This window comes from Chamaea fasciata, unplaced genomic scaffold (assembly GCF_029207755.1).
Source record: "Chamaea fasciata isolate MVZ Bird 193981 ecotype frontalis unplaced genomic scaffold, bChaFas1.0.hap1 SCAF_1, whole genome shotgun sequence".
NCBI classification, from domain to species: Eukaryota; Metazoa; Chordata; class Aves; order Passeriformes; family Sylviidae; genus Chamaea; species Chamaea fasciata.
The window spans coordinates 57,792,534-57,864,622 of NW_027094086.1; the positions used below are offsets into that span (position 1 = coordinate 57,792,534).

At 37.9% G+C, this 72,089-nt stretch overlaps 1 protein-coding gene and 1 long non-coding RNA gene across 2 annotated transcripts; both read right to left on the reverse strand.

Annotated features, from left to right (window-relative positions):
- Positions 1-11,297: 11,297 nt before the first annotated feature.
- Positions 11,298-32,037, reverse strand: LOC136302235 (uncharacterized). Its single transcript, XR_010724023.1, has 4 exons — positions 31,852-32,037; positions 17,089-17,284; positions 15,575-15,703; positions 11,298-11,997 (listed from the first exon to the last, which is right to left on the reverse strand). It is a non-coding gene; the product is annotated as an uncharacterized lncRNA (long non-coding RNA).
- A 20,634-nt stretch (positions 32,038-52,671) lies between these two features.
- Positions 52,672-57,803, reverse strand: CBLN2 (cerebellin 2 precursor). Its single transcript, XM_066205628.1, has 3 exons — positions 57,468-57,803; positions 55,031-55,150; positions 52,672-54,704 (listed from the first exon to the last, which is right to left on the reverse strand). The coding sequence occupies exons 1-3, from the start codon at positions 57,786-57,788 to the stop codon at positions 54,507-54,509; spliced, it is 639 nt and encodes a 212-aa protein (XP_066061725.1). The 5' UTR covers positions 57,789-57,803; the 3' UTR covers positions 52,672-54,506.
- Positions 57,804-72,089: the final 14,286 nt, after the last annotated feature.

Genomic DNA, 72,089 nt, shown 5'->3' on the forward strand with positions numbered 1-72,089 from the left:
CTGCTTAACTGGATTTCCTGGCAGGGCCTGATCACCGCAGTAATGGGGAGGAAAGGTGTCAAACAGTGACATGTCTGAGTGTTGAGCATGGCCATGTCCAGCAACGTTATTTGTGGAGGTCACCACAGAGTCCATTCAAGACTTCTTGCAGTAGACTCACATTTGAACTGTACACTGAGGAAATGGATTACTGTAAGGAAGAGGAGACAAGAAGTTAAGAAGTTTTTGACACCTAAAAGGGAGAGAGGAAGGGGGGAAGATAGGAAAGTATGTGGAGAATTGATATCACTGCATCTGCCAGGAATATGAGGGATACAGATGAGGAAACACTGAGTGATGCTGCTGGCAATGGATCCTTCACCAGCCCTAGCAGCATCTGTCCATCTGCATCAGGTCTCCTGGCTTTTCCTGGTTCTCTGACATAACAAAAACAGGCAGCAAGGCCAAGGCCATTTCGCTGTCCCCAGGGTTCTCCTGCCTTGGAGAGCTGTGTACCTTGGCCATGATGAGAGGCAGGCCAAGATTAAAAACAGCAAAGCTGCAGCCAGGGCAATTTTATGCAGTTACATCAACATTAGAATCATAGACCATCCTGAGCTGGAAGGGCCCACAGCAGTCATAGAAATCCAACTCCTGGCCCTGCACAGGACAGCCCCAAGAATCACACCATGCGCGCTGTTGCATGCAGCTATTACAGAAGTGATACAAAGAAGGACTACAAATTATCTGTGAATATCAGGAAGGCTTCCACAAGGATTCAGACAGAGATGTCACTTTAAACACAAGCAAAAGGAGCCAGTGGATATCAACTGTATAACTGTATTTTTTCAAAAGACTGCCCTGTCTCAGCTCAAATGAACATGGCAATGCCTCTAAATTCATCTTATAAGTGATATAAAAAAGCGTTTCCAGGTTTGGATTGAATGGAGACTTCTTTATTTTGACTGCTGCTAGAGCTAGAGCTGTGTGTGCCCTTTGTTTATTCCCATGCATTCCCTACTCAAGCAAAAATTGCTTTTAATTTCAAAGGAAAGTATAAGAGCTCAGATTTTAGGCATATCATACATGCACTCGAGTCTGACAAGTCGTTTAATTTCTTCACTTTTGGCAACTATATTGCAAAAAAGAGCAAGCCTAAAATGTAATTTTTGAGATCTCTCCAGCAGCTGCACTAAATCATGCTGCTCAGTTCAGGATTTCCAAGCAATATTGTCATCCTTATACAGAATTTATAGACTTATTAGGAATAATCAGGGAAAGGAAGATTATCATCATCATGTTTTCTGACTCATTACGTATTTATCCATACACTATTTCCATAGATAGCGTATTTCCTTTTCTGATGCCAGCAAAGTACTCTTCATGTGCTAATCTGAAAACTTTGGCATTCTGGGAATGTCTTGTTTGTTTAGCCCTGAGGTTCTGAATGTTTGGGGTAAATAGCAAAGGAATCCAAATGCAGCATTTGGTTTCAAGGAAATACAAGAAAGAAAATGTTCACACAAGGAGATTTTATATCTAAGTCATTGATATTCTTACAAGTCTTCAGACCCACATCGACATTTCGGAGCTTGCCCTAAACACACACACCCCTGAGCGAAAGAACTATCACACAACTGCAAAGCTGCTACAGCTGATATCCATCAACAATCTGCAGATTCTTAAGGTACCTCCTGTTTCTGTCTGTTTGCTATCTTACTCCATCCTCTACACTCTCCAAAAACTAGGTTGTTTAATTTTAATGCTGATGTAATGAATGTACATTTGGGAAGAAAGCATTGGACTGAATCATACAGCTGATAAAACTTTATATAACATGATACAGTATAACTTAAACTAAATCACACTAAAGAAGGTGAGCAATTGAAAGGTATTTTAGAACTCCCTAGCCCTTTTCTTAAATTAGGCTTCACACTTAAAGGCATCCAAAATCATGAGATTCAAGGAAATGTTTCTTTCATGTCCATTTTAAGACTGCAGAGGCCTGTAAAAATACTATTTAATTTGGCAGATTTTCTCATACATCATTTCAGTTACTCAAAAATTCATGCAAAAATTTCAAAATGAGTGAATTTCTTGATATGTACAAAGCACAAGGTATAAAAGGAAAATCAGAATTGCAGTCAGATGAAGCAAAAATTTTTATACCTGACTTTGTAAACTAGAGAAATCTGATTTTGGCATACTCTCTAGAATTTGATATCCTGCAAAATTCAGAATACATACCCATTTTCATAAAATAATTTTACTGACATGGGGGAAGGGGTGAATTATCTTTTTGCAATATGTTCTACTATTTCAGGTGCACTATTATGTTCAGTTAACTAAACTAGAATGTCTGACATCATTTAATATTGTATCTGCACTGATTTTGGGTTGTTTTGGGGGGGGGGGTTTATTTGGTTAGTTGGTTTTTAATTCAACACTTTTTGTTGCAGAACAATGTTAATTCATTGTGAAATTCTTCACTCACCTTTCTTAACAGTGTTTCAGCAGCAGCCGAAAAACTGTTTACAAGGAGTTAAAGAATAAGAATCTACTTCCTACTGACAACACAAAACACAATGGAACTTGATATCTGGCCTTTATTGCAGGCAGCAGTTTTGTGGGAAAATAAACAAAGGGCAAAGAGGCCATGATTGAAGGAAAGGAAGCATTTACTGAGATAGGTAACATTTAGAGCATTTAGAGAGGTTTGTTTCCCCTGGAAATGACATGCTTTCTTTATGGTTTTTATAGACTTCCCCGAAAAGTCCATAAAACAATGTAGTTTAAATTATGGGTCATTATTGTTTAATTTTGCTCATAGATAACCTAAATGTCTAAAGCATGTTTGCACTGGTTTTTTGGGTTTTTTTTCAAGAAATTGTGATCAATTACATTGATTTTGAGGACACAGTATGTCAGTGTTAAACTCCAATCTCCTTCTTAATGCACAGTTACAATGCATATTAAATAAATAAACCCAGAAAACAGTACCTCACATAGCTTCATTGCCTCAATTAATCAAACAGTTCAATGTCTCTAATCAACATTAGTGTATTATCTGGTTTTAGGACTGGGTAATCATTTTCAGCTGACTCACGAATTGCAGACAGGAGCACATTAATGCTGATCCCACTTTAAAACTCCGACTACCCTCCAAGAGAGAAGTCATGCCAATCAGCGACAGGTTCAAAAGCTCCACTTCAGCTACAATTACAAGAGTATATATCCATACACATTAAAAATAAAATGGCATAAAAGTTCAAAAACAATCAAAGACAATATATCCATTACATCCGTGTTAATATGCACAGGAAATACACGGCTGGGGTTTTCTTTGTAGTTAAAACGTTCTGTAAAGCAGGAGAGATCTAATACAGTTTTTATTCAGACACAGTGACTTTTTTTAACAAAAAATGTCCCAAGTGTTCAAGACTGCAACATATTTCTGTAAAATCTACTACTGAAATTATAGCTGGTTCATCAAGAAATCATTAATTGTCTCTCTCCAGCTGTGTTTTCACTCTTTGTGGCCTGCCCTTAGTCATTTCCCTTCAGACAAGTACAGCTAGAACTCTACTCCATTTACCAAGTCCCATCAGTCTTAAAACTCTGGACATCCTTTTGCATAGATAGCAGCTTCCTTGGATGTATAGGGCATAGTTTTGTCTGCTGAAAGTGTTTCAGTTCCTACATTTAAATGCACCATCAGAAAAAGCACATGGATTTCACTATATAGCATAGGTTGGGGGATGAATGTATTAAATTTGTCAGCTTTATTATGATTCCTATGTTATTGTATTTTGTTATAATCTAATTTTTTTTTTTCCTGTGATTCTGTATTGTCCTTTCTCAACTCAAAAATTGTTTCTTACTCCTGCCTAGATTCAGACTCCAACATCCCCTTGCAGGTTCCAGTTCAGCAGAAACACAAGATCTCATAAAATATTTTTGTTGTATGATGCAAGAGGACAACACAGGGAGAGAATTTTGTGAAGTTGTTATATAAAGTCATGGTACTTAAATTCTAAGGGCAAACAATTAGTGTTACTATAAGGAGAAATAAGTGTCAAGGAGTTATTCAATACTGATGGTGCAATTTTTCTTGTACTCATAACCTCTTTTGTGTTTTTTTGTGATCTTGTTCAGAGAGCAGGATATCTTGATTTATTAAAAAAAATTCTATTGCCTTTTTAATAAAAGATTTTGTGTCTAATCAAAATATTAAATGTATTATAAATACTCTGGTCAATATTCATTGCATTGGGAATCAATCTGCTCCCAAAACACCAGCTGTTTTTTTTTTTTCCAAAACTTTAGCAAAAGGAAGATCCAGAAGTAAGCCTTATGGGAAATATTATTATTTTTGTTTACACTCTGCCTGCATTCCTGAGACACATCCAAGACATGGCAAAAGATACAGCATCTCAGAGAAAGAAGGAATACGCAACACTACAAAGACTTCTCTAGGGATGTCCTTCCTCTGGTCTACTGGTTTATAGATTTATGTACAGAACTGTCACTCTTCTAACTGAACTGACAGATTTTCCTTTTATGCCTGAACACTGAAAAGAGATAAAGAGTCAGGGCAATACATATCTTTATTCCCTCAAATATTCTGTCCTTTTTTAACAAACACATTTGAGAAGGAGAGTTCACCAACCCCCCAGATACAACTGTGCTAAAGCAGACTCATGTGGGAATCCATCTATTTATCGTACACCACTTTTGTCATGTTTATTTAAAGTGACAAAATTATACCCACTATGGAATCACTGTGATTTGAATCTTCTTTTTTTTTTTTTTTTTTTTTTTTTTAAATCTGCTACTGATGCATGCTTCCACAAGCTGGCTCAAGGGACCCTACTGAACTCTAAATTTTTATTATTCCTTCATGGATGTGATAGTAGTGATTCCCCATACTACACGGTTTCCTGTTCATGAACAGTTTGTGGTGTATTCCTTCCATTTTCCTTCCCACTGCCCAACACTTACTAGAGCTTCAGTGATTCGAATTATTGATTTAGCTACCCCAAGTACAAAGCCCTAATACCCAGATAAAAATGTGGTAACTGACTTGTTCTTTCTGGAATAGTTACATAGATGACATATGAGATAACAGCCCAGGTTTGCCTGGAATGCTGCTTTATCTGCCTATTTATCTACTTCCAGAACTCCAGCTGTGATGCTTGCAATATAGATATTGGCAAAATTTTTCAAACAAATGACTGTCTAAAACACCAGGTATTTTTCATGACCACTCTTCTGTTTGGTCTGTGTTTTGCTTTCATATGTGTGTCACTCACTACTCCGAAACACAGCACCATGTCTACTTAGCTAATGGTTTCAAACACTTTCCACCCCAGACAGACTTGGGCAGATTCTTGGGAAAATTTCCATGAATTTATATTCTCACTTCCCTGAGTACTATGGTTCGATAACTTTTACCTCCATTCCATCAACTTTTATTAGTTGCCATCATACAAGCATATCACATCTCCTCTCAGCAGCTACAATATTCATAGGAGATGGTACTGAAATGAACTGCAAACGCATGAAGATTTATAAGTGCTTGTAGATTTTTTTCCAGGATTCTTATTAGATTGTCAATGGTTAGGTGAATGACTAAGCCTACATTTTCTGTTTCGTCCTGCTGAAGCTCTTACATTCTCACTCATTTTTCTTATCTTAGAATTGGGTGACTGCTCTGAATAAAGGTCAATATTCCATGTTTGTAACTTTCTTGCAGCAGATAATTGAATTATACTGTGGATTTCATTAGTGTGAGCCAAAGGAGTCCTGAGTAGCATGAGTGCATTCATTAAAGTTTGCACTGCTTTCGACTGAGATAGGACAATTTTCTCCAGAGTAGCGGTATAAGGCTGTGCTTTGGGTTTTAGCTGAAACCACTGGATTTTTGGTGAACACATCAATGTTTCAATTACTGCTGGGCAGTGTTTACGCAGAATCAAGGCATCTTCTGCTCCTCATAGTGTTCCACCAGCGAGGTGGCTGAGGGTGCTCATGAAGGTGGAAGGGGTCGTACCTGGGTCAGCTGACCCCACATGACCGAAGGGACATTCCATACCATAGGACATAATGCTGGGTGTGTAAAGCTGGAGAAGAAGGAAGGAAGGGACATACAGGGTGGTAATGCTTGCCTTCCCAAATTACTGTTAGATATGATGAAGCCCTGATTTTCTGGAAATGGCTGAACAGCTGCCTGCCCATTGGAACTGGAGAATGAATTCCTTGTTTTTACTTTGTGTGCATGGTTTCTGCTTTATCTACTAAGTTGCATGTGTCTCAACTCATGAGTTTTCTTGCTTTTACTCTTCTGGTTCCCTCTCCCCTCTCAAAAATGAGGAGTCTGCTAGCAGCTGTGGGGTTTTTAGCTGCCAGCTGGAGTTAAACTACAACAAAGTCCTAATAATTTATGGTTCTCTTTCTAAAGCACCTGGGCAAACTGCACTATTAAAATTATAAGTTATATTAATTTAAACTAATTAAAATTGTAGCACAATATGTTTTTGACTCAAAAATAGGACCCAACTTGAGGAGAACTGTAAAAGTGATATTCTGAGTCCTATCTTAGTGTGACCACTCTTTACTTTCTTACTGGGAAATAACATTATCAGTTGTCAGCTTCTTGGTACATCTCATGTATTGCGTCAGGATAACCATGTTCATAATGCATCTTTGCTAAAAGGTAGTGCAGAAGTTTTCAGTAGTATGGGAACACCTTGAGATTATTAGAAACTTTAGAAGACATTTACCATACAATCTACAGATTACAATAGTCTATTTAATACCAACAAACATTGTCATTACCTGTTTCTCACCTTGGGAATCTGTTGATAGCATTTAGACCAAAAAGTGTAAGACACACTAGTGAGTACAGCAAAAGGGCACTAACATTTATGTGTAAGTACATTGTTCTTATAGAAATGAGGTGCAGAGAGAGCTGAAATTGTGGATGGGATATGCAACAACCACTACCACACCAGGTCCACAGTTGTGGTCGTCAGATTTTGCTTCCCAATGGTTTGGTGGCACGTTTCAATGATTCTAATGGCAGTTTTGGCTTCAGGTTGAACCTTGACATTCTCAGTTCTCTATATGTAGTGCTGTTATCCAAAAAATTGCAAGGGGCTTGTTTCCCTTACCTACTCCACTTTACAAAACTCTTCTCAGGGCTTCATACTGATAACCTTTGTACTTTTACCAACATCACAAGAGACTCTCAACTCTTTTGTGCTTCCAGTACTGCATCAAAGGAGATTGCCTGGCTTTTTAATGCTTACCACACTTTTATTCACTGTAGGGAATAAGTCACAGTTATACTGGAAAGATAACTTCTAATCCACTGAACTACACGTAATTTCCATTTTCCTCAAAACTTCTACTTATCTATTTCATGCAACTTCAAAGATGACCTAATGTCTCAAGTTTTAATTTCTGCAGGTTTGTAGCAACTTCAGGATTCTTTGAAAATCATAATTGTTAAAATGTTTGTCTATATTAATAACAAATTTTAGATATTTAAAACTTACGCATGCTGCTAGTCAGACATCTCAGTGATAGGTAAGAAACACTACCCAAAAGATCTTACTTCATGTAGTGACTTTCACTGGTTTTGTTTGTAGACATACTTCTCATTTGGTGATCTAAAGAATGCTCATATTTCTGGAATGAAGCAATAATATATATTGCAAAGCACAACTGGAGTTCATCTGGTCCAACAATCTAGTTATTTAGACAAAGCAGATCTAACTTCATACCTAAAAGTTGCTCACCGCTTTTCTCTAGTGAGTCTATGAAACTATCCAAAGACAGAGAATTCGCAATCTCTCTGGGAAATAACAGAGCTCATCACTCAAATAGAAATTCAGCCTAAGAAATAGGTTTGACAAGAATATTGAGTGATTACACTCTATTCAATTTTCTCAGTCAAAACCATGTGATGACCCTGGGTATATTTTCATAAAAGAATAAATAAAACACTGTCATAGGGTAACAAAGGGCAGATTTGGGATGAGGAAGACAGGTTCACAAATCACTGGAAATGGACTAATTTCAAAGATGTTACAAGGTATTAAATACGGAACAACACATTCTCTGCCATAGCAGATAATTGAATGCATAGGAGTGAAATGGGTATCAGGAAAAGCACATATTAGCAAAATAATATATCATTTTAGGTTAAGACGAATACATTACAGTCAACCTGCTTTCTTCCAAATCTTGTGTTGGAGCTGAATATGTCAACAAGATCACACAACTTTTCACTCTCAGGCTGTCATCTGGAAATATTCATCAAACCAGCAAATATCAAATCAATTGCCCCAGCTTTAGTGTCAAAATTATATTCCTTTATCTACAAAAATGACTGGAGGATAAAACCACCCAGCACTATACTTGCCAATACAGTTTGAAGTGTAGGAAGAAAAAGATGATCAAACTTCTTTCCACCTTACAGTTTTACACTTTTTGCATCAGAACCATGTTGTAATGAACTCTGATACAGTGGTTCTTATTACATTTTAGTACCAATAAAAAATATCAGTTGATTCAGTAGCTGACAGCATACAATTACATTTCCACCTATAAGTAACTTCTCTAAAAACTTCCTTGTAACCAGAGGTAAATTATTTCACCACTACAAGAAAAAAAAAAAATCTAATTTTCCCTTCTAATTTCCTGACAGTATTAGAGGAAAGTATTTATAATGCAGCAATATGGTTCTGTAGAATTAGAAGGAAAAAAGAGCTCTTTCTGCTGAACTTTTAGATCATACATCCAGTAAAAACCTCTTTAAAAGCAGCAAGCAGCATTAATGAGATAACAGATAAAGACAGAATGTGCTGCAAATTGTTTTTGTAAATCTCTAAACATAACTTGAATGAGTATGCAGTTTCATTCATCAGATAAACTCACGCAATACATTGTTTTCTAAATGGTCCATAAAACAAATGCCTGACCACAGTATCTAAAAAAACCAAACCCAGAAGACAGTTATTTACTAGAACATAAAAGTACCAATTTGTACAGTATTGCTTATTTAGTTGGTCATACGTCATCTGCAGAGGAAACTCATCTGCATGACATATTTTTAAGATGTTCTTTTATAAACAGATATCTCTTCCCACACTGGGGAGCTAAATGGAATGTTTTTGTGTAACATGTGCTTCCATGAAGGCAAACCAAGAAATAGGTTGCATTTTTTAACTATGAATGTCTTACAAAATAACTATAAGGGAGTTATTACTTATAAAGCTTGGCTATAAAATCTTAATTATGACTTCTGTTGTATGAACTTCATGGACACCTTTCATAAGATACTAAGCTGGGCATGTTGATGTTTTCAATTTGCTCTACCCTATCCAATTTCTGATGAAATTTTGTTCATCTCAGCCTCCTGGAAGAGCCACTGACCATTTTCAGTTTATAAAAACATCTACAAAGGACACCAGAGAAGGTGTAGAAGCATTTTAATATCTGCAGATGAAGAATACTTCAAAATTATATTACTGGTTAAGAATTAATAAAGCTGTTCCACATTCAAAGGACAATGTTGTTATCTGCATTACTTACTGGCTGAGTTAGACATCTTGCTTCATGTTTATTTTATTAAAAAGTTAAAAGCATTGAAGATAAGTTGTCTAAGGAAATTCACTTTTTAAGAACCTGAAATTACACTGACAAAGAAAAATGAAACATATTTGAAATAATTAGAATTAGGGAAGTAAAATATGATTGATTTATTACAAGAGAAAATAGCATGTATAAACCTGGGCAATGAAAATGTTTATGTATTCACGATGTACACATGAGAATTATTTCTATAACATAGATTAAGGTTTTATTAGAATTTTGAATAAGCTGATGCTATTTGGCTTTACTCTTAAAACAACGTAGAGGTGGAATCACCTTTAGGGTGTTTAAAATATTTTCTTTTTCTCTTTTATGGAAGAAAAGTATTTAAGAAAGAAAAAAGTGTATTATTTATAACACTAGAGTAGATTATGGCAGAAAATGCATTTGAATGAGCTATGGAACAGTTGAAATAATATTGAGAGAATGGAAAATTTCTTTTTGGCCAGTAATGATATTAATAACAGTTGTGATACTACAAAAAAGCCCCAAACACTTCTGAGGAGACATGTGGAATAAAAGGTACAGTATTTACTATCTGAACCAAAGAGTGTTATATTTATCACTGAATAAAATGCTATATCAAGAAGCAAATGCAAAGAGCCTTACAGTAAATGGAAGACATTTGTGAAGCATTTGATTTGCTCTGTCATTCATAAAGAGTGATGAGAAAAGAAACCTTTTTTCAGGCATGGTCATCTGATTTCCTTCTCTTTCCTGTACCCTTAGAGTTTCTAGATTATTTGGTAACTCCCACCCCTTCCCTGCACACATACACTCATTTCTGAATATCTTAAGTAGAAGGAAATAGCATCTGCCCTAAATGACCAGGCTGGGAAACGTATTATTCAATTTCCTGAGACCTCAGCTTCTCTGATAAGGCTCTGATTACAGAGCAGTGTTGGTCAGAGTTGCCTGGCAAAATGGCACAACAGGGCTTCCACTACAAAAATGTGTTTACAAAAGGTCTAAAAAAGACAGATTTCAGGAAGTCAGTCCCATTTCTAGCCAGCATGCCAGGCTCAAAATGATCCAAGGCAGGAGAGCCCAAAACAGTCCAGGCCAGGAAGAGAGAGTTTCAGAGCTGCAAACTGCCCAAAGACCCCTAACATTGAAGCTCTCCATTCCTCTCAAGAGTGACTTGTCCATATAACTTTGACAGTAGCATCTTCCCATTCTCCAAAGGCAGGAGAAAGAGAACACCAAACATTAACAAATTCAGTGATGAATTTGAAGTCAAAACTGACATCATTCAGTTGGTTAGTCAAATTTTTATTACTCATTGTGGACCAAGTGCTAACTTTATGCTAAGCATCTCCGAAAGACAGCTAAGTTAAAAAACCTACCCATTGACTCTGACAGAGTTTCTAGAACTCAAAAATGTTACTGAAGTATTCCTTTGGAAAGATATTCTAATAGCCTGAAGTTTGAGAGAACTTTAAGATATTAACCATGAAAGAAGGAAGGAGTTCTGAAAGTAGAAGGTGCTGATGGTGATCAGTTCTTTTGCAGTTAAACACATTACCTACTCTGGAGGAGTCAAAGTTCAAAATAATGAAGCTTATGATGGCCCTAAGAAAAGAGAAAGTTTTGAAGACACAAAAGTCATAACGTTACCGTTTGCAATTTTATTTGTAAATTATCCACAATACCAAATAATTGATTTGCTTGGAAATGTACACATAACGAAAATTTCCTCATTCTCTTTTTAGCACCTTTTCTCTCATCAACTTGTCAAGAATGTAGGTACGGAACATTTAATAATTATAAAAGTGACTCTTTGCATAATATTCCTATGCTACAAAGAGAGACCTCAAATTTGACCCTCCTCTTCTCCCCCTTCTTCAATATTTTGTATTCTCTTTTATCTCTTTTCTATTTGTGTCTGTGATCAGCACTTTATCTCTCTGTCAGATCCTTCTGAGGCTGCAGAAACTTTTTTCCTGAGTAACAGACTGAAAATGACTGAGACCTTCCTCAACTAAGCACACATTTAGATGCTGGAATCTTGTGAACATTATGCTTGTCAGATTTGCTTGTCAGATATCATCCTCATCAAACGTATGCTCTCTCACATAGTTAATCCTCTGTAACTCACTAAAGAGTTTAGTCCATATATTTTGAACTGATTTCACTCTTTTTTAAAGAAAGAGGGAAAACAAGAGATTTCCTACTGCTCATCTATTCCCCCACATTATTTGTATTCTACTCCAACAGTTTTAGGAAAAAAAAGGATTCCTAGGTAGTTGATTTAATCTATTTGATAGAAACAATGTATTGTGAGGATGTATCAGGTCTAGCTGAGATGGAGTTCCTTTTCTTCAGAGCAGCTTTTGTGGTGCTGGTTTAGATTTAAGGCTGAAACAAGACAGATAGAAAACTTGTTTAGCTTTTGCTAGACAGCATTTGTATCAAGACCCTTGCTTTTTCAGTCTGCCCTAACACAGTGAATAGTATGGGGCTCATGCAGGAGATTGCAGGGGAACATATGACACAAATTAACCAGAGATATCACATGCTGGATAATGGCAGGTTAAGCAAAAAAAGGGAAAAGAAGAGAGTTTAGGGAGATAAGCCACCTTTTGCCTAGCAAAAGGCTAGGTGTTGGTCTACCTTGATTTTACTCTTTTTCCCTCTTCCCTATCCCACTGAGGGTGGGGGAGTGACTTGTGTGGTGCTGAGCTGCCCACCTGTGTTAACCCACAACACGGGGACCAGGAGAAAGAAGGCTGCTCGAGATATGGCAATTCCCTCCATTTAAAGATATAGGAAAGAAATATATTTAAATGTGCCATTAAAGGAAACAAACAACTACTATTTCAGTAATGCAGCCATGATGGAAATTTCTCATTTCAGTCCAGCCCACAAGGGGACTTGTTTTCTTGCTGAACTCCGTCAGAAATACATTAAGGAACATCATTGACCCTATGGTCACACATACTTTGTTCTTTCCTCTTTTATCTATGAAAAATATTAACATGTGTAATGCTAATGAATAAAAAAAATCAGCCCCTTTAAATTTTGCTTTGTGTTTTGAAAATGAGACAGAGTGACAGCTACATAGGAATTTATGCTATATCCTGAAGTCATTTTCATAATCAACAACAATTCAAAGAGAACAGAACTTACAATACCAAATTTGATTAGTATTTTATTAATTTAATGAGGTGAATTAGCAGATGACATGCAGCCTTCCTGATGGGGTTCTATGAACATGCCAATACAATTCCAAATTTCCTATATTACACAAGCAAAATCCGTTTTTATAAGCAGTCACCAACATGTATTTGACTTCAGCTCCTCTGGCATACTCTCCTAGTAGTATTCTCATCTCATGTGGCCAAGAAGGCCACTGGCATCCTGGCCTGTAGCAAAAAATTCTGTGGCCAGTAGGACCAGGGCAGAGACCATCCCACTCTACTCAATACTGAAGAGGTCACACCTCAAATCTTGTGTTCAGTTTTCAGTCACTCACTGCAAGAAAGTATTTGAGATGCTGGAGTGTTTCCAGAGAAGGGCAACAGAGCTGGTGAAGGTTCTGGAGTACAGATTATACAATGAACAGCTGAGGGAGCTGGGGTTGCTCAGTCAGGAGAAAAAGAGGCTCAGGGGACACCTGCTTGTCCTCTACAGCTGCCTGAAAGGAGGGTGTAGCCAGGTGGGGGTACCAAGTGACAGGATAAAGGTTACACCAGAGGAGGTTTAGACTGGATATTAGGAATAATTTCATCACCTAAAGGGTGGTGAAGCTGCCCAGGGAAGTAGTGAAATCATCATCGCTGGAGCACTCCAAAGGTTTGTGAACATGGCACTTGGGGGCACGGTTTTGGGGTGAACACAGCAATGCTGGGTTAATGGTTTAGCTTAGAGGTCTTTTCCAAACTTATTAATTCTATGATTCTGTGATTTTACACATTTTGACAAAAAACTCCTCTCTCCTTCATGCTATGGACAATCAAACAAAGAATGCTCTCCTAGGAACTGTATTCAGTAGATTCTTTACAGATGAAAGTCTCTATCAATAGACTTTTTAAAAATGCTATTAATACTCAATTTAAAGAGTGTATCCATATTAACAACTCTGCAACAAGGTGAAAACAGTACACAAGTTGGATTGTATCTCTTTTCCACAACTCTCAATTTTGACCAGCAGCTAAATACCTAGTTATTATTTTGTTTTCAAGATCTTAAAGCACTTATCAAATGTTCATTAGTAAACAATTCCCCACCCCCACATTCCTGTCTCAGTGGATTAATATATGCATATTAATTTTGATATATAGATAATACGTTCATTTGTGTAATATACACGTACTAATACACATATTACTATTTCTACTGAAAGCTAGACTACAGCATAATACAAATGACAAATGTGATTGTCATCATAAAAAAAAAAAAAAGAGCAACAGAAAAAAGCTTTGGATCATTGACACTGTGATCAGCACTTTCAAGGTAAAAATAATTTGTAACAGACAAACTTACAAGATCTTCAGTGAAAGAAAAAAAAAAAAAGAGAAAAAAATCCAAAGAGACATCTTACTCTTAAGCAGCACCTTGTAGGTCTCATGAGACCGTGATGATATGGTCATTACATGTAATAAAAGCACTAAGTGTGGGATTTTGTACAATATAAAGTAAACATCATTAATAAATATTTTATAATGCTGGATATTAGCTCACTCAAATGAGTACTTCCTTAAATTCACAGCAGTTATTTTCTGAAATTACTTTTTGCCTATAAGAAAGCATTTGTGGAGTCTAGATTCCAGAGGGGAAGTATGACTGTTTTGGCCTCTCCCTTCATCTCTTATTTTCTGTTCCCACTCTTCGAATTGTATTTCATTCTTTCAGATGTGTCAGGACTATTTTGTTTTAAATTACTCAATTTTTACTTTTCTTATCATATGGAATTAGACATGGTTTAAAATTACATGTACTGGAAGAGATCTAATTCTGAAGAGGAATCATCTGTAAAATAAACTTTTATACTTACTCTATACAAAACTAATTTAGTTAATGAAGATATCAATAGAAAAAATCTTTCATAAAAACAGATTAGATGTCAACCTTCAGGTCTCATACAGATCCAAAATTCCACAATTTTAATGGATAGTTGCCTTCAAAGGTGCTGCTGTTACATTTGCACACAGCCACGCATTTTTGCTTTGCTGCATTTTTATTAATATAGGGACAATGTGTTGTTAAGAGTTCTACTTATGAACTCTTTTGTAGATGCTAAACATTTCATTACAAAATTATCTAGAGTCCTGTTTCAGTGAAGGGTCTCAGATGATGTGTCTGGACATCATTTGCCTTGAGATTTCACAAGATGGAGGAACTACCAGCTCTTCATTTCCAAGACAGTTAACTAAGTGAAAGAAATTGATATGTAGTGCTTCTCCCTGCTCACCTAAACAATATACGGACACCTGTATGCCAATAGAATTAACTTCCTAAATAACAGAATTTGAAGACCTAGTCTGGTCACAGTGTACACCATTCATTTTCAGCTGCGACATCAGAGGGAAATCAAGATTTTTCTTCCTTTTGGTCTACTAGATAAAGAAAAATGCCTGAAGGAGCTTTGACCCTCTGGTTTGATTTTTAAGAAATCCAAATAACCACAAGGAGCAGATTGGTTTTATGCTGACTTTGTCCAGCTATTCCTGGTTGGGAAAACCATGGTGATCCAACATGCTGATAAAAAGAGAGCTATACTCTTTCAGTTTAAAGAGTGGAAGAATACTTTAGTTTGTCCTATCTATATTTCAGAAATGTGTTCTGAAATATAAATAAACATTCTTTGAATGTATTGCTTTCAATCAAGTTTTGCCTTCTAATATCAAACTTCTTGCTGAGTGGACAATTTCAGTTCTTATGCAGAACTCAATGGTGTCATCTGCATTTACAGAATAATGGATTACTCACTTACCAGTGACCAGCCTCATTCATGTTCATTTAATGTCGAGTTAAAAGCAAATTTTCCAGATAAGTGGAAGCTGCAACTGCCAGAGCTGAAAATCCTGGGAGCATTACACACCAAGTGTTACCACAGCACTCCCTGCCAAAAACAGTGCAATATTTGTGTCCATTCATATCTGTTAGAAGCTAAAGACAGAGCACAGCAAATTCTTATTCCTCAGAGAACATTACCTCATCAATTATTTCTAGGAGACTTTCATATCAGTTACATTTTGTGTCGATCAAGATTCTTAAATTAAAAAGATCCAGATAATCTGTGGACACAGCCAAGCTGAGACTAGCTGCTCATGAATATATTACTTAATAGTCATCCCTCTCCAGCAACTACTTTGCTTTTGTTATGCAGCTTAGGTATCTGTGCTATAATCTATTGGATAGCAACACACATTCAGGAATACGCTAGTGGATCATTAGAGAATATTAAACACAAGAGTAACCAAGTTCAGTAAATGAACTGGCCCAGATTTCCCCTTCATAGCTCAATTTGGATAAACACTAAAAGTAGTTCAAGGAGAAAGGAGCTGTGGTTTCCACAATACCGCAGTAGATTAAATTGCTGCAGATGATTGAATATACATGAAAATTCTCAAAAAAGAGAAAATTAGGTGCTGTATGAGAATGCTTTTTAATTTCTAAGCATGGTTCAACTTTTTAACCCTGAAAATTTGCTGTAAAAGGCATAAAAGTTACAGGGTAGACCATGTAAGTAAGCCATAAAAGAGCTTCCTCTACTGTAACTCCTTGAAGGAAGTGTAACAGCAAAATTTACATGTTCTTGCACAAATGAGCACAATGGCTTTCTTTGTGTTGTGGGGCAAATAAGATGTGATGAATTCCCACAAAGGAAAATGCAAACTTCTACATCTGAAATAGAAAAAACCCAAGCAAGGGCAACAGCAGAGAGTTGTATCAACAAAACTATAGCCTGCTTGAGTATGGCTGGCTGCATGCAAGTAGCTTTGCAAGTGTTCCACAGGAGATTTCTTCTAAACCTATTCTTCCCTATATTCCATTTTCACTGTATTTATCATAGTAGGATGAGGAGTTAGTGGTATTTTCTTCCAGAACGGAGGCTGTGTCTTCCCCCTGGAGCTTTCATCCTGCTCTTGGGTGTGTGATATGGCATCAGTTCAATCCCAGGACAGCAAAGGATCACACTTGTAATTGCTAAGATGGAACAGAAGAATGCTTCCCTCCAGAGGGTTCAGTTTTTCTCTCCTAGATTCGCATTCAGGTTTTATTTGTTTTTCAAAATGACTGTGATGATTCTTACTAGTCATCATATAATGCAACATCAAGGGACATAGGAAATTAATTTTCAGTGTCAGAAAAATGAATGAATTAGGTAGCTGTGAAATCTGTGAGGAGAAACTGGCTCATAAATTATCTTTTTATGAAAACAACCATGCACTGATCCAATAGCCAGGCTGAAGTTAGGTAGGTGATAGAGAAAAAAAACTCAACTGCATCCACAGAAGTTGGAATAGGGTGAATGTAGCATCAACAGATGCCTCAGCAGCTTCAATAATTCTTCTCACAAAAGTGCATAGACTGTCACAGCTCTATCGCAGAGACCAGCATGTCCAAGATGTTCTGACTCACTGAATATTCCTCTTCAGTTGTCAGAGTAGAGATTGCTCCCTTCCAGAATTTGTAAACTCTGTGGAAGAGGCATATGACAAAAAGTCTTAAACTCACATTAGGCTCTCATTTCTACCTTTTGTCGTCTTGGTACAGCCCAGCAAACACATAAAAGAATTTCTAAAAAAAGAGAAAATATTTGGACTTTGAATGCCAGTAGACTCAAATGCAAGACAAAGCTTTAAATGAACAAATAGATGATATCTTAGTGCAAAGATCCCCAAAGAAATCTCCATGGCATTAACAGCACACATTTCGGGGCTAAAATCTTTTTGTCATCTTGTATAGCCCACGCCACTCTGAGTAATACATCCAGAAACCAACATTTCATGTTTAGTAAAACAGTTTTAAGTTCTTCAGAGGTATTCATACCACTCAGCTCAGCACACATAAAAAAGTATTTACAAAAAGAGACCAGTCTCCCTTTAGACCTAAGAGAAAGGAGGTCTCAGAAGTCTCAGTCTTTGAGACAGGAACTCACTCAAGGAGCCCACCAATCACCATGACTAGACTCCTTATGGATACATCACAAGTCAGTAACAACTGAGAAATATCTTATTTTGAATCAACTAAAAAACTAAGCAACAGATTATTTCTGGGAAAAGACCCGTTTTTGCTTTGAAAAATATGGCCCTCTGCAGTTTCACATTTCTCATTATCCTTGCCACTCTATCTAAACTTAGTAAAAATTCTAGTCTAGAATGTCACACATTAAAATGTGTAACAAATATTTTGTATTTATAGATTCATGTAACACACTTACTAAAGCTGCCAGAAATCTCTCAAAAAAGACCAGCCCTTGTTAGAAGATTTGCATATATAGCAGTGGACTGTTTAAGTTTTCAAAATCAGATCATTGTGTTGTTAAGTACTCATGGATCCAGATCATGAACTAAAGTCTACATCTAGCTTACTACAGAGAGAGCTTTTCCTCAGTGTATTTCTGTGACTGAATATAGTGTTTGACTTCATGCAATATTTTTCAAAGGCTTTGTATGATCTCCAGCAAAAATATTTCCATGGCATCAATGCCAAAAATAGTTGACTTCTACAGGGAAAATTATAAGTTGGAAACTCACAAGTGCTGATACTTTAAATTGATTTCAACCATGCAGATAGGATACTTTAGAAAAAAAACCACACACCATCTTCTAAGCTTTTTCTAAATTATACATAATTACACATGGACAGCCTTTTAAGGAATGCATTATTAATTTGTTAGGTAATCTATTTTACTAATGTTGGTAATAAAGACTTGCAACAATCTCATGTACATACAACATAATTAAGTTAAGCTCATCAGAATAATAGTTTTAAAGATCATTTTATAAGCAGCAGTGTGAAAATCGCTAGGGCAATAGGACTAACCCAATAGCAACAGATCAGACAAACAAAGAAAATCTCCACAGGACATAGCAACAAGCTTATGCTATTGTTTCTGGAGACTTATCAGTGTGCCTCACTGATATCTAAGGCAACAGAACTGTCAACTCTTTTGGAAGCTGAGACTGTAAGATCTACTAATGTATTTTGTATGAGGAGAGGATCCCCAGCCTCACACTTCCTTCTCAGAACGGCACCAAGTTTGGAGGTGGGGGTGGTAAGAAGTTTCAGATAGGAATGATCATCTAGGATTTTCAGGAAATAGATTCATACCTAGAATACCTGTGTAGTGCCAGCTTTTTTTTGAAGAAAAAAAACAGCTAAAATATATTGTTGCTACTTGTATAAAAATACTAGATCAAGCAAGAATCATAAAGTTCACGAAGTGAACTTATTAAAAAAAATAAAAAAATTATATAAAAACAAAAAACTGTCAAAAAATTATTTTTGTATTAATTTTTCTACACATGACCTGCTCCTTAGACTTTAGTTCCAACATAAGCAAGGACTGAACATAAACAATGGCAAGGGTATAGTCAAACTGGTAACAGAGCTGACATGAAGAATTGTGAAGACAATGAAGAAACCCGATGTAGACAGTCACTGCCAATTTTTGCTCAGGCATCAGCAACTTCCTAAACTCTGGCTCTGACCCTGCCATGTGAGAACCTCATTGGATTATCTAGAGGAAAATGGAAGCAAGTTAAACTGGTCAGTCTCTGGGATTATGACAAGTCAAAAAAAAAAAAAACCCACAAAAAAAAACCACCCCAAAAAACCAAAACAATAAAACCCTGTAGTACATGCATAGAAACAAGAGAATTACAAGCAATTTTTCTTTTCAGGAAAAGCTATTCTGCCAGAATTACTCAGACCACTTTTTAATTCCTAACTCCCAAGTTAGGTACCTGGGAGTACTCCACCTCCCTCATCTCTTGTAACTAACTTGTTTTCTTTGAAAGGCAAAGAGGGAAGAGAATAAACAAAATAAACACCACAGTAAGTTGACAATGTTCTGTCAAGAGCAGTAATAAACATGTTACCACCTGAGATGCACAGTCACAATCCAACTTTCTACTGATTTTATTGGCTGTTGTGTCACAACTCTAAAGAGGAATAAAGGATTGATTCCCCTTCTTACCGCCACACCAAAGTACTGAAGTCTGTTTTAACTGAATATTCAGTAAGCTGGGGGTTGCTGGGGTGGTTCTTTTTGGGGGTGGATTTTGATTTTTTTTTTCTTTAAGAAATATAAAAGATTCTATTTGTAGTTATTTTTAAATTTGAAAATATTCAAATATTCAAATGTAAGATTTTATGATTATATTTAAATCCAACTAATATGCATGTAATAGAAGAAAACATATCAAAATTTAATACACAAAAAGGAAAATCTCACTAGGATTAAGGAAATAATCAATTTAGTAATATACATACAAACAGTATTTCCTAGTCAAGTAGATATTTAAAGCAATACGATTTTTTTCCTCCTTTTTAGTTATAAATATTTACATAATGCTGCAGATGTTGGTTTTAGTTTCTTTGTCCCAATCAACCCAGAGTCTGAAGAATCCAGCTGAATTAAATGTATGTATAAAGATTGCTTCTTCCATAAAATTGAATTCTAAATCTACCAGTGGCTGTTTAGAGAAAAACTCCAGTTCTCCAGTTTTCAGTGTGGGGAATTTCTTTTTCTCTTTGGTTGTTGTTGCCTTTTTTTTTTTTTTTTTTTTTTTTTTTTTTTTTAAGTATTGAAACCCCAAATACTGGTGGGGGTGTTTTGGCTAATATTTCACAAACCTATCAGCCCTGATGAAACATAAGTAGTTCTGTCTTGGCATTATGGGAAATGAATAGAATACTGTATTGGGTTGAGGCAAGGAGAGGAAGGAACACAACAGTATTCCTTGAAATTTATAACAGTGGCAAATCCTGAAAGTGGTTTAGGGTTATACATAACAAGGTCATAACCAAATCTTTTCAGGTTATACAGTTCCCAAATACATGGCTTTTATTTCTGAACGACTTTGCAGATGTGATAGCTAGGCTCTTATGCATGGACAGAGAAATAATTAGTTTTCTGACGTATGACATTTTATTTTGGACATAATTTTATAGACTCCTTCTTTCAGTACAAAAGTAAGTTCTGAAGTACAAAACTTTTGTTGTTTTTTAATGTCTAATAAAAACTCATACATTAAGTGAAATTTAGGAATTTAAACACACTTTATTTCTGTCATGTGAGAAGGTCTAGAGTCAACACTTATAAATCTACCCCTCTATGAAAGACAGGATGGCTGGGGGGTAGGACATAAAAGCACAGACACTTTTAATGAATTTACTGGAATATGTTTCATTTTAGTTGTAAATAGTTGAAGTAAAAAGAAGCAAAAAACAAGTAGTACAGATTTAAGCAGGTGAATATGCATCATTTTCTAGCCTTCAGAAAAACATCCTTGTAATGTACAAAGGTCCTAATTCTGTACTGCTTGTGGTACTAGACACAGAAGAGTTCACCAGGACAAAAAAGTTTAAATTTTACATACCATCTCTCAGGATTCTTGAAAGCTAACTGAGAAGTAGAATTGAAACGGGGCACCACTATGGAACACTGCAAGCATCACTTGAAGGAAATGTGTGCACAGCACTTAAGCTACCATTGATCTTTCCTCGCCCACTTTTATAAAAGAAGGGTATCCAGAACAGATACACTCTAGTAAAGCATTACAGCAAATACACTGGATCAGGTAGAGATGTTTCAAAAAAGGCAGAAAGTCATAACAGTAGTTTGACCTTATCACAGTGTATCTTTCTCAATATAACTTTTTATACTTTCGTCTTTTCAGCTTTCTCTTACTTGTTTGCTTGGGATTTTTAATTAACTTTCCACTAGCACAAAAGTTGCAGTATCTTTCCTGCAGCCTCAGCAAGGATCATTTTTGTCAGGGTCTGTTTGTTGATTTTCTTTCTTTCCTCTTGGGATTTTTTTTGTTGTTGTTATTGTTTTGGTTTGGTTTTTTTTTCGTTGGCTTTTTTGGGGGCTGTTTTGGGGGTTTGGGGTTATTTTGGGGGGAGGGGCATTTTTTTTTTTCTTTTTTGTGGCTTTTGGAAGGGGGGTTCATTTGTTTTGTTTTTGGGACTTTGCTGAAAGGGAGGGATTCATGGAGTGGTGATTTGCTTAGCTTTGTTTTTCAAATGTAAAATTGTCCTCTGGAGCTTCAGGCCCAAACAGAAACTTATGAAGATTACTGACCTTTTGCATCAGTTTCTCAAGCACCAACAGTGTTAAGACACCAGCTTGCTGTGAGCTTTAACAAACCAAGAACTAGAAGCAACCTCCGGCTCTGATTTAGCACAAGAGTATTTGCCTTGGCCTTATCAAAACTCTGGTCTTTCACTAACATTTTACACAATAAAGTAGATCTCTTTAGCAAAATCTAAAAAAAACCCTAAACCAACCAAACAAAAAAAAAAAAAAAAAAAAAAAAAACAAAAACCCCAATCGCCTAATTTCTGTTTCTATAAGGAAATAATGAAGTGTCCCACATAAGTATCCAGGTTGGCAACATTAGCATAAAGCACAATGTCTCTGCACATACTTGGGGTTATCTATACTCCTCTAATCTGATTTCCATGGTGATTTATGCTTACATTTCCCACAGTACCTACTGAGTAAAAAGATGATGCCTTGCATTGGTCTAAAGTGTGAAAACACAGTATATCATTCTTTCTACACAATGTTCACAGATATGAGGTCTGTGCTATACTCTACACTGAGCATGAAGAAGCAAGATTCTAGACGTCTAGCAAGGTCTGAAAACAAATCAGGTTTTTTTATTCCAGAAACATTAACACCAAATAATTCCTGAGTCTGAAGTGGTGACAAACAGGAACACTGCCAGAAGTTGAGACAGACCTTTGTGAAGGCTGGCAAAAGAATTCTGGGGTCTTTTATGCCAGTGCCAAAAGATCTAGGATCTCATCAGATATAATCTGCCACCTCTTCTGACAGTGCAGTGTTGTGTTCCTCAAGATACACAGAACTGTCTGAAATATCTACAATTCTTTAAGACTAACAGTTGCACAGTACATTGATAACACTTCTACTAATATAATTCCCCTTATCTAATTTAAAATCACAAAAGGGTTGAGTTTGGAAAAACCTTCCTGAAATTGCCTAATCCTGTGTTCATGCTCAAAGAAGTGTACACTGCAACTGGCTGATTAGAGCCTGTCCAGTCAGGTTTTGACCTTCTCCAAGGGTGGACACTTCATAAGCTTTCTGGAAAACTTGTTCCAGTGTTTCACCATCCTCTCTTTTCAAGCTGAATAATCCCAGCTCTCAGCCTCTCAACCTTGTGTAGGATGCTCCAAGTATCATATCTGTAGTCGTTTATTGGACCCAGTCCAGTATTTCGTGCCTCTTATACCAGAGTGCAATACTAGACATGACACTTCAAATGTGGTCTCTACAATCTAAGAAGAGAGGCAGGAACACCTCCCAGCTTCCCACAGCCTACTGAAATGTTTTTCCCAATGCAGTTTAGGACACGTCTCACTGTCAACCCATTTTTCCACTGTGACTCCCCAGGTCCTTTTCCACAAAATTGTATCCCAGGCACTTAACCATCAGCCATTTTGGTGCATGGAATAATCCTCCCCTGGTGCAGGACTTGGATAAACTTTGTAAGTTTTGCATTTTCCAGTGTCCCTAGTGTGTTGAAGTCCCTCTGAATAGAGATATAGCAATCTAGTCTATCAATTACTCCTCACAGTTTTGGATCAGCAACCTGATATCCATCAAGTGCAAAATAAAAAACATGAGCATCAAGGGAAAAAAAGGCTGTGTAACATTTGAGAACCTACATGCACAATTTTGTTACCTTCTGTGACTTTCACTGAACAGAAATTTGCAATTAAAAGCATCAACTTCACACACTTTCTTTACCTTGTAACAGAAAAACTTACAAAATATTTGCAATATAGTACAGCAAAATCAGCAACCTTACCCAGGGAAGTAAGCACCAGTAGTATGTGAGTGAATAGGGTTTTTTTGCAGTGATCCACAACATCCACATGATTAAACAGAGGCACCTACACACTTTAATCAATTTCAGCTAAGTAGCTAGCCACAAGACATCTAGAGTATTTATCTGTCCAAAGATAAATACGGATCAAATAACATTCGTACTTTATAACTAAAATAGCTACAAACACATCAGGTGATTAAACCAATATACCAACTTTGCATTTCTAATAATACTTTTCCTCTCCAACACCAAAATGTAGTTTGCTGTCTTTCCAAAGAATCAGAAATCTACTTCTCAAACTAAATTAATGGCCATGAGCTCACTAGAGTAATCATCAGAGAGAATTCTCATTCAGCCATGTCGCACATATGGATAAGGTCTGATTGCACAAACTCTACTAGAAGTAATTACTCTGATTCAAAAACAATAGCAAGAATGCTGTTAATCATTCTATTGTCTGAAACACCATTTGGTAACAATCAAGGGAAAAGACAAGTGCAGAAAAATTATGGAAGGAACAATGATATTTATTAAGCATATACTAGTCACCAACAAGCAATGCTTTTTCTGATAGCACAAATGTTTAAATCTGTGTAGTCACACAACACTTACAGAACAATATACCTTATTGGCAAATAAAACCTGAGTATTATGAGAAGATCCTATGCTTCTAAAAAATACCTCTTTTAAAAAAGCCCAAAAGAAACAATAAGAGCATAATGAGGAATAGTGCCACTTTATTTAACAACAGAAATGGAAATAACACTTCTGTGGTGCTTGAATAGCTGTCAACAGAAAACACTAAAAAAACCCTACATCAAAGCCATTTTTTATAATTTAAGTCCAACCAAATTCAATTCTTTCTGTATTTTTAAAAAATCTACTATGAAACAAAATATTTAGGGTGGTGTTCTTCACATGAAGTGCCCCATTTGACCTGAGATTGCTTCAATATTTATTGAAATAAAATTAAATGTTAACCTTACAGGGCAAGGGGTGGGGTGGAGGTAGGAGAAATTTTACAAAAATCCTAAGGGAAAGGAAAGAAATCAAGTTAGATAAGGACTCAGTGTTAAGGATCACCTAAATATAGCAAATAAGTTTGAAGCAACCTTAACCAAAAGAGCTTTGTATCCCAGCTTCTCACCTGGTGATTGTTTTCCTTGTTCACCATACTTCTGAAGAATTTCATTTCTGCTATTGATTTTATCAGTAAAATATTAGACTAAGAAAGACTCACCTTTAGCATTTCACTCACTTCTCAAAGAGAGAGAAGTGAAAAGTCTGTATTAAAGTAACCAAATTCTTATACAGAATGCAAAGAGACTTAGATAAAGCCTGAAAACAGAAGAGTTTACCTAATTCCAGTGGGAATCTGTAGTAATAATCCTGCTCATATCCCCAACATTTTTTAATATATGTCTTGCATGAAAAATTAATTCTGCTTTCTACCTGTCCCCTCAAATATGCAAGTATTTGATTTTTCTGACTAAGCTTTAGCTATATACTTTCTGATTGATTAAAAAAAATCCCAATTATGTGGTTTGTAGCTTTTTATTTTGTAAATTGATCCCAGAGACATAAATGCACCAAAGTGTACTACTTATTGAAGGAAATAACTTCAAAATTGAGCAAGTAATTTACGACAGATAGTTTGTTAAATAGGGGTCTGCTTTTAACAGACTTCAGAACACTCATTGTTTTCTGGGAATGAGGCTATGTGTGTATTTACCAAGACAAACCCACAGACATATTTACTCATTCTGCATATTTGAATAATATAAATTATTCCAAAAACATTACAAACACTCCCCAAAATAACCAAGAGAGATTTCAGGGAGACTTTTCTCTCTGCTGTCTAACAGGATATCTGACAGTTTTCAAATTATTAAGTAAATTTGTGTACCATCAAAAAAAACCACACTTTTTTTTTTATTTTACAGATTGTTTAGAATCTTAAAAAAAAAATCAAAACAACTAAAAATCCTCAAAAAGAAACAAAGTCCAACCCACAAAACCACACCCAAAAAAACCTCAGTCTTTCTAAGATCTTAATAAATTAGACATCAAGTATCAAATTTGTCTTGAACCTTGCAGAATGAAAATGATTCCATCTGGTCTTTCCTATGTAGTTCAATACTAATGATGTAGTAAAATTGGATTCACTTTGACATTCTTTATTTTTGGAAGTACTTTCATAATAAGGTCAGGTAACCTTTAAGAGTGTCTTAAAATGCAGTTTATATCTATATTGAACCGTTTGGAATATCAGGGATTCAACTCTGTATTTTATTTTATTGTACTCAAAAAGCATGTATTTCTGTGTGCACGCATGCATGCTGCAGAATCTTCATGTCTTACCAGTTTGAGTCAGGAGATTCTTTCAGTCTACCTTTCTCCTCCACACTGTTCCTAATTTCTCCTTTTCCCAAACTGAATCAACTTCTTAGATAACTCTGAATAGTGTTGGTTTAATTCCAGGGTATAATGAACAGAGGAAGTTGGCTGAAGTATCTTCAACCGCACAAGTCCTTGTCCAGTAGTAATATTCTTAGACTTGAATGAGGTTTTGAGAATATAGACAAGAGAAAGCTTTAGATAGTTGGTTTATTGTCCATAGTCATTTGGTGAGAGGTACCTTACTTTGTAACTGACCTGAGAGGTTACATTTGTTCTCTCATGTTCCATATAAATACATTATTATTAAAGCTTAAGTAAAAACTTTTCAAATTTGAGGGTACCCACCAGGTTAGATAGAATTTTAAGTTCACTAGCATCCTATTCTCACTTTTTCCTGAACTTTTGCATTAACCTGAGAGAATAATTTATACTTAGTTAGCCTTGGTTCAGTGCAAAATTACAACAGTAGCGCCAACCTCTCTTGACCATTCTAAGATTACACAGTTCAAGGGGAGACTTCATAATGAATTTCATTATAAAAATGTAAAGTATTATCCAGATATTCCCTTGAATCATCACTGAAGAATAGCTTTCTTAAATACCCTTTAGTATAGACTTGGTAATAATCTTGATTACATAAAAATTCAATCATAACCCCCCAATAGTATTTCCCTGCAAGTAGATGACCTTTTTTCTAAGTTCTGTCTCAAAGACAGTGGCCCCCAGCATGACCAGGAATATAAATAGAGGGGAAAAAAAAGACTTGTTTATTTGCAATAAACAAAGGAAAAAAAACTTGTTTATTTGCAATAACAATCAGAAGTGCTTAGCCAAGATAAAGGCCAGCATACATGTGATTTTCCACTAGCAAAGTACATTGGAAGCACCTTGCCCCCACAGGGGATCAGAAACAGAAAAATCAAAGACTTGGCTTGACATAAGTAAAAAACAATTTAGAAACTAGAAGCACAAGTTATTCTTTTGAGATTGTCTAAGAGCAAAGGCCATCCTCTGGAATACTGAGGTTTTAATTTGAGCTTTTGAAGTAATCTATTGTTTTTTTCTCCAATTTACAATAGCTCTAAGTCCAAGTCTGGCACCTCCTTTCATTTAAGGTTGAAGAATCTAGTTTGGTAATAACACACAGTGTTTGACACTCACAGTTTTGTGACTGTGCAAAGATGAAGCCTTTAATCTTTGAAGTCTCTGCACTGTCACAAAGTTATACTGAGACAGTAGCAGGAAAAGGAGACAAAAAAAAAAAAAAAAGAAAAGGGGAAAAGAAAAGCAAACAGAAGGAAAACATGGAAAATAGTAAGGAAATATGGAAACGGATTGGCTGAATAACAGAACGAGGAAAGAAATTTCAATGCAATAAAGTTAAAAAGAGGGAAAAATACTTCTCTTATCATTGTGAGAACCTGTTGGAGATCAGAAATGTTTATTATTCTGGCAGCCAATGATTATGAATAGCATTCAGGCAGGAACTTCAGCAAAACAAAATCTAGGGAGATGCTCTATTCAAAACAATCTGGATCATATAAATGCTCAGGAAAGCTTGCAAACATGAACTGCTAAATTTATGAATAAAATATGCGAAAGTTTATTTCAAGTAATATATTAAAAGAAAATATATCACTGATTAACTCTTTAACTATATTTTAAAGATTAATATCTTGCTGCTTAGAACTCCAAAATTTAATTAAATATGCTGATAAATTTTACTTTACTTTTTAAGTGTTGAGGTAATAAACCACATTAGTTTAAAATGCTAAATGCATAAATGGAACAGACTGATTGTCCACTGGATCCAGAAAATAAACTGGTTCCCCTTAATGTCTAGAAGAAAGGCTTTAAAGACCAAGATTTCAATCCTCTGAATAGTGACATAGTTGCCATCTGAGCAATGTGATACTGAAAGCCAGATGAACTTTTGTAAACTGATTCAGCATCTTCTAATATGCAGTAAACAAGACCAAAGAGATTAAATTCTTTCTACATAAAATTCTCTCTTCCTTTACCAACTATGCTTCAAAAAAGAAAAAAAAAATCATCTACTCAATAAAGAAGTCTATCTATATACATCTAAATAGTCAAGTTTGAATGAAGTGAGTAACACCAAGCTTTTGACATGGACGTCAGATGGAAAAGACAATAGCATGTCTCAAACAGAAAACACTAGTCCAGCTGGGATATGTTTTACTCTGTATTGGGAACATTTTTTGTTAACCACTACATCTAAGTTGTCTTTTTAATGAATAGTTGATCGCATATAAAAGGAGATGGAATGGACAGATTGGTAAAATAAATAAGAACTAGAACATCTATGGCATTTTGTTCATTTTTGAAAAGATGACAGTGAAGTTGCTTTTGGTCACACTGTAAATGCAAATTCCCCTAGAGCTTCCTGGAGAAGGCAAAAGAAACTCCTTATGATCAAATCCATCAACCTGTGTTCATAAATATCTACTGAAAATTAAAATGTTGACTGGTAAAAAATATTCATCAGCAGAAGGTTAATATTTTCTTTCATCGATATTTCTCAATTTAATTGTAAACTAAAAGTCTTATTAGGCATACCCAGCAGTAAACTGATAATACCATCTAAATGCTCTACAGATGTCTCTAACTGGAAGCATAAAATTTTAATAGTCACTTTCTTCAGTATTTAAAGACTATATTGTTATCAACATATTTTTCATAAAGGAAGTCATGCACTTCTGTCAGTTATATTTATTACACCAAGGAACACTTTATTACAATAATGCAGATATCTTCATTCCACAAACCCCAAAGGTACTTAAAGCTAGGATTTTATTACTTGTGCCTGAGGCCAAACAAAGCTATAAACCTGCTACATTCTAATTCAAATACTGCTGGTGGGGCTTGCATTTTCTGTTCCATAAATTACAATACAATGTAATCAAACACATGCAGAAATGGTAGTCATAGAAACAGTCTTTCCAATTCACAAAATTTTAGGACAAATGAAAAAAACACCCCTGATTTATGAACAATTATTTTTACTCTGTACTAACTTATTTTCCCTCAAAAGGAATTTATGTTAATATTATTCCAGCAGTGTGGGATATTGAATGCCCTTGAAGTGCTGCTCACACTATTTACCATTGTGACACCTATTCTGTTTCCATCTTAACAAGGTGCACCGTCAATTGCATTGGCTCTGTGTTTTGAACAGGCTAACATGACCAAGTGCTTCATGCAGTAGTGGTGTATTCAGACATTAAATGCATCACAATTGGTGTCTACAGTGGTATCGCTTTTTTTAAAATGAGAGCACACGTAGCACTTGGAAAGCACTTGGATTAGAAGAATCAAAAGAACAGGAAGCTCTCCAGTACCTTATGATACTTGAAGCCATAAAAAATTTTAAATCATAAACAGTGGAATTCCCACAGCATTACATAAAGCACACAAGTTCTTATATCCAAAAAGACTTTATATTTTTCTTAAGAGTTCTGTTGAAATTTTGTAGTATTTGGTAGCACTTATAAGTCAAAAAATTATACATTGCTTTACTAGCATTTTGCTTCTAGAAGCTTTTTAGCAGTGGTTTTTAATTCATTTGAACATACTTTTGAAAAATCTTATTATTTAATATTATCTTGGTAAGGCACCAGAGGGTCACAGCCTAGTTTGGGATTTTACACGTATTCCACAGACATGTAAAATGGCAATCTGAGACACATCAGGGTTTTATTACATGTACAGAACTTGACTGGAGTTATATAGTGTGATCCTGACTTTTCCACACCTGTCACAGAGATATCAGTTGTTCTTCCTGTAACCTATCAGGAAGCCTAGACTGCTTTATAAACTTTCCTTGTCACCTTCACGGTTGCCGAAAGAATAGAAAACAAAGATATGGTTGTGTTGGTGAGGAGGACTTCTCTGACAGGTTTTCTGTTACTAAAGCAACAGGGAATGGACAAAAGAAGGAACACAGAGGACAATTACTCTTCAGAGTGTTTTACGAAGCCAAGTTTTAACGTAGAAAAAGAGAAACCACACGTCCGGAGAGGGCATAAATCGATGTTTATTCCTGAATGCAGAAGTAAAGTACTTTTCCTTTGAGTAAAGTACCAGGACTACACGTGCTCTCAGAACAAGTGAACAAAGACAAGTTTCTAGCACTTAGCTGTTTTCCAAAGCAGGAACCATCCTTCATTCATTCATTAGTGTTCCTGGAACTTTAAAATGCAGGCTACAATAGAATCAACAAGCATTAATAAGAAACATCACCCAACCCAAGATAATTCATTTCCAAACAGAAAACACATCCTCAAAAGGGAATCTGACTTAGAATCAGCATATTAAAAGCAACAGAACAGAGAATGTGCCAGCTGTCAGTTAGAAGTTGTGCCAACTCTCAAGAAAATATGCAGCATTTTTCTACACACACACAAATGCTTAAAGTTACAGAACAAAAGTTGACAAGTCCTAAGAAATAACGTGCATACATATGTGAAAAAAATTCCAGCTCTCCAAAGTAGGTTCAATGAGTTCACATGGCACACCAGGGTCAGGGTAAGCAACAATGTGGTTTTCCTTAAAGAATATAAGAAGGCATAGAATTTTGAATTCAGACTACACAGAAAAAAAAATTCCACATCATACTCTTAAGTCCTTGTCCCTGCTATCAATCAGATCATCTATTTCTCTGCTGCACAAGTCTCCTCTATTTCGTGCACCCAGGTTTCTTTCTGAGAGAAACCAGAGCACAGGGATCAATGAGTAAGCCGTGCCTAGTTTTTATTTCTGCATGGAGCTGGAAAACAGCTAATTCTACTAACTCCACAGCTGGGGAATTTAGTCACCAACACCCCAGTTCAACTAATAAATAGAAACCACAGCTTAATCTTAATTTCTAAATTCCCCTTCAGACATAGAACTGGTGCCAAGTAAAGAATGTCACATGCAGCATGTAAGGGATGCTCAACAACTTATTATAGAATAGGTAAAGATTAATCTTTCTGTGTCCTATTCTTGTCTTGGCAAGGCCCAGCAGCTAACAAATGTTCCTAGATTTTTGATCCTATGGTTTCTCATGTTAGTAATGCTGATAAGATTGCTAGTAGATGCTTTTGACCACTCTGACAGTATTGTTCGTTGTGGGCTATGATTTTCTCTTATATTTCCTTATTTTTCACCACCACCACTACTGTATATAAGGACACCAGGGATTATTTCCAGAAGTGGAGGTAGTTAGGCAGTGGCTTAAATTCCCATTTTATTTTTCTTAGCTATAAGTGTACACAGTTCCATATATTTTTTTTCCAGCATATTCATTATTTTGTGCCATCATTATTGCAAGATATTTCTTAGGGTAAAAATTGCTTTTAGGTAATATGCCCTCATACATAATGTGATTTTTATGAACATATATCTAATTCTAAACCTTAAATAGGCAAACTAAGTCATAATTCAGGAAGACAAGCTTATGTTCTTGAGGAAAGGAAAGAGTTTATAAAATTAACACTGGCTTACTAGCATTTGAAAACAGCTCTAATTATGCCAAACATTTTGAAAACATCAAAACTGTTGTTTTGGTTAAAAAACACAAAACATAAAGAAGAACAATGCCTCGTCCATTGACTTTTTTTGTAAAAGAATTTCTGAATAATTATATACAGTTAAAAAGCATTTGGAAAAAAAATAAAGCAGGCAGATCACAACAAATCACCATTCCAAGACTACAATTATTGTAAGTACTTGCATAGGGAAGTATCATTACAAATATCATAATTCTCACCTTCTCTTCCTTCTAACTGCAGTATGCAAAATAGTTTCATAGAAAAAGCCACACAGTAATAATATTCTCATAACAATTTCAAGTCTATTCAAGTTTTTTGCTTGCCGTGGTCTTTGAGCTTTATTTTTTAAATATCATTATTTTTTTCTACCAAGCCTCAAGGAGTCATTTATTCAGACTTATAACCTTTTGTCTGACTTTTTCTTTGGGCCTTCTCCACAGCTTCATTATTTAACTATTCACAGCTGCAATCTAGCTAGCTGAGTACAGCATTAACTCATTACTGGCCAGCAGCTCAGAGCAAACTCCTACCTGTTGTCACATGCATATTATCATCTTTGCTAGTGTTCTGGTGCATTTTAGAACAAATGCTGGTATCTTAGTAAAAAAACATGTATTGTGTATTCCTATGACTGTGCTGTGCATGCCTTATAAAGATGTAAGAACTTTATTACCTACAGTTTATCGATCAAGTGAAAAAGAATTGCAGCTGCTGACGACACCTTTTTGCAATTTGACCGTTTGGATTTGGCAGTGGCACGTTTTGATGATGATATACTGAACTGCAGCTATCAAGCAGGAACACATCACTATAACCAAATTCAACAATGTAGTCAAATGTAACAAAAATTGAAATTAGTGCATATTTTCAGATATTGTTAAAAATATATATTTATATTGCTTTTTGACAATAGGTGTTATGTAACTTATGTTCTTAACATTTGTCATTAGGATATGGACAACACCTATGTGTGCTATCTTTTAGCCGTCTTGGAATTTTCCTCTTTAAAAAGAACTATATATTTCACAGCTGACACAAGTTTCACCTGGCATCCTGGCATAGAATAAAAGGAGCACCAATCTCAACAGGAAATTTGAACTGCAATACTAGCAGTTAACTTTTCCTACATGAAATAGTATGCCCTGTTGTTTTACTATTCAGTTCAAATGCTGTGTAGCCCATGCAAACTCTGCAGGAAGGTGATGTATATTAAAGTTAATTGTTGATACTTGGGTATTTACGAGCCAAAAGAAGCAATATCTGTATCTATATATCTGCATTTGATTTTTAGTATTGCCCAAAGGCCTGAAAAAACAGAATATATAACCGCACTTATCTGAGAATCCTTACTGATAACACTGAAGAACACTCTTTCTGTTCCCTGCAGTGCACCTTATCTGTATGTTACACAATACATGAGATTTAATGAAGTCAAGCAATTAGAAAGGACAATGTCCTCTTTCACTGTATTAGCTATCAGGTTTGGAATTTCCAAGGGCCCTAACTTTTTTTCTTGTAAGATTTTATTTCTAGGATCTTCCTGTGACAGTGCATGGCCCAAACTTTGGCCGCCACAGCTTAAGAAAGAGTGAACTACATTTCTCTTCTGCAGTATGTTTCCAGGCACAACTGAATTTCCAGATACAAGCAAGAATAAAGTAAACAACAGATCAAAACCTGTTCCCCAAACAAACCATGTGTTGTGGTTTTGGTTCAAATTTTCCAGCCAATGCACCATGTATGTGGTGGTTTCACATTTGCTGAAATTTGTTTATTAACTGGGAGCTAGAAATTTTTGGAAAAAAAAGGCAAAACAGGCTCAACTTGAAAGTAAACAGATTTTATTAACATACACTAAAAAAAGAAAGAAAAGAGGGGGAAAAAATGAGACATTCAAACACCTTCCCCCCTACCCTAAACCGTTGACTTTCCTACTCAATACAGAGAGAAAACTGTGATTTTCAGTCAGTTGCAACCATTTAAACACAATCCTGCATCGCTTTGGGAGAGGAGCCTCTCTAGAGCTTATGGAGATACACACCACAAGAAAAGATCTGGTGGCTCTCAATGTCACAAATCTGCAACCATCCGGAATTTTGCAGATTCTGTGTAGTCCCACCCATACAACAGTTTCTTAAGCTGCTTATGGGCCTTTGCATGTCTGGGGTATCATTTTAAGAATGCTTTTCTAATATAAAACAAAGACTCTTTTCTTCTATCTTTAAAATTGTCTCTATCTCAAAAGAAATAGAGACCTCCTTAATTTTTCCCAGGAGCTGGGGACAAACTCTATTAAAATTTTCCATTAAATCTCTTGTATATCAGTACACACAACTCTTTGGCTAGAACTTGCATTCCCCTAAACAGCATTATGATATTACAAAAAATAGTCCATTTCTTCATAATTCACATCCAGAAAAGTCCAGTCAAAAATGTCCACTTCCTCCATCTCTTCTTCTAATAGTCTTTATCAGTTTTTTCGCTTTGTTTCAATGCTGTCTCTCTTCATTTCAGATTACTCTGTCTTCCATAGAGGAAGAAAAAAAGTTAATGTCTTTGCCCAAAGTCTTTTTTTTCCTCTCCAGCTGACTCCCAGAACTTCAAGACCACAGATGATTGGGAGAAGAAAAAAACCAAAGAGCATGCTCAGAAACAGAGACGAATGACCCTCTTCCACCCCTGGTCAAATCTAAAGCAACTTAAATTTAGATCAGCTCCTTGGAGCTCTGGAGAAGGATTCTCAAGATTCTCTCCACCCTCGGACCAGAGGCTCCGGCAGCCAAGCCAAGAGCACGGCTGGTGGCCCCTAGCACAGGGCCAGCACTGCCGATCTGCAATCTTCCTCCTCTCCCCATGGGAGGAGCCGGGGGAGAGAGGGGTCACTGCCGGCCCGGGCAGCTCTCCCAGAGGCAGTGCCCCCACCGAGGCCCAGCCCGAACTTTTGACTTACGAAGTAACGTTAGCTCCTTGCCAGCTGAAAAAGGAAAAGACTGAATCACTTGAAACCTTTGCTTTGAAACTAAGTCTCCAGAGGCGTGTACAACACTCTTATTCGTCAGCCAAGCTGTCAATCCATGCTATAACTTCCTTAAGGGGGGGGAAAAAAAAAACAACCTTCGCATTCATGCTAAACCACCACACCATGATCCACAGACATTTTTTGCTGTCTCTACCTAATCCAAAATGCCATTTAAAACACAACAAAGGACACAACAAATTTCAGTTTTTTCTCCTGAAATTTACTTCTGAAGAGGCTCTGCATGATTTGAACCTCATTTAATTCACACCAGTTGACTTCCACAAATGACCAAAAGTGCCTGACTCTTAGCCCTCTGCCCCCCAAAGGAAAATCCTTTCTACTGTAATAGATACATAGTATTAAATTCGTGGATTAAAATTTTGTGTATTAAACTTTGCAGTGGAATGTGAAAAACCCTGAATTCCTGAAAACAGTTCCAGGGCATCTCTTTGCATACCACAGTCTTTTCTTAGTGCAAAGGTGTTACCTCGACATCTGCCAGAGAGATAACCGGGAAATGGCCCATAAATCATGGGCTGACCACATCTTCACAGTTAATCAGGAGATCCGATACCAATCTGGGTGGAGGGCGGCAGAAGATTCGGAGACTTTTCATTCAGATGTCTTTTCAATTTCTCAGGAAACTCTTTCAGATATCCCTTGCAGATACTAGACATTTCAATGATTATGTTATGTACATTATGTCATGTTCTTCGGGTTCTTTGTTACTGTCTTGTTTATGCCTCAGGGTAGAAAAATGGTATAAAACACCTGCCCTGAGACCCCGAATTTTTGGGCAGTACTCCGGAGAAGCAGCCTTTGCAGCTCCCGGATTGTCCACCCAACATTTGCTCGATATTGTCCTGATTTATCGTGGCATTTTTCGAAATTGCTTTTCAAATTTGTTAAATATATCTTTGATTTTGGAAATTGGCTCTGATCATTTATAACACTACTACAGTCTGTTTCATACAACTAACAGTTTAGGTTACCTCTGCCAGGTGATGTTTTCACTGTCTACTATTATTTTAGAATGCCATCATTAAAAAAACCTCTTACCAATATTCCGTGTTATCCTAAACATACGGGTTAACTACAGAAACCATGTCCACCACTACCATCAATCAGTGTATCAGGCATGAGAATTAGGCTTCATGAGACAGAATAAATTTTCATCAAGGCATACTCAATTTTCATGTTCTGTCATGGGGGTTTTTTTGTTACTTTGATTTTTTTTTTCTTAAAAAGCTGTTTTAGCAGCAAAATATAAAAATAATTAAAATGAACAATCCTTTCATGGCTGTTTTAGATATTACTTTTAAAAGGACTCTTGCACAGAGATGCAATTCTTTCATTTCAGATGTTTTAGCAATGATAATATGGACCTTAATCATCCTTGAGTTATAAAGGCTTCAGTAGCCTGCAGAGCTACTAGGTTCACATAACCTCTATGGATTTATAACAGAGAATTTCACAGAGTAAAATAGTTTCAGCTGAGATTTCAGCTCCTAGTCTGCCCCTAAGTCACCCCCATACATCTCAACAAGGAATATCATTCTATGATAAAGTTATGGTTCTAAAATAATGCAGTTCGTTTATGCCAGGAATTTATCACAGGTTTTGGTTAAAGTGGTTTTGGCATTTGATTTATAAAGCTACACTGACTACCTTGAGACTGTTTGAGAGTAAAAACATTCTAAGAGAGTAAAACAGTGCCCTTTTGAATTTGTGAAACTAAACACCAGGAAAGAAGGATCTTAGACTTTTCATTATTGTTATTTAGGAATATAATTGAGATCAAAATAGACACAGGTACCTGCGGGGTTGTTAATTCAATAAACTACATCATTCTTTTGGCACGTTCTCTTAATAGGGAGAAAATAAAGTTTAAAAGAAAAGCTATTTCTGAAAAAGACAGAGCCATATGGAAAAGGAATCTTTGAAATAATTCTCAAGCCAATGCTCAATTCGAAGATTTCTCTTTTGGTCCCCTTTTGCCAATGATCTAGTCGGTGAAGAAGAGAAAAAAAAAAAAAAAAAAAAAAAAAAAAAAAAAAAAAAGAGAGAATAAAACTGTGTTCCAAGATGCAAAAAAATGTGCCTATTTAGGAAAAGAGATACTTTTGCCCCAGAAGCTTGAAAATCCATGGGATTATTCTGCTGCTAAATTGATGTTGACAAACTCAGCTTTAACATGCACAGGCTCATTTTCTCTGGTTTCAGGAAGCCCTTGAGAATGGAGGTAGGTAGGATTGCTCAGGCCAATGGCTTCTGAGAAGGTGGAGTTACCATTAGGACAAGATGCTTAAGGGATGCTGCAGAGAAGCTGTAACCCAACACTGGTATCTATGTCCCAAAAGGCACCAGGTCATCCATGAGTTTAGAGGGACATACTCGTGCTGAAAGGCAAAATTTATCCCCTCGCTGCATGACACCATAAAAATTCGAGAGCTTAAAAAGCATCAGGTTTTGCTTCTTACTCTGCTGAAGCAGTAGGCAGCTGACCTATGTACCTGTAGATCTGAAATCACTACTTATATTGAAGAGAACAGGACTTTATTCCAGCCAATGGAAACTCTTTTAACAACTTCTTTTCATTTTACAAATAATATTTAGAAGGCAACTTTTCTTCTTTTGAGAGAATTCTGATACCTTTCGGGTTCAAAGTGACACCTCTTGTCTTAGAAAAGGTTAGCATATGTCTTGCAAGAATTTTCTCTTCCATCACTTTGTGGTTTGTACAATTCTTTGCAGAATGTGAGTATAAAGTAGATAGTAAATTCTCTTATTTCCACTACTTTAATACATCTTCCAATAAGGTAAAATGAAGCTCCTTAGACTAATTTAGGTATGTGATTACATAGTTGTGTAATAATTTTCAGAGAGATTAATTATGAACCTTGCTCATAGTGAATGCAGTGAAGACATACAGTCAAAGGTAAAAGTACCATTTTCCTCTGCTCTTACTATATAGAAAGTGATTTTCTGTTTATCTATTTACTAATTATAAACAGTAAGTCCTCACATTCATGTTTTTGTGTTTAGTTTCTGACAGCGAAGTCTCAGCTAAAACAAAACTGATTCTGAGCCAGCGTAAACCAATGGAACTACTCTGTGCAGACTGAAACACCTTGACTTAGTTTTATAAAATGGTTACTGAGTAATTGCTGTGAAATCTGATACTAATCTATGGATTTAGAGATATAGTAGACACCACAGTGCCACAGATAGGTCACAAACTGGCTTATTGGTTCTAGGGACTGGACTCCTGAGTGCCTGTGTGCAAGGAAGTTGTCTCTGTAGTACACCCACGTGACATCTTGGAGGGTCTTGGGTCTTCAAGTCTTCCTAAACAGAACAGGAGTTTGGCGTCCCTTTGCCAATTTGGGTTCAACAGTTTCAGAACACAACTTTCGCTTACTCCCAAATATATTTTTTCTAAACTTTTCTAAACTTTTTCTAAACTTCATTGTGTTTGAATATATTTGAATTCCCTTTGGAAATGCTTTAATTACAAGTAGAAATTTTTTTTCAGGCTTCTTGGAAAACAAGACACTCTAAATGTCAATATTGTTTTATCTTTTTAATTAATAATTATTTTTCATTTTCTGTCAAAAGAATTCACAGGAGAAGTGAATTCTACTTTCTTACTGTTGAAAAATGATAGCAGGTTTTTTTTCTTTGTTCTTTTTTTTTCTTGGTTGTGATAAATATATATTTCCCCCCATTGGATAGGATCAGTCCAGATCTCCCATAGACACTTTATTGTTATTTAAAATTACCAAATTCCCCTTCTTTGGGGCTGTGGTTAAAGAGAAGATGCTTTCTCCATAGGTGGTCCCTCCATAGCCTCCCTGAAATCCTGAGTCAATACAAGTTATCACCAGTGAGATAACTGGGAATTCCTAGCTGCTTGTAGATTTAATATCACTACTTCCAGTGTGTGATCTGGAATACATTACTCTGCACTGTTTTCCATGTGGCTATGAGATTCCTCTTTATCCTGCTCTCCCAATGGACAAAAAATGATATGCAGCTGCCACACATTTTAATTGCCACCATAAACCATCCTTTGTTGTCCACACAGGTGCAGTCCAGCTCTAATCCAAGAGAAGTCTTCTGTCTCTCTCAAGATCTTAATGATATGGGGAATTCTTGCTGTTTAATGTGTATTCCTGAGCAGTATTCCACATGGACCACTTAAAATGGGCCATTAAGATGCATGACCTTTAAAGAGATTCCTGGCAAAACGCCTTCTGAGAAATTATCCTACCTAAAAAAAAAACTTTATGTTGTGACATAAATCTCTATTTTTAGACCTTGTCAGGAATCAGAACTTCCTAATTTGTATATTCCATCATTGCAGAAAAATGTTCTTCATCATAATTTAAGGAATGGATTATGAAGTCACAAGAACCCAGTAATGGAGTCTTTATGGTACCATACATAGAGAAGTCCTCCACAATGTAAGGATACCACAGTGATTCTGGTAAAGTTTAATAAATGTAAAATTGAGATCTGAATACAGATTCAGATTTCTGAATATTTATTTATTCAGACTCTGTAATATTTCAGCTAACAACATCATTTTACTGAGAGCAATTGAAGTGGATGCACGCTGGAGAAACTATTACTTTTGGAGCTTTACAATACATGTTTTCCACGGCTTTAGCTTGTTCATGCAGATCTCTGGAGCCAACTGACTGCACTTGTGGTACTTGATCTATTTTTCTATACTTTCTCAGCCAGCAGGAATAAATCTCCCTACAGTTTCAGCATTCCAAGAAAACTGGAGCCCAAATTTAAAGATGAGAGTGCCCTGAAAACCTTTTTAGACCTAAATCCCAACAGGCAGGAATTTGCATATTAGTCAAGCAGCAACAGTTTTAATCCCAGCACTGCCACCTACTGAAGAGATCATTATAATAATGGGTTTTTTTTTTTCTGAAAGATGCACTTTAATACTTTAAATAGTATTGCACTTTAATAGACAAATTATTATCACAGGAATTGGGTTACTGGATAAATGGAGTTCCTAACCCAACAACTTATACTAAACAGTCTGGCAAGATGATCAAATGACCTTAATATATATAAACCAAATTACAGAAATAGTGACATTTCAGTGGTAGTGAACAGAAAAATACCAATTCACTATGCCTAGGCCTGACTTTCTCCAATTAAAGGCAAATAAATCCCATCTGAACTGAATAATAGCAGAATCAAATGCTGTTTCAAGTTTGTCCAGCTAAGACTTGATATTTGTCAATTAATTGCCTAAAAAGGTACCCAGATTAATGAATCAACATTCCAAACTCTGGAGAGATGAATTCAAATTGTAGCCGAACAGTACCCAATGGGGAAAAAAATAATTCCTATTTCCTTAAATAAGAAAATCTAAACAATCATTTATGAGTGAATAAAGCTTGATCACTCATGAACAGCTTCACCCCTGGTGTTCCTGCCAGTTCCCCACAGGATGCTTAGGGTACCTGTCAGTTCCCCACGTTTTAATGACTGATAACTCACTGGAGACACCTTGTCCCCTGCTCCTGGGTGAAACAGCTCTCTTTGGTGTTGGTGAACAGGTTAGACCACACCTCAGATAAATGCACCGGATGATTTAATGATATCCAACACTTCCAAAATTTCTTCTTGAGGAAATGAGTTGTAAAAAAATATGACTGCAAAAATATGGGTAGCCAAGTGCTGGCAACAGAGGTGGGAAAGTGCCTTGTTCTGTGTTGTACAGACAACACCTGAGATAGTTTTGGTATTTTCCTAAGCCCAGGAGTGTGGCAGGGCACTGAGGGGGCTGATGGCTCCCAGGGCCTGGGGGACTCCAGGACTCGGGGTGTCCCCATGTGGTTCATCAGGAGCAGGAAGATGGCAGAAAGCAGGAGCAGCTTTAATCCCAGGCATAAGACACCTCCCTGGGGACAGGAACAGGACAAGGTAGGACCAGGACAATGATCTGCAGGTAGACCAGGTTGGCAGGGCCCATAGCCAGACAGAGTCAGGCTGTGGGGAGGTGGAGACCCGCCCTGCTGTGGCACTACTAGGGCAGGACCTAATGGCTCTAGGGCTGAGAGGGGTGTCCTGAGCCATGGTGTCTTATGTCAGGTATAACCAAAAATATGTATTCTATCGCCATCTCCATAAGGTGTTAAAACTGGGTGGGGCAGTGTTTTTTATCTCATCCATGACACATTCCTGATAACTCCCTCTGGGGGTATTTTCTGTTAATGGGCCATAAAGCGTCACTGCATGACTCATGAAACTACATCATCCTGTTGTGAGATACTCTGCCCAGGGGGAGGAACCAAGCATTCCTACCTGGATATAATCGGGAGCACCACAAACAGACTTATCCACTGGATTCCCAGAGGAAGACTGGACTCTTCTACAGAATCACTGGATCAGCAGAACCACATCTATCACTTCAAAAGGACTGCAGGCACCATTTAACTGGACTGCTACCACCACGCTGACCAGCAGGGTGTCAAGCTGTATCCTGACTCTGTAAGTTTAAGCCAGTATTTCTGTATTATTGCCTTTATCTTAATTGTCTTACTAAATTGTAATTCTGACTTGGGCTCTCCCACTGGTTTGTTTTGAAACTAGTACACATGGGCAGGTGAAGGAGGTCCCAAAGGGTGGGCAGGGACAGGCAGTGCTGGCAGTGACTCAGTGTCATGGCAAGATCTTAGGATGGCTTCTAGTAAGCCCATCTTCCTTTGAAAGTGTTTATATTCACTATGTTTTCTTACCACCAAATTCACAGACTATAACCTAAAAAGTCATAATCCCCAAAAAAACACTACAAAATAGTTTAAAGACACTTTTTTCATATCCTCCCCCTCCACCTCAAACTGAAGATTGAAATATTACAACTAAATCTACAGTAGAAAAAAAAAAAACCCAAAACAACATACCAAAATCAAACAAAAAAACACCACCTAAAAATAAGCGTCATTTCTTTTTTCTGTTTTTTTCTGCCAGCTATTGGAAGCCAAAAGCACTGCAGCTAGACCAGATGGATTGTTGCCCTCAGTCAGGTCTGGACAAGCTGCAGCACAGAATGGTCATCTCTCCAGAAGAACAGTGTCTTACAAGGAGATGCAGAGCACACCAGAGGGAAACAAGAGGAAAGAGGCAGGCTAGCTGGCCCAAAACAAGTTTCAATAACATATTTTGATGGGTCAGGGAAAGAAGGAAGCAATGTTTTTGTTCTTAGGAAGTAATGTTCACTTGCCACTGGCATTGTTAGAAGGGAATTGCTCATGCTGGCTGTATTTTCAACAGTTGGTAGGACTCGTGAGTCATTTGCAGAGAATGAGAGAAACTAGCATAAATGGAAAGGTTGTTAGAAATAAAGAAAACAGGTACAAAAGCCCTTGACATAAATAGAAGCAAGAAAAGAAAAATAAGTGCTCAAAATTCTGCCTGGTCCATGCATTTTTGAGATAAACACACAAAACCTCTCACCTTTACTTTCTGATTTTTTTTTTCCAACTTGGAAACCATCTGTAAAAGCTATGTCCCTTTTGCCATGGGCCTCCACTGTCACATCAGACTGTGACATCTCTATGATTCTCCTGACGTACCATGTATTTTTTGTATTGGATGATTTCACAGCTTCTTTCCCTCTCCTTCTCTATACCAACTTCTTACTGCAATCTGACCAGATGCATACAGGCCCTAAAACCCCATTTATTTGTTCCCTTGGTCACTCTGAAATTCCTTTTTTTCTCTTTTTTTACATTTTGTTACAACTTTTGCCCCAAGTCTCATTTTGTAAATCCTTCTATTCCACTTTGAACAAAATTCTAGTCTCTGACTCTTGTTCCATAATTTCAAGACCTGTCCTATGTTTTACATCTAATTTCTCTCCCCCATGCCCTATCCATTATTGCACTAAATCATTTTCAGCCCTAGCAGCACCTTCCAAAAGGATCCCTGCTTCCATTCAATTCTTTCCTCTTGCCTCCCATGTTCTTATATTTGTCATTTCATATCACTTTTTGTGTCTTCTGTCAAATGGTTATTCCCATTTCTTCACAATTGCCTGACTTTAAGGTGCTAGAAAGATTCATGATGGTAAAAATATCAGTGAAGAAAGCACATCATTGTTTCTATTGTCAGATTAGTTGGTGCTGAAGCATCAAGATACTGTCCAAATGTCACAGAGTATAATCATAAATTTTCTCTCCACTCAGCAAGTCTCAAAGAATTAGTACAGGGGATGCCAGCTCTATATCTTTATCTCTTCACCTATTACTTGTTTCTAAGCAGATTTGAAGCACATTCTGCATCCAGGATTTTGTAGATATATAGCAGAGGCTGAGCCAGCCCTTATATTATAAACCTTCACTATGTACCCACGTGAGTACTGATGGCCAGGGGAAAAAAGATGTATCAAGAGGCAGTTACTCTAAAAAGTCCGAGTGGTGTCTTCTCAATATTTCCAGTGAAGGAGAAAGGCTCAGGTAGAATCAAAAGTACACTATGTGCCAATACCTGACTCTGTGGCTCATATCCCATGCAGGGTTTGTGTGCCTATGACCACTGGACTATCTCTTAGGAACAAGGAATGGTTGTCCTCCATCTGATGAAGTGGGACAAGAGAATCTTTGCGAACAAGCTTGGTTGAAAAATGACACAGCATTTATACGTGAGTTTTCAAGATGAAGACCAAACCCCAAGGGAAGTGGCATGGTAGGGAGCAGGAATTCTGGAAGACAGCACAATAAAAAAGTTCTTTCACATTCCCTAAAAACCATCACTACTGAGAACATATCCAAAGTGCCTAGACACAAATTTCTCAAGCATGAGGAAAAAAGACCCCCCCCAAAAAAAAACAGAGGAAAAAACAAAAACAAAAACAAAAACAAAAACAAACAAACAAAACAAAACAAAACAAAACAAAACAAAACAAAACAAAACAAAACAACCATAAAACCCCCCCAAAACCCAAAATAAAACAATACAACCAAAAAAATCACAACCCCCCCCCCCCAAAAAAAAAAAAAAAAACAACCAAAAAAGTCCACAAAAAACCAGAGGAATTAGAAGTTGTGAGTAGTTGAAGAGTAATGGCAGGATAGTTCACATTGTTGGGGTAGTGGAACGGGTGGGAACAGGTCCTTTAAGTGGCACAAGTTGGGAATGACAGGAAGACAAACTGTGCTGTATTCAAAAGAGCAGCTTGAATGTGTGGAGGTTTGCCATGAAATGGTTCACAAGCAAGATGAGAGTTTAAAGGTCGGGATCAAAGGGAGGCTAGTGAGGAAGCTGTTGTGATTGGCCTCTGCTACAAGAAGCTCTGAACAAGGAGTAAAATAAGATGCAGTCTTCTTTAGCTGACTGAAAGCAGCCCTACAATCAGTAAAAAAAGATTAAAAATATTGATTTGACATGGAATTAGGAATTCTAAAACTCTGCTGCAATTGAAACTGGCAGGAAACGTGAATGGCAAAAATAAAAAGCTCTGTAAGTATACTGATGGGAAAACTAGAGGGGACTTGTGATAAGGGTTTGCAGTGTTCAAAGCTTTGTTTGCCAAGACCTTTTACTGATAAGGTGTGCCCGTTGGCTTTTCAGGAGAGCCTGGAAGACTGAGGTACTGCTTATTGTAGGAAAAGATTAGTTAATGGTCATTCAAGTGAATAAATTTGTTTTACAGCTGTTCATAAGACCACATGAAATAACCTGATGTTGGTGAGGAAGCTTAGCCAAAATCACCTTTCAAAATCTGGGTGATCCAGAGAGGGCCTCTGTGGCTAGAGAATGGAAAGTGTCACATCATTATTCAAAGAGTGAGAAAGAGAATTTGGTACATTAGAGGCTGGTCAGCCTCACTGCAGTCTCCTGGAAGATTATGGAGAAATCTGCCTATGGAAGTCATTCATAGGCATATGAATGATAAGATGAATGGGAAAACCCCCAATGGATTTGCAAAGGTAAAATAACACTTAACTGATTTCCCTCTCTGACAAATAAATTGGTGGTCAGGGCATGTTATTTACCTTGACTTTCTCGTGAGTTTTGCATGGTTTCCAATCATATCCTTGTAGTCAGCCTAAAGAGATATGAAGTGGATGCATAGACTACAAGATGCTCGCAAAACTGGTTGGACTACAGGATACATAGAAAACTGGCTGGATTACAAGGATCCAAGGGTAATGGGCTGCAGTTTGAAATTCACTTGCCAGATGGTTACTAGAGGCTTTCCTCAAAGGCAAACACTGGGGCTGTTAGCATTTCATATCTTCGCTATGTATCTGGATGACAAACACAAACACATTCTTATCAAGTCTGTGGATGAAACCAAATGCAGAGGAAGAAGATAACATACCTAAAAACAGGGTTGCTCTTCAGAGAGGCTTTAACTGACTGGGACTGACAGAAATTCAGGAAATTCAACAAAAGCAAATAGAAATTCCTAAACCTGGAATGAAATAGCCATGTGCAGCAGTATTGTCTGAGGCTCTCCAGATAGAAATGTTTTACTGAAAAACAAAACAAAAAAAAAACCAAAAAAAAAAAAAAAAAAAAAAAAAAAAAAACACACAAAAAAAAAAAAAACACAAAAAAAAAAAAAAAAAAAAAAAAGAGATCCTGGGGCTAAAAGTTTGAACACCAATCAACAGTGCAGCTTTGCAGTAGTAAATGTTTATTGAAGAGTGGGATATATTAGCAAGAACATAGCCAGCAGATCGAAATCCTCTATATTTAGCATTTGCGAACACATATAGAATCTCTTGCTCAGTTTTGGTTTCCCAGTACAGGAAAAGTAGTGACACTGGGGAGCAAGTCTAATAGAAGTACATCAAGATAGACCCTAGGGAGATTTTTTAATAGGTCATTAAATCTATTCTATTATGCAGTTAAATGTAGCTGGAAACTTCTTCTCCAGTCCAGATTCATTCACCACATTTACTGTTTACAAGAAAGCATACCCTGATTTGTAATCTTTGTCCAAGCACTAAAGTACTCTTGAGATGCTGAATCTGTACTTGGCCATGCCACTTAAATGTTTTCTGAAGTTGTCTTTCACTGCACCTGGCTGCCATGGGCATGGATAGAGTACAGTCTATATCCAGCAGATGTCCTGAGCATGGCTCTTTCATGTTGATGTAGACACTAAGCTTTAGGTGGTGGGTTGACCTTGGCTGGATGCCAGGTGCACACTAAGAGGCTCTGTCATTTTCCATTCTAAGGTGGTCAAGGGAGAGAAAATGAGATGCAAAGAAACCTCATAGGTTGAGATAAGGCCATTTACGAAAGCAAAAGGCTCTGTGTGCACAAGCCAAAAAAAACCCGAAGATTTTATTCTCTACTTCCCATCATCAAACGATATCCAGTCACCTCCCAGGAACAGGTCTTCTGCATGCCTAGTAGTTACTCTCAAAGGCTAATGTTGCAAATAACAAATGCCACTTTACTCCCTCTCCTTTTTTTTTTTTTTTTTTTTTTTTTTTTTTTTTTTTTTTTTGGTTTGGGGGTTTCTTTTGTTGTTTGTTTGTTTGTTTGTTTGTTTGTTTTTATATCTGAGCTGATTTCATATGCTTTGGAAATCTCTTTTGTCAGTTTGGGACAGCTGTCCTGGTTGTGTCTTCTCCCAAGATATTGCTCAACCCCAGCCTTCTGCTGGTGGGCTGAATATTGGAGAGAGAGTGCTGATGCTGGTGTGCCAGTACTGCTCAGCAATAGCCAAAACACTGGTGTGTTATCAATACCTTTCTACATACCAAAGCACAACACTGTGACTCCTGTTATGGGGAAAAGAACTCTGTCTCAGACAGACCGAATACAGACCTATTTTCAGAAAAACTGGTAATCAGTGGTATGCTAAGAAAGCTGGCCTCTTATGGGTTTAACATGTTAAAGTGCACGTGCAAATCATCTGTCAATGATTTAGTTCAGACATAACTTATTCAGCTCTGAAAAACATTAGTGCACCCATAAAAAGCAAGTGACAGGCAAATCTTAGAGAGGCAAGTCTTAGAGAGGACAGGGACATGGAGGCAAATGAGCAAGGCTGTTTTTACTCTCAGTAGAAACTGAATCATGCTTTATAGTGCATGTGGATTCCATTTTTGTTTTCAGCAGGTAAACTACATCTTGACTGAGAGTAAGGGAAATATACAGAAATGTTTCTAAAATGTTTATCTCACTTTTAATAATGTGTCCATTGGTCTGAATTGTACTAGCTGCAATCTGATCTCTGACTTTACAGAGGTATCTCTGTAAAGATAACGTTGTAAATTTTTCTCAGGAATAACTTCGATATTTGTTATATAAACATTGTTCCATGCTTGAGTGGAATGCACTGTGTAATACATCTGCATTGAGCCACTGACCTTAATAAACATTTTGGTACAATCACTGATTGCATGGACATCTTTAATCCCACCTAAACCACATATGTATTTTCTCATAATTCTTTTCTTGCATGAAAGTAAGAACTCTGGGAAAGTGTTTTACATACAATGTCTGTCCCTTGTAGCCATGGTTCACACATGTACATGCATGTGTCCTTGTATGTTTTGGAGGTTTGTTATTTCTGCAAAGAATAATTTGCAACTCTTCTGTTTTTTAAGGAGGGCTTCTTCCCTTCCTGAAGACTCTTGTTTGTCACAAGGTTTTTGTGTTAAAGGATCACACACGTACTTGACAATATCATTTGTATTTTTAGCCAGTACCCTAACACCTATACAAAAGGGTCTACAATTTTCCAACAGGCTGTGAAAGGGAAGAATCCCAATATGCCTGGATTTTTTTTAAAAAAGAGAGGTACCAAATCACTTTGTTGCACAATCATTGAGGGAGAACAGATTGAATTTCTATTCAATCAAAATAGGAATTATATCAAAATATTAACAAAAAAGCACAGATTCATATACATATCTCCCACTATTTATTTATTTATAGTTATATTTTTCCTCAATCAGATTGGGTTCTCCTGTTCAAGTGTTCTGGCTGCATAACAGAAGGAGAATAATTTGTGAGCAGTAAACTAAAGCTGTCATCATTTTGTATGAACAAGTTTTCACACAGTTGGAAAAGGATTATTTTAAGAAATACTCAAAAAATTCATCATCAGAAGCCTTTCAAATATGCATGAAAGGGCAACAGAGGGCAAGAGAAAAGATATTAACATGTTTTAGGGAGGCAAGTGTAGTGGGAATCTTCTTTTCCCTACCAAATATTCTTAGCACAGTTCATGTAGTTCATATAAGAAAACAATAGAGCCATTGCAAAGAAGCAGAATAATGGATGCTTTCTTTACCCAGTGAAATAATTAGGTAAGACTAGATTTACTTGACAGTCAGGGTTAAAGGACAGTTTCATCTAGAGAGATTGTAAGTTCTTACGGGAACACGTAGCTCTTCAGAAAATTTCAGATATGGAAGAAGCCAGCTGTTAGAAGGTCTAGCTATATCCATTTAAACTCCATCCTAATAAAGTCCCAGTCATACTATTACAAACAGGGATGAGAAAACTCTGCTGTCAGTAACAATAAATAAGAATTTGAAAGATTATTTTTCAAATAATTTCTTCAACATTTTCACTGTCACAATAGTCTTTAGAAGTAACATATGTTCTGTGTTAAGTTATTCCTTCTAGTGAAAAAGTTGGAAAATCCCTTGTCCTTTACGCACTGTGGTCTCTGTAGTCTTGATTCTGATATGTGACAATATAATGCATCTCTCTAGAGGTGAATTAACATAAGCAAAATTAAGTTAGCATATAAGGATTATTGTTGCTAAACTAAGAATCGGGACATCTTTGCTTTCAGTTTTAAGGAGTACCAAAGGTTTCCCATCTGGTGTCAATAGAAGGACAAACTGAACCTCCAGCTGTGGTCTCCCTGTAGGTCCTTTTGAGGCAATTCCCACAGAGCACTATAGTTTTACTCATCAAAAAAGCTTTCTACAGAACTTGAGGTAAATAAGTCTTCTATTAATAACTGTATGCTTCACTTTGCCCTAATATTACATAAACTCGGCAGCCCTCAGACACTGAAATATATACTGCTATTTGCTATTACTCTGGGTAGTCTTATAAGGAAGCAAAGATAAACAGTTTTGGCTATAGAATGACAACAAATAAAATAAAAATTAATTTGTTGAGGCAATGCTTCAGGGAAAGGAAGGCCAAACTTCATATGAAGAAACTAGCTCTCTTGATCCATTCCTTGCTAAAAATGTATTTTACATGCATGTGTACATATACATTTGTGTGTGTGCACTTTTGTGTATATTCACACACTGAAAACTAAAAGCATTTTAAATAATTAGTTTCAATTAATTTAACTATAACAGCAGAAATTACAATGTCTCATGATAACTACTACTTACTAATTGATGAACTTAGATTTTGGTTGAATTTATAGCACTGAATATATCAATATGCTGAGCAAGAGTTTTTTAATACAGCTGATCTCACAAAACAATTTAAATATATTTTTGTATTTCCATATGGAAAAAAAATGACACTTCATTATTACAGTGGAAGTACTATCAGTCAGAAAAATTAGTTTAAAAACTTAACTTTTATATTTTCTGAGTTTTGGAGCATTTTTCAATGAGATCTGAATTGCTGTTGATGCAGTTTTTTGTGGGTTTTTTTGATGCAGAATTTCTACTCATTATTTGCTTCTCCATGTTTTGCTATGTCATTATTTATACCATCTGTTGTATGTGATCTGCAGGGAACCAACAAGTTAGGCAACTTTTTTTTGCTGATGAATAGCAGAGATGATTCGCTAAAAAGGTTAAGCTATATGAGCTAGGAAATATGATATTTTAGGTATAGTTGGTATGTGAAGTGTATTTTCATTATGATGCTCAAATAGCATAAAGTACAATTAGCGATCTTTAGATTTTATTGATAATAGCAAGTAAGAAAAAATAGATCATGATTATATTGGATAAGACCATAAACATGACTAGTTTGGGGATCGATTTAAAACATGCATTCAAAATATATGTCTACACTTTTACTTATATTATCAGAAGTGTGATTAGTGTTGAAATACCTCAACACCCAAGAATAGTTGTGTTAACTAAGGGTTTGCACCGATTACTGTCACTGATTTTTGAATAAACATAATAGTAGATCATGACCAAATCCAAACCATACAATTCAAGCTCCATGGTACTGATGTTTTTCATAAGCTCCAGTCACTTATTATTGGAAACAGTAGACATTTTGGTATACTTATAAGGCACAGATATCTTGATATTATTTTTTGTTAGGGGGGAACAGCACCACTGTAGATTGCAACAGGGATCAGGATGTGAGAACAATTAAAAGAGCTTCCCAGCACATTAAGAGTCGGCTTATGCAAAGAAATTTATGTAAATAAATTGTTTAGATAACATTCAGAGTTGGTGTAAATTTAATGTTAAGAGGCACTCAAGTAAAGTCCATTCAAAAGAGGAATGAACTTTACTGAAGCGAGTGAGACAAGCAAGATCAGCCTCTTAGCTGAAATGATAATGTGTTTATTTCACTGTGGAACACTTGAATTTTACTGATACTTGATTATATAAACACCTGATCTAAATGCTTGTCTATCATCTGCCCAGCCACCTAGTCTGTGTCTAATTACACTTGTGATGGATATCAAAAATTCTCAGGAATTTATAAACTCCAAATGTGATTTAATTAACAGGTGGCCAGGAATCATAACGTTCTATTTTAAGCATTCTGACAGGTGAAATCTTGTCAAATAAAAGAAGCTGCTCTACTAAGAAAATGAGTATTTTACAATGTATCAGTTTACTACCATGTTTTAAAATTGGGTCTGACTCCTCATCATACATGATCCTGGAACAATGGTTCAAAACAGTGAGTATTTCCAACTCTAGAAATTATGCAGCAACTCAATGACATTCCTTGGCCTTTCAAAATACATTAAAGGGGGGGAAATTATTGTATTTTTTTACTTATGTATAACTGCTTAATAACAAGTCATTACACAAGAAAATTAAGTATATTAATGACAATGATTTTTGAGCACTCATTAACATTAGAAAGCTAACCTGGATCGAAGCAGACTATTAATCATAAGAGCTATTTTTAAACAATGCTACCTGTGACTCTGCCTATTCCTGAAAGCAATGTCACATTAGAAGGACATGAAACTACTTTCAACTATTTCTGAATAAATCCACCAGTAAACAAGCCCTTTTAGCCTATCTCCTGCTTTGACAGATTGTCTAAGAAAAAAATTTGGTCAATAAACACAAAATGTTCTTTTAAAAGTTAAAAAAAGTCACAGCTGACAAACACAATGTAACTTCCAAACAACTCCTTAGTTTCATGTGCTGTCTCTTTCCTCCTCCCACAGATCCAGCTTGCAAGATGCTGACCAATAATGAGATACACCGCACATCCATCACACCCACTGTCTCAGGGGGAGGTGAGAGCACACGGGCTCTCTGGCAAGACCGTGTTCAAACTACGGATATAAAACTCAGAGGAAGGTAACGATATATGTGATAGGAATTTATCATTCCTAATACAGCTCCTGGCTTCTACCCTGCTGTAAGTAGGCTGGAGAAGTGCTAAAACAGGGAACACCAAACACACCCGGGTACAGGCTGATCCCTGGAAGGGAAGCAGTGAAACAGACAGTAGTTTCATAGCAATATGTTACGACTCTTAACACAGCAGCCAGTGAGAAAGCTTGAAAGTTGTTGGAAGGAGTCTTGTGCTATTGCTCCCAGAGGAACCAGAGTCGTTATGGTGCCAGTGGTCTGCTTCACTAGCATGTGTTTTACACTTCCTAACTCTTGTGGTGCCCCTCAACATTGAATTTACACCAACTCTGAATGTTACCCAATCAATTTATTTATATCAATTATTTTCTATAAGCCTACCCTTAATGTACTGGGAGGCTCCTTTAATTGTTCTCACTTCTTATTTCCTGCAATCTACTATGCTGTGGTTGTACATTCTTCCCCTCCAACAGAAAATATATCATGATATCCACACCTTAAGAATACATCAGAATTTCTACCATTTCCAATAGCAAGTAGATTGCATGTTCTCAAACCCAGATGCAAAATTAAAAGGGAAAAGGTAATAAATATTGCAAAGAACATAAAAGAAAAAAAGAAAAGGATCATGATTGCAATTAGTGTACATCAAGAATTTACTCCACGTTTTCCATTTATTTCAACTGTTTATATGAGTCTTTACTCTATAGCTTAGCAAGAGTACCAGAGGGAAAGTGGCATTATATGAGTTACCTTCTTTAAATTCAGAAGACTGGTTATCATATAAACATATTTATAAAAGAAGCATGGTCAAGACTACTGAGCTTGAATACATGAAATGAGATATTCAGATTATGCAGCTTCAATGGCCCAGGAAATTTCCAAATATAGTTCCAAGGAAAACATTGTCATTGGCCTCATTTAGCTTAGGAGAGAGTCAGAACTAAGATGTCATTGCCTTAATCAAGCCAAATAAACTAAAATAAATGTGATTATGGTAGGCAGAATTAAAACAAATGAGCAAACAACCCAAAAAAACCTGAGTAATTCTTATTTTAAATTCTTTTGACTATTTTTATTTTAAATTAAAATATAGCAGAAACTAAAAACTTGTGAGCTGTAATCCACCTAAGTTTCTGTTTCCTTGAGTGACACGATTCAGTTGTAAAGACAAAAAGTAGTTTTACAATGTCTACCATTAAGACAGGTGTATTTATTGTATTTTAATAGAAAAAGGTTGCTGCTGACTCAGGTTTTATTTCATATATTTAAACTTAGCCCTGTGATATTTTGCAACTAGAAACATTGCAGTCATGCCAAAGCACAAAGAGGAACTAGAAAATGCAACCCATTAAAAAAAACAACTTGAAAACAACTCATTAAGTAACTGGCAAAGTGAAAAGGCAAAGTAAACAAACCACATTGATGGGGAAAATGCACAAAAAATATTAAATACTTAATTGGCTTATATTTTAGTAATCTGAGGTATATAAGCAACACAGATAAAGGGTTTTTAAGAATATATTACTTTAATTTTTTCCCTTGGATGATAAATTTACAATGAAAATGACATGTCCACCAAAATTTTGAAATACAATGTCGATACCACCACTTTGCTGCAAATGCCTTTCCATTATACTTGCTTCTGGCAGAGGAGTAAATTTGACAAAAATAAGTTCTTACACACATCCACACTTAGGGGATTAATAGCAAAATGAAACAATTAAAATTATATAGATGAAGATAAAAATTTTATAAAATAAACATTCTTCCTGGATGTCCTCAAACAACATTTTCCACAGCATATTGTCTAATACACCACTCTTGAAAAAACAAAAAAAACAAAACAAAAAAAAAAACCAAATAAAAAAAAAACAAACTTAAAAAACTGAAGAAACAATATCTGTTTATTGCAAATGAGGAAAAAGGATACATTTGGCATTGGCCTGATATTTTAATTCTCATTGATTGGGATAATAATTTTCCCAATGTTCAGTATCGATGTCAGTCCACCCCTGTGAGGCCACTTGTGTTGGGAAGAGCAGACACAGTGAATATTGGTGCCTGTGCCAACTTCTGGAGTGTTTGTTGATCCTCTGAGGCCCCTTTCCTGCTGAGGCCCCTCTCCCCAAGGCTGTCAAAGACGCTTGTGTCTGCTCCTCCGATACTTCCGCAGACAGCTTAAGTGGAGATGGTTTTGTTTCATTTGGAAGAGGACAAATTTGCTTTGCCATCTCTCTGTGCTCCCACAATGTCTACTCAAATATTAGTGGACAAATATATCAAATAAATATCAGATAAAAGCACCCAAAATATGGTAATGCAAAGAAAGGGTATATTTTAGGGTATGGTCAGAGAAGATATTCAAAGCCTCCACTGTTGCTTCTAGAAATGTCAGGACAATTCAGAAATGTCAGTTCCTTTACCGGTTTCCAGATTGTAATTGAAGGATCATGTAGCTCTCTTGCTCTTTCTCTCTCTTTCTCTCTCTCTAAATAGGTCTATAAAGATCAGCTGGAAAGTGCAGACAGAATTGTTCACTGGTTAGCTTTACTTTGAGCTACAGGGTATATATGTGCTTTGTTTTGTCTTATTGATCAATCTAGCTTACATTTTTAGCACACACAAACAAAAACCAGGAAAAATAAAAAGTTGATGAAAAACACGAACAACACAAATAAGGTTCCAATCGTGCAAATTTTGCTTCACTGGATAAAGCACTTCTTGACACAGTAATGTCCAGAATCCCCCTCCCCCAGAAAAATACAGGACTGAGACTGAAGCCATTCTTTTTTTTTTTTTTCCTTTTTTTTTTTGTTTTCTTTTTTTTTTTTTTTCTTTTTTCCTTAAGGCTATACAACACAAAGAAATAAAGCATGGAAAGAACACCTCATTGGGCTGAACACTCCATTCTTCTGGCTCTGGAGTGAGCCTTTGACAAAGCATTTCTGTGGTCCGAGTTATTTGCTTCATTGGGACAACAACAAGAGAAAGAAAAAGAGGAAAAAATGAAAGAGAGGAAATAATAAGAAGAATAAGAAAGTCAATGATCCCAACAATAAAATCCAAAATTGACTTTACAATCACAGGTACAAATTGCTCAGGTCGATTATTTCATTTCTCCTAAAGATCACTGTCGTCTAAAACTAATTAGAGGCGCAGGTTCCAAGGAATTGTCAATATTCAAAGCAAATGTTGGAGTTTAGAAGGTTATCATTCTTCTACTGTGACAGTCTGACAGGGTGACTGAAAATATTGTCATGTGCTGCCAAGTTCAGGGTGTCATTAACAACTGAATCCTTGCTCCAGCTCATGGATCTGTCTCCTATTTGGCCTTCTTTTATAGTGGAAAGACTAAGAAGCCGGAAAAGGTTGAATATTTCCACCCTCCCATGAGGTTACCCCTTTCCAGTTTGAGATGCACTTTGTCTTCTCTTTCCATGAGGAGCAAGACCCCATTGCTGGCTGCTTCTCTGGTGACGTCCTGATCTCCTGCAAAAGCTGAAATCACTGGGTAGCCGTTTTGCATTAAACTTACCTAAAAAGTGCAAAGAGACAGAATCTCAGTTTTCTCAAAACTCTCAATGATTTTTTTTTTTGCCCTGTGCACATCACTAAACTTTTCTACAGGTTAGAATCTAGGTCAAATTAAGCTAAGGAAATAGGCAATGTGTGATTTCTGTCATGTAGACAGACCCCTTTAAAAACAACCCACAGTCTCATTCTTCAACTCCTGATTTTTCTTTTTTAATATGAGTCTAGAAGTCAGTGTTTTAAGAAAGGAAAAAAAAAAAAAAAGAAGGAAAAAAAGAAAAAAAAAGAAAAGGAAAGGAAAGACGGCATCTTCTTTAAATTAGAACCCACCTGGATGGTTTGTCTGTTATAGACCTTGACCACGTGGAAACTGAAACTATATATCCCTTTTCTTGGTGCTACAAATATACTGGAAGTAAGATCAAAATGGTTGCCAATATTAACTAATACCTGGAATGTAAACAAATAGAACGAAGAAAAGGAGAGAGAGAAAGAGAGAAATCAGAGAAATCAGACTCCACCTTAGAAAAGCACCAGCAAAAATCTGACATGATCTCAATGACCAAGATAAAGCTTAGCCAAAATGGTATTTGCAGCACAATTAAAAGTGCATGGCAGGGGAATGGAGTCAAGTTACAGAGACATTTAAAAGGCATCAGAGTTAATAAAGCAATTTAGTTACGCAAAAATTATATCACAAGCCTGTTAGATGAAGTGCAAATGTCCACACTGAGCTGTCAATAAAGCAAAGGTGGCAGAAGGAGGAGGGGGAGGAGTGTGAAATGGAGGGAAGGAGGGAGGGGAAAAAAGGTAGGAAAAAATACCAAAAGTCATTAGCTCACAACGAAAATGTATGTTTTTTAGATAACACTACTGAAATCAGACCTGGCCTCGAGTTTAATAGGGTGTAGAACTAAAGCTGCACTGCAGAGAGGAGCAAAGGAGGAAAACGGATGCTCAGCAACAGCAACATCTGCCAGATCATGTCTCTGTGTCCCTCTGGAGGGCTGTGCCAGTTGGCCACACGCTCCTCAGGAGGCTGGGGTGGACCTGTTCTTCCTTCCCGGCAATAACCTTAATTTTTCATATATTTCAGTGGGGGTTTTTTAAACACACACACACACAAACACACAAACACACACACACACACACACACACACACACACACACAAAAAAAAAAAAAAAAAAAAAAAAAAAAAAAAAGCAAAAAAAAAAAGCGCACTCCGGCAGATGTACAAAATGTACAAAGCCTCGTTGAGAACGGCGGCCGCACCCTGCCAATCCCGCCGATCTGACAGGGACTTGGCCTCGGCTCACCCACTGGCGCCTTGTCCAGGCTCTTGTTATGGGGAGCAGGATTTGGCTCAAAAGGCACGGGAGGAGGGAGAGAAGAACATGCGGGCCAGTGGCGATGCCGTCCGGCGAGCGGATGTGCCCGAGCCGGCTGCTTCGCCGTGCCCACCCCCGGGGCACACCCGTCACGCTCAGTTTGCGCGCTAAAACTCTGTTTTAATGAAGAAATACCGAACAGGAGAAATCAAAAACACCATCGTCCCCGAAATCCCAAGCCCTTCCTCCCAAACAGCCAAAGTCTATAGTAAAAACAAAACAAAACAAAACAAACAAACAAAAAAAACCCAAAACAAAACAAAACAAAAAACCAACAAAAAACCCACCTTATTGTAGAAGTACCAAGAAAACGCCTTAAAACACCTAGGAACTGCACATTGCCGGGTAAAGCATCTAAAATATGCTTTATATTTAGCAAGTTGGGGGTTTGATTTTTTTGTTGTTGTTTTGTGGGGGTTTGGGGGGTTTATTTTTGTTTGGTTTTTTTTTCTACTGATCTGATTTTATAAGATTTGTATGCTACGAATAGCTGTGCAAACTCATTAGGAGGGACAGGTAGACAGATAAATGACAACCAGACAGGTAAAAAAAATATAAATAAACAAAAAAACCCCCCCAAACCAAGAAACAACCCAAAAAAGCAACAAACAAACAAGCCCAGAGAAAACAGCCTGGTATGCTAATTTTGATTCACTCTGCAATACTACTTCAGGAATCAGAAGCGGTGGGAAAAAATGAAATTTCACTGCAAAAAATAAAGTGGATGGACGGGGTTTGGTCTCCGGGAGGCGAGCGGTGCGATGAGGCAGAGGCAGGACGATAAGGCAGGGCTTTTCCCTGCTCTGCCCGGCGTGTGCTGTGCGGGATAACATTCCGATACAGCCCGCCGGGGACACCGTTTGCCTCGTCTGATAACGCGGGAAACACCCTCTTCTTTCCTCATCCCTCCCTCCCTCCCTCTGAGAGATGCTGTGACATTGCCAAATGCTCTCCGAACAGCCAGATCCGGCGATTCCTCATCGGCAAATCTCTCAATTTGCACCGAAGGAGGGATGCGCACCCTTCCCCCGGGTCGTTCCTGGCTGGCCGAGGCAATCCTTGGCTGCAAGGCGTCCCCGCACGCATCCCTGGCACAGACTTTCACGCTAAAGCTCGCTCCGTACTAGGGATCGTGACCGGACAAGAAGCCAGAGTGTTCACCCCCGGTACCACCTTAGGAAAGCCCCGCAGCTACCTAAAGGAACTTTCCAAAGTCTTTCTGGGGAGTTGAGACGTGAAGTTGCTATTGAGCGGGTGGGTCGGGATTGAAAAATGGGACGGGAACCAGAAGGAGAACACGCGTGCAGGCAGGGGCGGGGGATGCCCGCGCAGGGCGCGGGAACAAGGGGTAGCCAAGGCGAAGCAGGCGTCGGCTGACCTGGTCGAAGTAGATGGTCATGGTGCGGTTGCTCATCTCGGAGGGCTCGTGGTTGGTGCTGCGGGTGGCCGAGAAGGCCACCTTGGCGCTGCCCGAGCGCACCGAGATCCCCAGGGAGGAAGTGATGGCGCCGTCGGCCGAGGGACTGGAGTCGCAGACCACCAGGCACTTCCCCTCCAGGACGATGGGCTCCGTGTCGTTCTGCGCCCGCACCGGGCACCCTGCGGGCAGCAGCAGCAGCAGCAGCGGCAGCGCCGCCGCCAGGCAGCAGGAGCAGCCGCCCGCCGGCTCCGGCAGCGCCCCCCGCCGCCGCCGCCCCATGCCCAGCGCCGCTCCGCCGCCGCTCCGGATCGCTGCCGACATGCGGGCGCCCCTCGCCGCCGCCGCGGGCGGGCGGGGAGGCGGAGGGGGCTGCGCGCCTGCTGCCGCCGCGGCGCCCTGCGGCCAGCGCTCTGCGGGACGGCGGCTGGGCAGCGGCGGCTGCGGCCGCGCCTTCCTCCTCTTCTTCTCCTCCTCCGCCTCCTCCTCTGCGCGGGGCGAAGGAGCCTTCTCAGAGGGCGGGCGGCACGCAGCAGCCTGCCAAGGGGAAAGGCGGCTGTGAAGCACAACAGCGGGCAGGCGGGAGCCGGCACCGTGCTGCCAGGAGGGCTGCCCCTCCCCGCCCCCGGCGCCCCGGCGAGTACAACAGGTCTGGGAGACACCTGGCTTCCCGGTGTTCCCTCTTTCTCCGGTTCCCCGGTAGCCTGGGGTCCCTCAGCCCCTGCCGTACTCTGAGGGGGGAGGAGGGGGCAGCGCGGCAGATTGCATCCCCGAACCCCCGGCGGAGCATCCTGCGGGCGCCTCGGGCAGTCCCTTTCCCTCCCTACAACCGATGGGGTCTCCAAAACCCGGCTCCACTTCTTCCCACAGCCCCACTAATTACCACATCTGCGAGCCTGGTTTGTTGTATCCGTCTCCTAACGCCCCGGACACCACGGAAGGGGATTTTATTCTTGTTATAAGTAACGCGCCCTCACTCCCCTCGATGGAGAAGCTCCGGCTATCTGTGGAGTTGGCGGGCGGTCGGGGCTCCCCGAACCCCGTGCTCCGGCCCCGACGCTGCCCCGGCCGGGCTCGGGAAGCCGCATCCGCCCTCCTCCCCGCCTGGGGGCTGCCGCGCCCGGGCACCGATTTGTGGGCACTTCCCAACCTTCTGTGCCCCAGGCCATGCTACCACCACTGCTGCCGACCCCGGCGACTCCCTAAACTCGCGAGAAGGGAGCAGCTGGCTCAGATATCCCTCGGTTCCCACCCCGGCATGCACACCTATCGCAGGAGTCAAAGCCTCGGCGTCCCTCTCGGAAGTTGCATCTCAATTTTTCCCGTTCACCAGAACACTCGGAGATCTCGCTCCAGGGAGATCGCCCCTACACTTCCTCAGCGGCATCTCTACCACTACCCTAACCTCGCACCTTATTCTTGCTATCATTTAAAATTATATTTTGCAAAAAGAACACCCGGCGGGGAGGAGAACCGCCTTTTTACCTGGGAAGTCCATGACGGGAGTGGAGGGCTGGCTAGGTAGCTCGTCCGTGAACTTCTATAGCTTAGAGAAAATGAGCCGAGATTGCGCTGGCAGAAAGAAAAGGAAACAGGAGTCGCCTCTTTCTCTCCCGCCCATTGCCAATAATCATCCCCCTCCCGCCAGCCGCTACCACCACCACCCCACTTCCTCCCTCCCTCCTCCCCTCTTCTCCGGCACACACGCACACACACATGCACAGGCACCCGGCAGGGATTCAAGCACCGGGACCGGAGCGAAGTGCCGCCACGGCAACGCCGGCGATGCCGCACCCCAGTCCTTGCCCCGGCCAGGCACTACCGCGCCTTGGACCCGCATCCCGACACACCGCGAGCAGCAGCGACAAGCCGCGATGTTCCCACTGGGACGGCCTCTCCGGTGTCACCGGAGGCAGGGAAGAGCCGTGCCGCCTAGCCCCCCCCCCCCCCCCTCGTTATTTCTACTTGAACCCGTCGTGCTAAGACGCCCCTGTGCCAACACGCCACCGACACGTTAGCGCTCACCGGCCGAGCCACGCAGCATCCCTCAGTGGGAGCTATTTGGAATTCACACACTTTAATTCTGACAGTAATAATCACTTAAAAGGACATGTAGTTCGGGGTACTTCGGGCCGTAAGGCTGAGCCCCGCACACCGCAAGGCCCCATACCCACGCTCGCACCCGCACACCTCGGCGCCCAAAGTTCGGCGGCGGCTCCCCGTTTATTAAAATATTTCTTCCCTGGGGCTTCCCGGCGTGTTGCCAGACCCGCTCCCTGACCCACTTCAGAACTGGGACTTGCTCCCCGACCCGCTCCCGAACCGAACCCGTTCCCAAGCCCGCTACCGTCCCAGGGCTCGCTCTCAGCCCCACTCACGGTCCCTCTCCCGGTCCCAGTCCCGCTCCCGGTCCCAGTCCCAGTCCCGCTCCCGATCCCGGTCCCCCTCCAGATCCCAGTCCCGCTCCCGAGCCCAGTTTCACTCCCGGTCCCTCTCTCGGTCCCACCCGCGGCTCCGCTCCATGCGCGGTCGCGAGGCGCCCCCTGGCGTTGGAGGTCCTCCGAGGACGGGGGGCGCAGTGAGGGTCGCACCTCGGCAGGGGAGGCAGCGAGGGAGGGAGGGAAATTCCCTAAGGGCAGGACGCTCGACTGAGGGACTGAGTGGCTGCCCCCTGTCGCTGCCTGCAGGGCCTGGGTGCGCTGGGCTTGTGGGTCGCCGCTGCCTCGCGGAGCGGTAGCGGTGATGTCTGTCACAGCCAAGGTTATTGCCAGATGTTGCTGGCTGCGAGTATTTCACGCTCCTCAACTCATGGGGCTGCTGCTGAGAGGTTATCAGCAATGCGAGAGAGGGTAAGTTAGAGCTCTGGTGATGCAGTTTTAAGAAACACCATTGCATTTTGATGCATTTCTCTCGATTGCAAACTGGGTTTCTCACTGCATATGGTGTTTTCCTAGAGATCCTGAAACTTAGACTTCAGCATCTGAAAGGAGCTTAACAGAAAATTGTGTATCCATCTAAGAGGTAGCTCCTAATAGAGAGAAAATTTGCAGGTGCACATCAACAGTAAAATTACAATCTCTTCTATGAATGAGCACTCCTCTGTTTCAATCTTCTGCTTTAAGCAGAAGCATGGAACCCCTGAGGGTGTCTGCCTGGTGATTTGCACCGAGAAATTAATCATGCCCTGAAATTACAGCTAAGCAGTGTGCAGGGAATTCCTAACCCATAGCTCCCTATTTCAAATGAGAAATTTATGCTAAGCCTGAAATACTCATGTTTAATGGTCTTCTTTTCTGAGTTCAAGATCGGAGGAATGAGAATAGGAAGCTGAAAAATGTAGTGCATTAAAATTATCAGAAATAAGAGCAGGAACAAGTAATGTAAGGATGTAAGGCAGCACCTATTCTGCAAGACAGAGAAAAGGACCACAGAAATTCCTTCAGATGATATCGACACTCAATCTTACCTGTGTCTCTAGCACACTAGAGAGCTGCTAATATTTCACTTTAGATCATACTACTCATTGATTATGACAGTGTTGTATAAACAAGGAATGAAAGCAGAGCGAAAAGATTTGTACTTTGTTCTATAGGACTTAGACCATAAGGCCCAGTGCTGAGGGAATGATGGCACGTTATCAGTTCTGCCTGCAACTTTCAAGAAAGATGAGCATAAGAACTAAAGGGAACTGAAAAGCCATTAAATCCAATGTGCACACACAGGAAAAAAAAAAAAAAAAAGAAAGAGATTAAATCTTGCCTTTTTTTTAGTACAAGAAATAGATCCTACATATACAGAAACTCCCTTCTTCTTAGATAGGTAGCTAGCAAAAGATCTGTAAGTAAAAATCATTGTAGTATGAATAGAGGGAGGAGAAAGAGGAGAAATAACAATAGAAAATTTATTTCTAATTTAAGATTGAATTATATGACATTTACAGTGTTTATTATAAAACAGTCCTGTGTGTTACTTCTAATTAAATATTTTCCTTAATGGAATAAAACTACAGCCTTCATGGAGCAATGTAGCTGATGAATTTACTTAAGCATCTTTCTTTTTGTGCGTATGTGAGTTGGAAGGCTGAAAATATAGAATATGAAATTATCAATGTCAGAAAATGTATCTCAGTTGTTAAGTGACTTCAGAAAGTGTAGCTTCTAAAGTAAATTAGCAGGTAAGTTACTGGTAAAGTTCTCTTTCTTGAGTACAAAAAGTTTGTTGTGGTTGGAAAAGAATAGTGTGTAATCAAGCTCATGTCATTTTTCATCACTTTGCAAGAATACGAACATTTCTACCGGGGATGTGTTGAACTTGATGCTGTGGAAGTTACACAAGAAATAAAACTTGCTCATTTCTTTGGAACCATTCCTAAGCTAGCCCTCACCTTGAACTCATTTAATCCAGCAACTTCAAGGGGAAAAGCTTTTTGTCTTATCTAGTAAATCAAATTATCAACAGAAAGGTATTTTGACCAGTAGCTCCCAAGTGTTTCCCATAAATTATTTACAAGAATGCCAAACAAAATAGGACACTCCTTTCCAAAAGCAAATACTGTATGTCTTTTCCTGATATTATTTCACAGATATTTGTATGTATTATATTATTTTACAAATACACAAACAGAAAAAGAAGAAATGTTCATTTGATGTGAAACATTCTTTTATCTACCTGTAATATTAGAGCAAGTTTGAAGCAGGGACACAAAAACACTTCCATGATAAGCAAAGGTGATGATTTCTGAGTCTTCATTTATTAAATAGGTTAAAATTTAAATGGCTAAATGGTATCTTCATGCATTACTTGGCTTTAATTTTTTTTCCTGTAAATTGTAACAAATAGGATTCAACAAATCTGATTATTTTTTCTTACAAGCATGTCTTTGAAATATAATCTGATGGTAGAGAAAGTGCAGTCTTCTGTTCCTACCCTGTGATGACCTTCATATTAACCACAAGTTGTCAGTAAACCAGCTGAGGGGTACCCACCCTCTGTGAGAGCAATCCTTGTGCTAAATTCAGCTATCAGCATGACTAAAAGAATGTTTTGTAAATTCAAATCAGTGTTTAATTCTCTATTCCATCGGGACTCCAGGGCTTATTACCTTATAGCTGTCAGCTATGGCCAGGAATGTATAAATCTCTGTTGACAACATGCACAACATTCTCAAGTATAAACAATATAGAGAAAAATTACTTAATAAATTAGAATTCATTCACAGAGATACTTAAACTTCATTTCTAGTCCCTGACTCTTAGTGTCTCACACATCAACCAAGGCAGTCAGTCTTTTTCCCTGTGTAAGAAAATTCACCATAAGTTTTTATCAAGTGACAATTCTCAAGTGCAAAGGTTTTCCCTTCATTGGAAGGTGAGGAAAATGGAGAATGGATGGAGAAATTTACCCATTCTCATAAAGAACATAATGTCTAATAGAATTTCAGGAATATTTTCATAAGATTTTACACATTGAAATAAGTAAGCGTAATTTCTCAAGAACATTTGGTTCATATGAAAGTATCAGAACAACCCTAACAGCCATAACAGTCATGTTCTGACTCTGTCATCAGTCTCTCTGACCAACACATTTTTAAGTCATTCAGGTTTGCTAGGGAAATTTTTGAGATGAAGATGTCATATCATTAAACAAAAAATGGTGCAAATGGTGCTTTTTTTCCCTAAATATATACCAATTATAAATGTTCAGATGATGTGCACCAGTCACCAATATGTTCTGCAGGTTCAACACTTTGCTCAGTTTTCAAGGGTTGGGTCATCCTCAGAACAAACAATTTACAGTGATATGGAGCAGCTCTGCTTTTCTCTGGATTCCTTTTTAACGAAATCTTTAAGTAGATAAATGATGACAGCAACCCAGTGTGCCTTCCAAAGACTGCACATTTTTTGTCTAAAAAAGAAAAGGCATTGATGAGAAATGTTTACCACAACAACAGCCAGACACCGGGCTTGACAAGCACAAATAATTATTTTTTCTTTTATATGTAGCATTGAACATTGCTTGTGTGCCTAGGGTTTGGGCACTTTTTACTCATACAAACTTACAACCTGACCTTGTAAATAAACCCTCCATATTTTAAAAATGTAGCTCCTAGCTAACAGAAATAAAGACCTTATTTATTCTCTTTCAATTGCAAAAATGTAGGTGGCCATCCAATATCCCCTTTCTGAGCCTCTCCACTGAGTTCAGAGACTGAAGAGTTTACATGAAATTTATAATGAAAACGTTGCTATAAACATAGCACGATCACAAGTTTCATTACAGCAGATCCCTTAGGGCTCCTAGCCAATATATATAAACCTCTAAAGAAGTTATTATATGTTAGATAATAGATTCCTATCTATGTCTATCTATCTATCTATCTATCTATCTATCTATCTATCTATCTATCTATCTATCTATCTTATAGTATCTTACAGGTATTACCTAACTCATATACAGATATATATAAAAGATACTACAGGTGTATATATTAGGTACATACAGATATAATGTGTTAATAATGTGTGACAGTTTGGAAGAACTGGTGATCTTAAACTATATTTTTGTATTGATTTTCTTGCTGCAGGTGAGATGTTGCTATACAATGTCACACAAATGTGAAATTCAAGAGACGCAGTCTATTTATTTTCAGAAGAGAAAATCTTGAAACAGGACTTTGAAATACAACAAAGAAATGCCACAGCCTTCAACTGCTGTACTTAGTTCATTGCTCCACTTGTTCATTCAGTTAGATTTCAAAGAAGGCCTTCCAGTTCTAATTGGAAAACAAAGTTATACTGAATCACATGTTTTAATGATTCATGATAATTTGTATTAGCAGAGAAGACTGTGGCATTTCTGAAAACAATCCAAAGAAATAAAAATACATGGCATAGATGGAAGGTCATATTATTAATGATTTCATTTAGAGTTTAGCATTTCAGAATGCAAATCAGGTTTGAAAGTAATACTGTAGAATAGTCTCATTAATGAGACATACATCTCATTAATGACATACATAGAAGGAAATCTATAACTCTATAATTATTTTTTGTTTTTAATTCTGCATAGAGATTCATCTTTTTTTTTTCTTTTTTTTTTTTTCTTTTTTTTGTCAAAACAATTTCTCTGCAGACAGGCTTCTATACACTGCTCCAAGTTTAACACTCACAAAGTAGGGATACAAAAAAAAGCTACTTGCTATAGAAATCTTAGCCATTGTTAAGAGCTGTGACCATCCTGGTAGGGAGCAAAACCAGTTAAGCTCAGTCATTTTAGGATTAATTTTTCCTCTGAAATAAATATATCTGTGTTGCAACCAAGAGACTCTAGCTTTAGAGAATTGGAACAGATGTATTTGGTCACTTTTATATGCTAATTCCAACTCAGCACATGGCTGCAGAGAACTCTGATGACATTTGAGAGACCCAAAAGATTTGAGTCTTAGTTTCCCTCACTGAAATTAATGAGGAAAATATCTGGTTGTTGTTTACTCCCTAATGTATTTCTTTCAGCTTTTATTTGTATTATTTTTTTTTCACTTTTCCTTTATGAGAGCTCTTAATTTGCACCAATAATTAGACTATTGCTGAGATTTTTTTTGTCATACTTTTTTTGTGGATCTGTCTGTGTATCTTTCTGTAGAACTTACTTTATTTGAAATGGGACAGACTGGAGTTCCTCATTCAAAGAACACTTACAATCTGATCCCAACCTAAAAAAATGATATTTCATCTAAGGTAGGTGTAGAGAAAACCCAAAGTAGTCCATGGCTGTTGAAATGTTGTCTAGGATGCAGGAAGATTTACATCCATCTAAGGAGGTCACATCCTTGATCTGAGTTCCAGACACCTCACTTCAGTCTCAGCTCTCTGCTGCTGTAGGTTTCAGCTCTACCATTTATGAAAAAATGTCACACTGCTTTAGCTTTCTCAGGTCTTTGGAGACTTCTGTTCTTGCTTCATTTGAAACAGTCCTGAATAGAAATCTTTGTATCCTTTGAAAGTGCCGGGAAACTTGTAGCCAGTGCAGATGCCACCACTGTGCGTCTGTATGGCATTAGGTTATTTTCCATAATCTAAGGCTTTTACCAAAAAGAAAGTTTTAGCTATTATAACTTCAGCAATAGCCTCTAAAGCCAGGGTGATGCATGCAATGGCAGCTCTCCACTACCTTTAAACATTTGTAATATGTAGTATGACCGATCCCGTTCATCTCAGTGACTGCTAAATTGGGTGTCCCTGGAAACACTTGTGACATGTCACTTCTGCCAGTCCTCACCAAAGCAGGTAAAAAAGGAGGTGAAACATTATCTGTTGAACATTTGCACAGTCCACTGTGAAGGAAAACTCATTTGGGCTGGAGAAGGGCATCTAGTAACACCAGTATTTGTCTCTCCTAACAATCAGCACCTCAAAGCCAGAATCCAGTTAACATCCTAAATTTTTACAGTAATAGAGAGGGGAAGGCACTGGGGCAAAGTTGACATATTCAGTGTCAAAGGTTTTGAGAGTCAAGCCCATGGGGCTGAGGAAGGCATGAGAAAGAGTATCTGGATAGTTATCTGTTTCACTTTTAACAGCTTCATTGGAAGAAGAATTGAAAATTAATTTTCTATGCTGAGCTGAACCTTGGGCAGATATTACTGTTTAGATAATCCCTGTTCTTCTAGGAAGTATTGCAACAGGTGAGAGATGTTTATGCAAAACTGTTGCACTATTTGGAAGGATCTTTATATATCTTTGTACCATACCTCTGGGAAACCACGTGCACCTCTGATCACATCATTTGATATAGCCAAAATTCTCAGGGTAGAAGACACAGGTAATCTTTCCCTTTAAACCCTCATATAGCCTGTTTCACACCTGTCCCAAACACTGAACACCCAACATGCTCTATAGCATGTGACTGCATAGAAAAAATGTGGTGCCTGAAGGCAAAGACAAAAAGAGATGACAGAGAAGCAGTCATTCCCATCACCTTGTATTCTTCCTTCCAGGGAAAACTTGAAACAGTCAGTATAGAAAGAAAATGTACTAAATTTCAGACATTTGCATTAGGGACTTTGAGGCAGACATAGCATTTCCAATTCTAATACTGAGGCCATCACAAGGGATTTCACATCTGAAGCTTTTTCATTGCATTGGACTGAATGACACCAAATCCAATTTAAAAATAAATGATGAGCCAGAGCTCTGATACACCTTTGCCAAATACAGGAATAATATGTGTTGTAAAAGTAAAATAAAATTCACATTGCAAATGATTCCTTTACGTATCTGTTTACATATATACATATATACATACATATATATATATATATAATATACACTATATATGTACTAGAGAAATTAATGGGCTGAGAGCCTGAACTGAAAGTCTCAGGCCTACAAAGACTTAGCCTGTATTTTACTCGAGGCACATGAGTAGTCCCGCTGTGCTTTGCTCTTTATGTACATAAACCTTTGTAGGCCTGGAGCCACAGCACAGGAGGCAAAAAATACCAAAAGCATTTCATAGCATTTCTTTTCATGACTTTGTGCCTGTGATGCTCTTGAATCAGTATCATTATTACTTTATTGTGTTTTGTCATTGTGGTGACACAAAGGATTTTAGTGCAGCTCTGTAGAGACTGTTGTGCCATGGACACGTGTTTCAGTGTCAGCTCTATTCTGTTAAAAGGCAGAAACAGATTCTGGAGGTGGGATTTGCAATGGCCACAAAGCATTTGGCATCTCTGTAACTGTCCCTTCTCAAGACCAAAGAAAATTCCTTGATATCTTTTACAGCTCTGAATAAACGCTGCATGTGCCAATGACAGATGTGTTTAAGCTACTCATCTTTTTGAGCTACGGTGTTTTATCTGTGTAGAACTTTCCACCAAAGGGGGATAGGGGCAATGACTTTAAACTGAAAAAGGGCAGGTTTATGTTAGATATAAGGAAGAAATTCTTTACTGTCAGGGCGATGAGGCACTGGAACAGGCTGTCCAGAGAAGCTGTGGATGCCCCATCCCTGTGAAAGTGTTCAAGGCCAGGTTGGGCAGGGCTCTGAGGACACTGGGGTAGTGAAGGCTGTCCTTGTCTATGGCAGGGTGGGGCTGGAATTAGGTGGTCATTAAAGTCCTTCCCCGTCCAAGCCATTCTAGGATCCTGTGATTCTGTGATAACAGTGGGCAGGGTTTCTCATGGAAGAGAACTGATAATGATGAATCTAAGGGAGTGTCTCTCTATGCATTGTCTGTACATACAAAATAGATTTTTTTTCTCTCATTGCCTTTCTTTTTTCTGTTTCCTAAGGTCTTTATGACAGTTTTTAGTTTACAATAATTAGGACTTAACATTAAATTTAAAGCTACACAAACATTATCTCCAGGTCAGTTTTAAGCCCATGCTTACATTAAAATCTGCTTCACATCCACACAGTCTAGTTACTAGTATTTAAGGACTTGGCTGCACACTGGTAGTTAGGCCTGGAAACACACTAGTCAGAGCAAAGTCAGCTGGCTGTGCTGGGCACTGGAAGATGGTACTGCCAAACTGGTAAGCCACAGCTGGGAGTCAGGGATTCCACCTCTTAAGATCAATTTTGAGAAAACAAGAATTCAACAAGCTATGAGCCCCAAAAAGCAATATGTAAGTAATTGATTCACCTTAAACTGTCTGAAATCAAATTGAAACATAAGTGAAGGTAATGTATCTCTGTCAATCTTTTTAAGGAAATAATTCTAGATCTGACAGAAATTATGAACTCACTCAAATAATCACAATCCAGGTGATGGCTTTGTGCTTAGCGTAAGAACAAAGAGTAAATGCTATAAATAACATGTTATTGTAATATCATTGTACTTCTCAGTGATATTTGGGCAGAAGAATAGCTCCTCTATTTCCTCTCCTTTATTTTTTCCCCACATACAGGCTAGAATTATATGGAAATTCATGCAAATAAATATTGATTTTCAAATATGAAAATATTGTGTCCATTTTTGCACTGTTTCCACTTGAAACACAATTGATGCCAGTCATATCTCCTCTCCAACTGCTTCATTCTGACAGTTTGCATCATCCTGCTTTTATAGATTTTCCCCAGCTGTAATTCTGAGGTGAATTACCTCAGAATGCCATACATGTTCTTTACTAGTATGCCATGGCTTCTCACAGGGGAAAAATAGTGAGGTAAATTGTGTTGTTTTGCTCCCATTTTATAAAAGTTAGCAGAAAAATACACAGTGGAATTCCAATTTAACCAGAAGCCTAAACAAAGACTTTCTGACTCATGATGACACCTTCAGTCGATATTTACCTAAGCAATCAACATAAAATGTAAACTGGATAACTGCATTGTTCGTATGCAAGAAGCAGGCTTCCTGAAGAGGAGCAATAGGCTTGTATCGAAAGCCATGCAAACATTAAAATAATATGGCCTAAGTTCAAATTCATTTAATCAGTTCATCACATGCTGAACATTGAGCAACTCAGTAGACTGAAAAAAGCTAAAAAGCTGACTGAGTGGAGTTGGGCTGCTCGTGCTTGACTTCAAACACTCTTTGATATACTTTGGAGCTCCTTGGGATTCTTGAGCCCTAGCTTATATTCATCCACCATCCATCCTTCCATCCATCCATCCTATAGCTGGCACCATTACAACCCTTAAACTGTGAGGACTGAATTGTCACACTCTGCAACTGACTCTGTATGAGATAGACCCCCCTTTTCTATGTGTGCTCACACACACTGTTGAGTAAAAGTAAGATGTTCTCTAATTGCTTTTCACTGCATCATCCTACAAATATAACAAGAATATTGGGGAAAATATAGTTCGCTCATGTTGCAGAGTTAGTCTTGTTGTTTGGAGAAGCAGAATGTTTGAATATAATTTTGTAGTTTGTGCAGAGTTTTTAAGAGTGCACTGATTTCAGCATTTTTATGTTTTTTTATAGTGAAAACGCTGTTCAATACAATGAGAAATTAAAATACTTGAAGAAACCCTGGAAGATTTCTTGAATTTTATTTTCATTGATTCATCTGTTTTACTCTTAAAATTTTACTGTTTCTTCTGCCATTTATAATGCACTATGTTTATAAGCACAGTTGATGGAGCATTGCTACATCTGTCCTGAAAACAGCCTGGTTAAAATTCATCTTCATGGTTCCCTGAGTATGGATACAGCTAATGGTCCACGCAGCTAATAGATTAGACCCTCTTTTGGGAGATCCATGCACCTATGCAGAAAAAAAGTATTAGGCAGATAATTTTGACAGGTTTGCAACTGCTGGAAATTTCATTACAAACTCCAGTGGTGTATTTACAGGCTTAACTACCTTAGCAGTGGGATAAAATTCCATATCAGGATACCGATATTTGAGTTTCAAAAGATCATGTTCTGTGCAGAAAATAACATTAGGCTTTTAAACAAATTTTTTCAAGTGATAATATTTACCTTCAGATCCTCCACAAGGCAGAATTTCTTTCAAATTTTTGAGTACCTTTCAAGTGGACAGAACATGAAAATCTCACTCTTTCAGATTTTCAAGTAGAATCCAGAATAGACTGAATGTTGAAGGGAAGAGGCTGTGTTGAAAAAAAAAAAACCAACAAAACCAACAAACAGAAAAACACAGCAAATATGTTTGGGTCATGCAGAAGTCTAGAAATAGAGTCTTCTGAATGCTGGTTATGCACTGAATCATCACTCCTTCAGTAGTTCACATTTTTTGTGTTGTCAGAAGGAATGTTGACTCATAAGGGTACAGACAATTTATACAAATGCTAAACACACCTTTTTATACAATCATTTGAAATTTTCACTTGGAATGAAACAGAATTTCAGATTTTTTTAGAGCTTTTTATGCCATTAAAATAAGGTTTCCAAAAATGACACGTCAATAAGCCTTTTCTAGATCAAAACCTACTAAATTTACCTTTCTCTTTCAGAAAATTTGTCAAATTTACTGAAGGCTGAAGCATATTTCCCTCCATTTAAGTAAGTTTAGTTGTGGATTGCACAAAATTTAACTGAATTTTTACACAAAATTTTACTGAAGTATCTAGTCCTCCTTTGGAGCTGTCCAGTATCACGTACATAATGAAATAACCCCTGGAATACATGGAAAAGTTAATTGAATTATTCATACCTAAATCCAAGCCCTGCTCGGAGTAGTAAAGGCATCCTTCACTATAATTATAACATTTAAAAAAATGAATCACTCCAGTGGTTTGGAATGGAAGCATCTTTTCTTTCTAATCCTTAGAAACTTCACTCAATTGCCACACATTGTTACATATCTAATCATTAATTTTAAGTGTCGTGATGAGTGTTAAATTAAAGCTTATCAAAGTGCAAGCTCAAATTTCTAATATGCAAATCTCACACTGGTCCACTGTGGTTCTCTTTAGGATTTCTTTTACAAGTGACTAGTTACAAGTGACACAGAGTTTTTCTTGCTTCAGAGAACATAATCTTAGTATTGTCATTCTCCCAAGACCTAATGGATATTTCAGAGTAGTGGATGCCTGGATATTTCAATAGACTGATCATGAAATTTCAACCAATTCTGAGGATTATTGTTATCCTGGGGTTTGGACTAGATGACTACAAAGACGCTTTCCAACCCAAACCATTCTATGATCTTCAAACCCAGAGCTGACTCCTGTACAAAGGAATCATTATCGCTTCTTGGTCGCCAGTGAGATTCTCTTAGATAGTTTGCAGGCTGAAGTCAGCCATCTTAAAATATCTTTCTCCATCTCTTTCCTATGTAAAGAAGATATCTTTTTCCTCTGCATATTTCATTTTCCTAAAAACACATTTTAGAGGAAGCAGAAAAATATGGTCCCTTTTTCAGAGGAAATGTTTACAATAGAGGACTATTCCATAGCATTAACTACTCAAATGCATTTCCGCAGGTAAAATGAGTTAAACATAAAAGAAAATATTCTCTTAAAACCAGATACTTTGCATGAATAACCACATTGCAGAGAACTGCCTTTTTCATTCTGCAACATAATTTTATATGTGCATACACAGTAAGTAGCTGGAATATCTGGGGTTCTTGAAAACCAAAAGTGAAAAAAGAGAAAGCAAAATGAACAATTATGATGATGACTTGTTGCAATTTAGGACTAAAGTGATGTTGTGGAAACTAAATAAGATACAGATAAAAAACTGTTTAGTTACAAATATATGCAGAGTTTTGCAGTACTTAATACTGTGAATTGTGCGTGTATCTGGTTTTGGTTAGTCTATACTTCCAGCATAGGTAGGAGAGGACAGTAGCCGTGCAAAAATGAATGTATCTGCTGTTAAAAATTCTTTCAGCTTTTGTAAAGAGAATAGAAAGGTAATATAATTTTTTAATAAGGTAGAAAAAAGACACTTTTTTCCCAAATTCTTGATAAGGTGTGTTTGCTTGCATTGTATTTACGCTTTTTCTTTTTAAAAGATACATTCACTCCTCTATGTATGCTGGCCTTGGTATCAAGAGATGCTGCCTTCTGAACAAAAAAAAAAGCTGATAACCCTAAATTAAGAGGTGAATTAAATGCTTGTGAAAGTACCAGTTGTCAGCCTAAGAGCTAAAAAAATCA

Coding starts and splice junctions, on each gene's coding strand:
- CBLN2 (XM_066205628.1), bottom strand. CDS start 57,788: ATGGGGCGGCGGCGGCGGGGGGCGCTGCCGGAGCCGGCGGGCGGCTGC. Junction 55,151..57,467: donor TGACCATCTACTTCGACCAG/GTCAGCCGACGC, acceptor TTTACATTCCAG/GTATTAGTTAATATTGGCAA. Junction 54,705..55,030: donor ATAACAGACAAACCATCCAG/GTGGGTTCTAAT, acceptor TGCACTTTTTAG/GTAAGTTTAATGCAAAACGG.